The sequence below is a fragment of the Neovison vison genome, chromosome 1, assembly GCF_020171115.1.
Source record: "Neovison vison isolate M4711 chromosome 1, ASM_NN_V1, whole genome shotgun sequence".
Lineage (NCBI taxonomy): Eukaryota > Metazoa > Chordata > Mammalia > Carnivora > Mustelidae > Neogale > Neogale vison.
In genome coordinates, this window is record NC_058091.1 from 7,902,595 (window position 1) to 7,964,635 (window position 62,041).

A 62,041-nucleotide genomic window follows, 5' to 3' on the forward strand; every position below is an offset into this window, starting at 1 on the left:
CCTGAATGTTTATAGCAGCAATGTCCGCAATAGTCAAACTATGGAAAGAACCCAGATGTCCACCAACAGATGAATGGATAAAGAAGATGTGGTATATATATGCAGTGGAATGCTGTGCAGCCATCAAAAAAGAAATCTTGCCATTTGCAACAATGTGGATGGAACTAGAGGGTATTATGGCAAGTGAAATATGTCAATCAGAGAAAGACAATTATCACATGACCTCACTGATATGAGGAATTTGAGAAACAAGACAGAGGATCACAGGAAGGGAGGGAAAAATGAAGCAAGATGAAACCAGAGAGGGTTTTTTTTTTTTTAAGATTTTAGTTATTCATTTGAAAGACAGAGATAATAAGCAGGCAGAGAGGCAGGTAGAGAGAGGAGGAAGCAGGCTGCCTGCTGAGCAGAGAGCCTGATGTGGGCTCGATCCCAGGACCCTGAGATCATGACCTGAGCCGAAGGCAGAGGCTCAACCCACTGAGCCACCCAGGCGCCCCACCATGAGACACTCTTAATCTCAGGAAATAAACTGTGGGTTGCTGGAGGGAAGGGGGGGGGAGGTGGCTGGTGATGGACATTGGGGAGGGTATGTGCTATGCTGAGCGCTGTGAATTGTGTAAGACTATGAATCACAGACCTGTACTCCTGAAACAAATAGTACATTATAGATTAATAAAAAATAAAATAAAATAAAAAGAACTTGTTCTGGGCTGGCGAGGATACGCCGATACAGAGGAAGAGATATACCACCCAGTGTGGATTTTAAAAGACTGAGCGACATTTTACTCAACTCAATTCTGTCTTTGCTTTGACAGACACAGGGATGGCATCAGGAAGCTTTCTTCAAACCCTTTTCCATGAATTTGATGCTCCCAACCGTGGCCCGCGTCTGGGGCACAAAAGGAAAGGAGCGTCATCCCACTGTCTGTGACACGCCCCCCTGCCACCAGCACCTCCGGCTCCCGCTCAGAGAGAGCAAATCCGTGTGGGGACCAGGGGAAAGGAATCCTACAAGGGCATGTAATAAAGGAAGGGGCCATGTCCAGGAGGACAACCAAAGGCAAAGGAAAGCCCAACACAAACGATTGAGGAGGAAGAAAGAAAACAAGCCTGTTACCTTCTTTATGAATGTATCTGGGAAGAAACAAGGAGGGAAGAATGGAAGTGTGGGACTTGAATATTTTTGCCCATTGCATATTGTTTAAAGGAGATTCCTGTAGGACAGGCCTACATACCAAACATACGAGAGAAACTAGCTGACCAGTAGAAACCCCTTTTTGGTTTCTGATTTTTGCTGCCACTACGTGGCTTTTCTATTTTGAACAAATGGTTCTGATGACTGTAGTCAGAACTCTATTGCCTGTCATCTTTCTCTTGAACGTAACTAAAATGACCACTGCATGATTTTGACAACCTTCCTTAAAGTGCAGAACTTTTCTAAGGGCGCCTATGTGTCTTGGGGTACAGTTGATAAACGGCTCCACAAGAATTATCAGCCATACATGATACAAATTTGTCAACCCACTAGATTTTTCTAAAGGCATTTTGAAACTTGATTCTCGGGCAGAAAGCCCTAACATTAGAATGCCCAGTTCTAAGCCAGACTCCTGGCAATTCCATATGAGGCGTCACCCACATCCGGGTCTCCTTTCCTTTGTCGGGGGCGGGGGTGGTATAAAGAGGGGGCTGGGGCCTTCGTTACCAGTAGGTCCCAAGTGGATGACTAACCCCAGCGCTCCAGGGAGAGTTGCCACTGGGTCTCCAAAACCAGCTGTTGAAGAGGGAGTCACCCTGGTTCACCCGCCAGATGCATCACAGGGGACGTGGAAGGTTCGAGGAAGTTGTTACCTGTATGCAGCCCTCGGGAAATGTCCACAGGTGTGTGTGTGTGTGTGTGTGTGTGTGTGTTTCACTTGCCTGTATTCCACAAAGGATGCAAAGCAGCTAAGGCCCATAAATTAAGTAAACACGTGGACAAGGATAAAAGCCAAAGTCAGAGGTGCACACGCAGCACGGGAGAGGAGGGCCAGGGGGAAAGTGCTGCAAACACTCATACTGGAGTCATCTGGACAACAGCCGCTGGGCACTAAGCTCCTGGGTATCAGAACAAAGAGAAAAAACCAGCAGAGTCCATGACTTGTGTTCTGTGTCAGCTGACTAGTCCCAACGGGGGGGGAGGGTGCGGGGTGCAGTGCACAGAGCAGGGAGGGAGGACACACACATACCCTGGTCTGAACAGAATTTCTACCATGGCTGTTCCCGGGGGTTGCAGTGAGCAAAGACTTTGAGATCAGTCATCAGGTGGTGTTTTTTATGCCTCTGTCGTTCCACATATTTTGCTGGGATATCATACCATCACATTCACCCGCTTAACATGTACGATTCAGTGGTGCCTAGGAGGCGCGATCAGTTGGGCGCCAGTTCTTGGTTTCAGCTTAAGTCTGATCTCGGGGTTGCAGGATCAAGCCTTGTGTCGGACTCTGTGCTCAGCACGGAGTCTGCTTGGGTTTCTCAATCTCTCGCCCCCCTCACTCCTGCATATTCTCTCTCTCTCCCTCTCTAAAATAAATAAATGTTTTTTTTAAAAAATAAAGTGTACAGTTGAGTGGGTTTTAGTATGTTTACAGAATTGTGTAACCATCCCCACCTTCTATTTTTAGAACACCTTTATCACACCCAAAAGAAAGCCCGTATCCCTTAGCTCACACTCCCCATTCCCCTTCCTTTCTCCGAGGTCCCCATGGCTTTGCATACTCTGAGCACTTCCTACAAATACAACATACGGTCTTTTGTGACTGGCTTCTTTCACTTAGCATAAGTTTTCAATCCACGTTGTAGCATGGATCAGCGCTTTTACTGACAAATAACAATCTATTGTATCCATAGATCTATGCCTCTTGTAAAGTTAAGCAGAGAGCATAATGCTGGGGTGTAGATAGCAAGTCGGAGGCTTCCGGGAATCCAGCTGGGCCCAGTGGAGTTCACAGCATATCTAAGAAATGAAATGCACAGGTAGTCTAATTATGTTTGCGACTCCGTTCCAGACAGGCACTTCGTCAAAAGTGAGCGGGGACCAGCCCAAGTGCGCACTGCCTAAAAAGGCTGGGACAGGCAAAACAGACCTGAGCTGGTTAAGGACAGACACACGGACTTTGAAATGGAGTGGTCAGATGCCAGGGTTAAGGGTCTTCTGTGGTAAATGAGGACCTTAACCCAGATTCCTACTTAGAAAGAGAACTATCCTGTCTGCGTAGGAGATCTTCCCAGCACGTGAAGAAGAAATGATCAACACCACAAAGTCGCCCCAGAGAGCCCAACTCGGGGGGTTGTGAAGCCTCTCAGAGCAAAGTAAACAAGTACCCAGCACTAGGTCAGATTAGTCATAGTTCATCCATGGGAACCAGTCACTACTACCAATAGGTTGCAAAATGAACCTCTGAGTAAAGACATTGGTTCCCTTGTTGACTATATTTATGAATAGAGACCAATTAAATTTGGAGAAATTATTTGGCAAAATAAAAATCAGTTTGGCTTTAAAAAATTGTTCCGGTTTTAAGTGATTTTTTAAACGTTTTATTTGAGAGTGCGTGCATGCATTAGTTGGTGGGGAGCAGAGGGAGAAGGAGACTCCCCACCGAGCAGGGAGCCCGATGCAGGGTTTGATTTCAGGACCCCGGGATCATGACCTGAGTTGAAGGCAGACTCTTAATGGACTGAGCCACCCAGGTGTCCCTGGTTTAAGTGACTTTAAAGTCCTTCTTCCTGACAGTGCTCAGGTTAGCGGGTCAATTACCTAGTACTTGCACTCCTGGCTTGTGATAAAATAATACAAGAGGATATTTCTCATTTCAGTCTGTGACCCTTTGTCCCAGCAGCCAAAGACCCTCTGGCCCATCAGATGCTCCAGGCCTGGAGTTTGATTCTTCATTAAACAAATACTCACCAAGCCCCTGTGTGTCAGCACTGGGGACACAACGGTAAGCAAGACAGCGACCTCGCTTCCACGGAGCCCACATGCTAGTGGGGAGACAAGCAATAAACAATGAGTGTGTGCAAAGTGCTAATTAGTACAAAGCAGAGCAGAGGGACAAGAGAGGGGAGGGGTTATGCACTAGATGTGGTGGGGGTGGCGGTAGCCTCCCAGTAGACTTGACCTTGAACGGAGACCAGTGAGGCGAGGAAGAGAGCCACGTGGTCTTGGATCTGGAAGGAAGGAAGCAAGTCACTTAGGAATTGTTGCCTGCAGCTGCATTAGAGCCCCAAGGCCTGGAAGGGGCTCTGGCTGGTCTGCGATGGGGAGGTACAGGCGTGAGCTGTGAGGGCGACGGAGCGGTGGAATGGAGCGTGTCTGCTCGGGCAGGGTTCAGCCTGAAAAACTGAGCTACTAAAAGCATTATGTGAATACGAGAGGAACCAGGACTGGAGGTGGGAGGTCAAAGCATCAGGGAAAGTCCTTGGAGCACCGGTGCTGGTGGGCTGCGCAGAGCATGCAGGAAACTCCAAGAAGCCGGGGTGCCCAGCCATCCTACAGAGGGACGCCCACAGAGGGGGCCTGGCCCTGCAGAAGCTGGCTGGGGCTCCTGATGACTCCAGGGCCACAGGTCGGCGTGCTTTCGGCATCCACCTCCCAGAGCCTGTTTTAGGATTGAGGGGCAAGGAAGGGGAGACAAAAGGGAAACAGCCCCAAATGTGTCAGACTTTCTCTGCTCCTGTCGTGGGTTCCCCTTCTTCACGGGGCTAAACAGGAGCTTGGGGCAGGGACTTGAGTGGCGTTCCAGACAGAACGGAGGTGCGCGCCCCCTCTGCACGTGCCCGTGGTAACCACTCTTGAGACACCCCGGGAAGGCTTTGTGGATGCTCTCACACTGGCCGCTGGGCCACAGTTAGGTGGATTTCGGGGGAAGGTGCTCGTGGTGTATGGATCTGGTGGGCCACAGAGCAGAGGCATTTGGTCCACGATAGCAGGGAACTTGCAGCTCCGGTTTTGGGGAACTGAACTTCACAGGTTCTCAGGCCTCTCACAGCAGCCCCTCAGACAGAGGACAATATTCAGCACTTGGAATGACAGCTTGTGCTTTTCAGAATCTGCCCACCGGTGGGTTCCGGCTCTCTCCCACACGACTGCCCAGATCAGACCCGATAATTGTGCCCGCCGAGCATCGCGATGCAGACCGTCTAGAACCTGCTACAGCTGGAGAGTAGAGGACGGAGGACTCCGCCCCGAAGTGTGGCCGCATCCACCTGCCAGACGGTGACGCGGCTTGTGCTCCGCCCAGAACCCCGGGAGCATCAGTGGTCTGCATCCTCGAGCGTCCTGTCTGGAGGGCCGGCCTCCCAAGGGTGCTTTTATCCCTGTCAAAGTCAACACTGGCATCGGAAGGGAAATGGTCAGTCTCCAAATGATGTCAGTCGTCCACTCTTCTTACTAGCAAGGCTGAGCAGGAACCCAGATGTGCGTATTTATTGAGAAGTTGTGCGCTGAGCTCCATGTACTGACATGCACATGAGAAAATGAGACTTATAAGGAAAATAAACACAATTAAGAGTGCCCTATTTCTTTTCCAAACTCCAATGTAGGTCTTGGGTTTTAGCATAAGCTTGACCCCCAAGTAAGGAAACAGTCCCCAGTGTGGGCAGTTTCTAAGCCGCGTGGAAAGGACCCCATTTGGCCTGCAACTTCACGGCCAGGCATCTAGAATTCTGCTAGAAATAACTTCGGGTGTGACTGCAGGGTGATACTATGCATTTGGTGAAGGAATGCGGGGGCCATGGGACACTTCCTTGCCTGGTGACATTCCCTGGGTTTGCCAGGGGATCCCTGCAGAGCCGGCAGCGAAGGAGCTCTCAGTGAGCTGAGCTTTGGCCCCAGGCCCCAGGGCTGAGCCCCGCGGCAGGGAAGGCTTCCTCAGGGGTTCCCCGACTCCGGACTCACCCGGGTGCTCTGTGCAGATTCAGACACGGTCCCCTTCCTCCAAGGGATGCGGCGTCTCGGCCATCAGAGTGCACAACTGGGGGACAAGAGTGCATCCCCACCCTTCCCTGCTGGCGGCCAGTCCACATGGGCAGCCGTGCCGGGCCCCAGCTGTGCCTACGGGAACCAGCAGAGAAGCTAAGATGCGCCCTGAGCGGGGGGCGGGGAGGGGTTGCTGCTCATTCTGGTCCCTGAGCACGTGAGGCCCCCTCGGGGTACAGGCAGCTGAGCAGTTCCTCAGCAACCCACTCAGCAACCAGCAGCATCTCCTGGAGGAACTTTCCTTTCCCGCACGGCTGTGGCCCTTGGTTTTCTCCCCCTGGAAGCCTTTCTTAAAACCGAAGCATTCCTTGGGCAGTACACGAACCACACAGCATCCTGTAAAAATGGAAGCACGTGCCAGGAGAGCAGGCAAAGCGGCAGCCGCACGGGGCCGGCAGCGGGGGGCGGGAAGAGCTCCGGTATGCGGTCCAGCCACCCTGGCCCTCAGCCGAACCCTGGGGCAAGACTCACCTTCTGCTGCCTCACCTGAGTCGCTCACCACTGATAAATGACAAACACTATCTTGACAATGACAGTACAAGTGTCCCCTCGTGGCAGGCACTGAAAGAGCGCGATTTTAACACACTCACACGGCGCCCCACACGTCCAGCTGCTTAGGCCCAAGACCACGCACCTCCGGCTCCGCTCGCTCCTCCATCCCACGTTCATTCTGTCGGGAAGCACAGGGGCTCTAACTGGCCAAAGGCACGTGGATGCACAGTCCACGGCCTCCCACCACTGCCGCTTCCCCTGCTCCATCCCTGGGCCACGGCAACAGCCCCCTAACCCCTCGCCCGCCCTCTGCCCCACACAGCCCGAGCCATCCCTTTACAACGGAAACTGGAATCAAAATAAAAAATAAAAAAATAAAACCTAAGCCGGCCGTACCCTACCCCCGCTCAGAACTTTCCCTGGCTTCAGTCTTCTGAAAAAAAGCGTCATGGGGGCTCACCTCATTCGCCCTCAGCTCCTACTTCACCCCCCCACCCCCATCCCCCCGCCATGGGCAGGCACTCCCCCACCCCAGGGCCTTTGCAGCAACGCCCCTGCTCACACAGCACCTCCACGAGCCTCCCAAACCCTCTAAGGTTGCAACCTACCCCCGTCTTTCAGCTTCTCCCCTGCTGCCTCTGAATTCCCGAACGTCCCTTTCATCTTGGTGGTGTCCGCGTTTGCCTTCCCGGAGGGCACAGACCGGCTGTTGAGCAAGGGTTGTGATTAGAGAACCGAGTCTCTGAGATGCATATCGGCCTCAAAGAGATGGGTTTCAAAGAGCAAGTCCAAAATGGTATTAAGATAGAGAAAGAATGAGTGCCTGACTTTTCTGTTTTCTGCCACATTTTATTTGAAAAATGCATAAACTCTGGCTTCTAGAGTTCAGAGCAGCAGATGCCGCACGAATGCGGCTCTCTCCGGGATCCCATGGGCAGCGACGGCCCGTGCTGCTCCACGTGGCTGAGGGTGGGGCAGGGGGCTGGGCTGGTACACGGGAGGCTAACGGAATCATCCTTACAAGTTCATGAGCAGAAGTGCCCGTGCACTTGGCAGAAGGGTTGGAGCTCACCTTGGAACCACCTCTGCTGGGTTCCTGCTGTCCTGAGGGCACTTCGTTTCTGCTCCTCCACTCTGGGGTGGGCGCTCCCCCTGGGGGGACCTCCTGGGAGGCCGGGGGCCCAAGTCTACACCAGGCGCCAGGGCCGCCCTCCCATGGAAGCAAGGGTAGAGTGGGCTAGGGGGTCAGTGTGGCAGCCGTGTGGGGGTTACCCCGAGACCCTGCGCTCTGAGCAGGCTGGAACAGGGTCCGGTATAAACAACAAAGCAGGCTGAGCCCATGTGTGCCCCTGCAGTCCCGCTTTCCCAAATGTTAGGGTCCGGTACTTCTCTTTAGGAAAAGGGGGCAGGGCAAATGATAGTTCACCCAGGAGGGCTTGGGGTGATGGAAACCTACATGTGTGAGCTGCCGTGGGTTGAAACACCACAGGGCTCCAGAGACCATGGTGACAATGTGGGGTCCCCAACAGAGACTGTGGGTCACTGCCTGCAAGTGTGGCCTCCAGCAAAGCCTGCTTCGGCCTCTCCTTTCCTCTGTCATCGTAAGGTGGGGATACACACACTTACCCGGCAGGACTGCGATGAGCTAACTAGGCCAGTGGTGCTGGAGAATGGGGTGGGCAGAATACTGGCCCCCCAGACACACCCACATCCTAATCCCAGAACCTGGGATTATGGCATCATGTGCGGCAAAAGGGACTTAGCATTTTAATTACACTGCACAGGATTTTCAGACAAATGGATGGAAAACTGGACCAGAGATGCTTAATGGTTAGAAAGTAACAGGCTTTGTTTGCTCCTTAAGAAGGATTCCATAAGTGATCACAAATGACATGAATTTCTTTTTTTTTTTTTTAAGGTAGGCTCCATGCCCAGCATGGAGCTTGACTCACAGCCCTGAGATCGAGACCTGAGCTAGGATCAAGAGTCAGACACTTAACCGACTGAGTCACCCCAGGTGCCGGAATGACATGAACTTTTATCTGAGAAAAGGTACTTGGAAGATATAAAAAGGCTAACATTAAGATGACCATTTTAGGGCGCCTGGGTGGCTCAGTGGGTTTAAGCCGCTGCCTTCGGCTCAGGTCATGATCTCAGGGTCCTGGGATGGAGCCCCGCATCGGGCTCTCTGCTCAGCAGGGAGCCTGCTTTCCCCTCTCTCTCTGCCCACCTCTATGCCTACTTGTGATCTCTCTCTCTGTATCAAATAAAATAAATAAAATCATTTAAATAAATAAATAAATAACGCAAGGTGAGGTGTGGAGCAGCATGGCCCACCACAAGGGAACACAGTAACCAGATCACACTGGGTCTTGGCAAGGTACACAGCTGTGGCACAGGTAATCTTTGTTTCTGAGGTGCATGTTAAATATTATATACCAAAAAACATTACCAAAAATATCACAAATGCACACAGACACTTAGCTTCATTTTTTTCCACTTTACTAAACTCAGGCTAGTAGGGGTTTAGGTCTGGGAAATGGCCTAGTGGCCAAGAATTTTTCTCCCAGAAATAACGGAGCCTTTGGTTCACCTGTTGTCCAGCTCCCGTGCTAGTCTGTCTGCACGTGAGACCCTCCGGAAGTCTAGCCAAAATTCCCAGAGATGCGGACGTCTTCCCATTTATAGAAAGAAAAGTTCTGGCCACAAAAGTACCACATCTAAGGATTTCTTTATCGTTGATAATCATTACAGAATTTCACCCTCAAAATAAAGTTCCTCATAAGGACCGCAGATTGGTTTGCAAGTAAAATATGATTTACACAAACAAAACCCGCAAAAAGCCCAAACGGATGGCTGTCCCAGAGAGGTGCAGAGATGGGAAAGGGCTGCCGGCTGCCCTCAGTGGCCAGGTCTTCCAAGGAGAAGCGCCAGGAGGGCCCAGGTGGTGACCACGCCACAGACCCTGCAGGAGAGAGAGGTCACAGTCCTGGACGGCGGCGGGCTGCTGGGGAACGGGCAGGTCCAAAAGCACGGACACATGCACAGGCCCCCAAGCGGCTCACCCGAATGTCCCTGTCTTGCCATCACTCTCCCACTATGAACTCCTGCCTCGAGGGCAGAATGGCTCTCAGACACGCGCAGACAAGTCATTTTCCTAGTGGTTGACATCAGAGGTTGCCAGACAGAGAAAAGACTGCCTAGGAGCCAAACGTTTTTCTTCAAGCGTCCGGTTCTCTATAGATATGGCTCCTAACCAGGAGGCCAAAACCCTCAGAGCAATCCCATCTTTCAGGTATGCAGGCCAAAAACCCTGATCCAAACTCGACCCTGCTCCCGGCGGGCCGTGACCCCCTACAGCACCCGACTCTGACCACTCAGACCACACAGCCCAAGCCCCAACCGGACCGTCCACCCACCTGCCCCTGCGGCCCTGTGCGTCCTCTGCAGTCGGCCGCACGCAGAGCCACCTCTGCGGAAAATCTCCGGCCACCTGCAGCTTCTCCCGGGCCCTCGCCCACGGCCCTCCCCTCCATTGGGCCACGCTCCTCGCCAGCCTCTCCTCGTGGTCTTCTCACAGTCCCGTGGCACCCGGACGCCTCCCCACAAGGGCCTCTGCCCCACTGCCTGGAGAGTGCTCCCCAGTGCTCTCCCTGGCTCATTCCCTTACCTCCTTAGAGACCTCATGGGGTCCCCACTTCTCCCTTATCCTCCTTCTCCCCCCCACGCCCACCTCCTGATCTGCTCGTTTTTAATAAACACTTGTCACCTGATCTATCCTGCAATTCACTTGTTCGCGGTTACCTCCCACTGGAGCATGAGTTCTAGGAGAGCAGGGATTTTGCTTCACTCGCTGAAGCCTAGAACCTACGATAGTACCCGACACGGCGGACGTTCAGTCAATGCTTGTCTGGTGTTACTGAAGGACATTCAGGTCACCACGCTTGACGAGGACTCCTTTACAACACATGCTGGTGGGGCGCCTGGCTGCCTCAGTTGCTGAAACATCCGACTCTTGGTTTCGGCTCAGGCTGTGATCTCATGGTCGTGAGATCGAGCCCCGCGTTATGCATGCTCTGCGCTCAGCTGAGAGTCTGCTTCAGATTCTCTCCACCTCTGCCCCCCCCCACTCGTGTGCACTCTCAAGTAAACCCATCTTTAAACACACACACGCCCCCAGCGAGTGAACTCTGCCCCCGCTCCGCCCTGGCAGGACCCGCACAGTGCTCCAGGTCACTCACTGCAACAGGCAGCTGATGTTCGGGGAGTGCCTCCAGTACCGGTACAGGGACACCTGCAGGGTGGGGTGGCCCCTGTACTCCTTCAGGATGCTCCGAGCACTGCCAAGAGACGTTATTAAGTCAGGCACGCGAGTGTCAGACCTGCTGCTCCAAGCAGACTCCAAGCAGCCGCAAAGGGCAGGGGCGGCCGCAGGGCGCAGGGCCATGTGGAGAGCAGAGGCACCTACTCCTTAAACTTATTGGTCAAAAGCAGGAACTGGCTCCGCGAGAGTCGCCGCACATCGAACTTGCAGAGATTCTGAAACTCACGGTAGACCTGCTGCTCGCTGACCCCCGGCCATTTCCGGACATGGAGGAGGAGGATGGGAGGTCGGATACTGGGGCAGTCTGGACCTGAGAAATTCTAGAAGGCGGGGAGAAGAGCAGAGGAGACTTTCTGCGATCCCTACGGACAACCTTCCCGGTGTGAAAACCCTACGAGGCTAAGAGAGAGTGTGTCTGGGCCAGGAAGGAACAGAAGGAAGGCGCGCAGCCACGTCGGTGTAGGCAGGAAAGCACACGGAAAGAGCAAGCCTAGCAGGATGAGAGCACCCTCTCGCTCTGATTTTGGTTGTTTCCAGACCACCCTGGAAAGGTCCCCAAGGAAACCAGGCTGATTCCCAGCACACGCCCGAGTAGGGGAAAGGAGCAAAAGAAACGCTACTCACAATCTTAGGGACCCCGGCTCGGATTAGATTCACCTGGTTCACATAGGGAGCCAGCACGTCGAGGTACAGAGGGAAGGAGGGCTCTGGCATGGAGCCGGCACTACAGGGAAAGAGAAAACCCCAAAGCATTCAAGCACACCAGTGGTCAAGCACACGTCCTCAGCCACAGCAAAGGGTCTGGAACAGGGGCAGGTGCCACCTCAGACCACTCTCCCCCTCCCTCCCTCCCTCCCTCCAAATCTGCAGGCCTCCCCCAACCCACCGACCCTAAAGAGCTCTCTCTGGGGCCCCAGACACAGCAGAGCTTCAGGCGGTCACCACCCATCGGGGACACTTGGGTAAAGACTCCTTGATCAGGCTGCCTGGGTGGCTCAGTGGATTAAAGCCTCTGCCTTTGGCTCAGGTCATGATCGCAGGGTCCTGGGATGAAGCCCTACATCAGGCTCTGCTCAGCAGAGAGCCTGCTTCCCTTCTTCTCTCTCCCTGCCTGCCTCCTGTCTCTTGTAATCTCTGTCAAACAAATAAATAAAATCTTTAAAAAAAAAAAAAAAGAAAGAAAGAAAAAGGACTCCTTGACCAACATCAGCAGTGGCTCAGAGAATTAGTGAGAGGCCACGGTCCAAAGGTCCACTGACAGGACATCGCCCTCCGTCCTGAAGGGCTGTCCCTTATCCCTCATCCTCGCGTGCCCTGCCTCGGTGCAGACATGACCACACACCAGAGCCCACGTCTGGGGGGGAACCACAGGCCTCACATTCAGGCAGGTCCGGGCTGCTACGGAACTTCACTACACCTAGGAGGGTTTTTAGGTCAAGAGGATTAGAACACAAGGATGGAAGTGCCAGACGCAGGGCACAGGGGCTCCCTTGCAGCTAGTGGCCCTCCCCGTCAGGTACACATGTACCTCCCCACTAGCACTTGGATGCTGTCAAAGCACAGGAAAGAGTGAGGGGGCAGATTTCTTATTTAAGCTAGATTCCTTATGTAAGCTATAAGGCTCACATCAGTAGGTCATAGGGTATTTCTATGCATAATAGCCATTACTAGAATAAAAAACATAGGCAGCACCAAAGCTAATAAATAAGTCCACAATCATTATTAATTTTATTAGTCTGAAAATTTTTCAAGTCCGCCTCGAAGACCCTGTTACAATTTTGATCCGCTCTTCCATCAGGCCTAAATCCTATTTAACAAACATGTACACCAAGGATTATGCTCTAGAATTCATATTCCAAGTGTGGCCCTGGTGCCTTGGGGCCCAGTGCTGTGGGCATCAAGGGCGATGCTGCCATGAGGGAAATGCATGTGAGGTTTCAATTTGGGGTTTTAAGAATCTCTCCCTTACCCACCCTAGTCCGCCTCACTCCCCCTCTCCCCAGCCCGCCTCTGTGGACCCCACGGAGGCGCCCTCCCACCTCACAGTGATTTCCCTGGTTATGAGAAACGGGGAGGGCCAACAGACAAAGCCAGCATAGCACACTGGGAAGGCCCGAGGCAGGGGGAGGCCCTGCACCTGACCTTACTACCTTGGCCTCCCGCCCCACAACTCCTCCCGATGCAGAGACAAGGGCCCCACACCAGCACAGAGCAGGCCGGGACGGTAGGAAATGCCATCCCGAGGAGGAGGGCAGCTGCCCAGTCGGCGACGGTCTCTGCACCACAACATTCGGCGCCCTCTCATTTTGGGGAGCCACAGGAGCCCCGAGGGCTTAGCAGACAGCAAGGGCTCAGGGGTTCAGACCGCCGTTCCGTGAGCAGGATGGAAGGAAGGAACACTCACCCATGCACTCTCCATGCGAGCAAGTGGGCCACTTTCAGGAGAACTGGAGGGGAAAGCTAGAGATGTGATACACGTCCAGGCTCAACCAGATCACCTCATCACAAGATGCCAACTTCTGCTTTACTTCCGTGATGCACAACCCACCTGGAAGTAAATGGAGAGCCTCGGGCTGGTGGGGGGCTACCACAGATAAAGCAGGAGGCCCCCTTTCAGAGGACAGCAACTCTCACCTGATCCACAGAGGAAGGCATCGTACGCGGCCTCATGGGGGTACTTGGTCTCCACTGCAGCAGCGCCCCAGAAGAGGAGAGAGCGGAGCAGCCGTCAGAACACGGCCTGGACAAGGAGTCTCCTCCCCATGCAGCTGCCCACCGACCACCCTCTTTCCTCCAGAGATGCGGGTGGGGAGAAGGGCGCACACACCGTCTTCAGCCCGGTGCCCCTGCAGCAGCAGGAAGCCGAAGCGGAGAGCCTCCCGGCAGGCCAGCCACATGCCCAAGGGGATCAGGAGAGCCCAGGAGCTGTGATGCCTTCTGGGGTGGCTCCTTTGTGAGGAGGGGTACACGGAGCGCCCCCCATGACCCTCCCACACGCCTGCCCACAGGGAGGCCAGGCCTCATTCTGCCACCTTAGTACTTGGCTGCCCGTGGCGCGGCTTATGCTCACGGGAACGTACCGTATTTTTCACACTTGCGCGCATGAATGACCACTGGCCCGGAATTTCTGGTCGGATTCAAGTCGCTGGTAGAGAAGAAAAACAGGATAAAGAAGACTCATTGCAAATAAGCCCTTCTTGGTCTCTCCTCACTGTGTTCATATAAGCAAAAAGCGTCCTCAGGACTGGGGTGCCTTTTAAACAAAAGACAAACGGGACCAGGCAGGTAGGGTCTTGGTAGGCGGCCACCAGGGCAGGTGGAGGAGCCCAGCAGGGCTAGAGGCTGCGGCCGGGTCGCTCGGGGCACCTGCCCCATGTCAAGCTGAGCCAAGGCACCAGGACACACACGACACCAGCTGGGACCACAGAGCTACCCCACGGTCCAAGGGGTGTCCGCAAGCCTCAGCCCGCTGCTGCAGTGCCCGAGGCCCACACGGAGCACTGAGGATACAGAGGTCATGGGCAGGAGGGTGGGCGGGCTTCCCGACGCAGGCGGTACCCCCGGAGTCCCGAGCCAGAGGAACTCGGGCCGCTGAAGCCACGTGGAGGCGGCCGGCACTTCGAGCGTGGGGAACACGCAAAGGCTGCGAGGGAAAGGGAGCGAGGCCCGGTGGCGAGGCCCGGTGGCGAGGCCGAGGCACAAGGTGCGGTGAAGCCCCTGTGGGCAGGGCCGGGCCGGAAAAGAGGATCTTCAGGAACATCAGGAAAACAGACCAGAAACCCGGCCTGATCGGCTTCAGATTTTAAAACCTCACTCCAGCGGCAGGGGTGATGAGCCAGGACAAGCCACAGGGTACCCGTGGGGACTCTACCATCCCTGGAATGAAAGAGGCGGGGCGGAGGCCAGGATGCTGGGCCCGCAGGGGAAGGGCAGACGGGAGAGACGCCAGAGATGCGCAGAATGTCCAGACAGACAGGAGTCCGCCGACTACAAGGCATGGCTGGCCCGCTCCCGGCTCTGGCACCAGTGGGGGCGCTCAATGAGGAAAGCTTCCCTTCGTTTCCCAACAAACCCAGGGTGTGTGCAGCGGACGCCGCGTAGACACGGGCTGAGCGCAGGCCGTGGTCCGAGTCCGTTCCCGCAGCCGAGCACACTCATCTCCATGGCACCTGCGAGTTCCCCACAGCCACGTCCTCAGGTCACAGGTGGTAGAACGGAGGCTCAGAGAGATGCAGTCATTCTCTCAAGGGTGCTGGTGGGGGGCAAAGCCGGGCTTTCGACCCAGGACGTCTGCATTCAGAGCCTGTGCATTTCCAACAAAACCTTCACATTCGCACACGGCCCTCAGCACGGCCCCTGGGGCCATAAGGCCTTGGTGTGAGTTGCTCCAGGCACAGACCGAGAACAATGCCAAGTTAAAGATGCTCGTGGCTGTGTGGGCAGGAAGGCCTGGCAGCCAGGCAGCGAGCGGGGGGTGTCCTGGAGATCTGAACGGTCACAGGCAGTGGTAGCGGACACTAAGGGAGCGCCGTAGGTCCCGAAGGGACACAGTAATGAGCAAGAAGAAGGCCAAGGAGCAACCCCGAGAGGACTTAAGAAATGGCTGGAAGGACAAGCGCCCATAAAGAACAGGCTGAAAACTATAAAACCCACCAGAAGTCCAGGGAGGGGAACCAGGGAAGCACGGGTGGGGAGAGGCTGGGGTGCCGGGCACCAGAGAGCCGTCAGCAGGCCTGTTCCGCGTGCCTCGTGCCTCATGCATCGGCCCTTGACGGAGACGACGGAGCCGCCTGCACCGCGTGAGATCACGAGAGCGAGTTCCGTGAGGGAAGAAAACCCGACCTCCGAGCGCCAAGGCCACAGAGAGGCCCCTGAAGAGGCGCATCACAAAGAGAAGGAGGAAGACTGGGGGGGGGGGGGAGCCGGAGGGGGCGGAGCCGGGATGGGGGCGGAGCCAGGAGGAGGCTCTGCGGTTTCTGGGCCAGGAGAACGCGGATGATGGGGAGGGGGCCAGGAGAACGAGGATGATGGGGAGGGTGGGGAGGGGGCCAGCCTGGAGGCCCCGTCAGGGACACTGCCCCGCCAGGGGAGGGAGGACCCCGGGTTAGGATGCTGGACAGGCAGGCGGAGGGCAGCCCTCCCTGCTGGGCCCCGCACACTGGAGGCGCTTGTGTGTGCGGGCTGCTGGGAGCCACCCGCACAGAGACGGGGCGGTGAATGTCTCCAGGAGGAGAGCAGGGAGTGCAGATCACCAGCACTTGGCCTCAGATTCGCTTCCTGGAAATGGGGACCCGGGGGACCCTGGTAGGGAGAACATGGAGCACGAGGCCCCAGAGGAGACTACTGCCGGGAGGGGAGCACCACGCGGGAGGTCGGAGGACCACCCCCACCACCAGAGGACGAGATCTGTTCTTGCAGAGAGGTGCCCCCTTCAGCTGCTGCGATGTGGCGCCCGCTCTCTCTGCTGCTGGGTTTGCAGGTCCTCCCAGCCAGGGAGGAAGCTGCTGAGCTCCCCAACCCTGGTGCTTCCCAGACAGGGTGCCTCTCCCAGTCTCCTACCCCCACCACCAGGACAACCCAGGCCTCAGTCAGTCAGGGCTGTGAGGGCAGGTAGGAGCTGCTTCTCATACAAAAATGTCAAGGTCACCCCTAGTTCTGGGGTCATTCAGTCAAGTGTTCGGGGCGCACCCACCACCTGCCAGCAGGCCCATGACACACATCAGGGTGCGGAAGGAAACAGTCCAATCTGCGGGAGCCTGCCCACCAGCAAGCAGACACAGATCAAGAGAAATGAAGCCACCACGCAAGTCAACAGCTGTAGGTATCTCATGGGTTCCTGGCCCTCCAGACAGGGCTTGCCCACCCAAACACTGGCAATGCTGTGGCTGGGGGATTCTAGGCCGTGGGGGGCTGTTCTGTGCATCCTGGCTTTTCCTCCAGATACCAGTATGGCCCCACTTGTCACAGCCCAAAATGCCCCCACACTGGCAGGAGTGTCCTGGGGAGTGAATCCCCCCCCACCATGAGAACCTGCTCTACAGGCAGCTCCAAAACAAAACAAAACAAAAACAATCCTTCCTTACCTGTTTAGGACTTCATAAACTTCTGAAAGATTTGAAACCCTTGGGAAATTCAGTTCCTAAAATTATGAAAAACAAATCAGGGAGAATAAAACTTATACTTTTCTTATGTGCTTTGGGTATTACCAAATGGTCATTAAAAGAACCTGCAAAATAATTCCTACAAACCCCACTTTCTATTCAAACGTAAGTGTCCTCATTCCTTATCAGGATGTCCAGGCACCTAGCAATCTTGGGTTTCCTAGAAGGTCCCCAAAAACCGAAGCTAGAAAAACTGCAACAACCCCTACTGCCTTCCTCAAAAAAGTGTTTAAGGGGTTCCATATACGTATGCCTCTAAGGTGTCAGGCTATGGCCAAGGACACACACATAGGACACCAGGCGCTCCAAGAACCAGAGAGTCTTGGGCAATGCCAGGTCACCCTAGAGCTCATCTCCTCTTGTGTGGCAAGGAGTCTACATGGGTCCCCTCAGATCAGTCCATGTCCTTCCTGCCTCACGCTAGGACTCTGCTACACGAGCAGCGTCACAGAAGTGTGCAAGAGCTAGACACCCGGGTAGTACGGTAACGAACGAACTCTGAGCAAGGAGGCTTTAAAATGCTGATCTGATTCCCCTTTCTCTGTTCCTAACTTCGAAGAGGCATTTAAGCCAGCTGGGTGCCTCTCTTCTCCAGGTGTGGTTCACTCCCTAACTGCACAACACAAGCCACCAGGGGGCTTTTGAAATGCCACCCCTCCCCCATCCCTCTAAACCACAGGGAGCTGGTAATGGGACCCCGGTGTCAAGATTGGCTTCCCTGGGGGACTGTAATGCGCTCAGGGTGGAAAACTCATGACCTTATGCCTCGGTCAAGATTTTTCGGGGCCTCCTCCAGCCTGATGCTCTTGGAGCGGGCTGCAAACAGTCCCCATGCTTACATGGAGCCCCCACACAAGGTGTCGTGCAGAGCACTGATGTAGATCAGACACGCTCCATGTAACTCATTCAAAACATGGGAGCCTGAATGAGGGAAGGAAAACAGAAGCTAATGGGATGAGCCAATGCTAACACACAAAGGAAGCCAGTACTGGCTGTAAAATAGGAGAGAAGGGATCCAGGAACGATTTTTAAAAAGAGACAAAGTCAAGTGTGACTGGAACAGAGCACTCCTCCACCCAAAGCAGTCCCGTTTGTTACCTTCCAGATATCCTTGGTCACGTTCTTGGTGTCAATGAGAACAGGAAACAGGCTGTGGATGTTCAGCTTAAACTGATCATAGCTTTCTGATTGACAGACCAGAGAGAAAGGAGTTGGCTGGTAAACATGGGGAGGGAGAGTCTCCAACCTAGCTTGTCCCCAACACGAACAAATAAAGCAACAAATAGAACAAAATGGGAGTGAAAAACTTCCTTTCCCCTGATTATTGAGAATGGATAGATCAAACCGCCATCGCCATTCATGGTGGTCAAGGCCAACTGGCTTCCCATTCGATTCGGGATATTGTCTACAGTCAACGTTAATGTAGCTTGCAAGGTTCTAGCCAACAGAAAAAGGGAGAAAGAGTGCTGTTGAAAAGACAGACATGAAATCGTCACTTGTAAGGAACCATTAAGAGAAGATCCAAGAAAATTCAGCTAGAAACTATGAGGGAAGTGCCCCAGTAAGGAATTACGCTATTGAGTGACTGATCAAAGGTCTGCCTAGATATAGTTTAAAGAAGTTTGTTGTGAAACCAACCAACACAAGCCTTGCTCTCCTCATTCTACTCCCTAAACAAGCAACTTCCCAGTGCTTTTCTCCGGGTCTGTGTTCCAAGATTGCTCAGCGGGCAGGGCTGTGCTATGGACAACTTCCCCAGGTTTCGGCACCTCCGTGTGGCTTCCCACTGCATAAGGGGACAGCCCAACTCCTGACCCAGCCCCGGGCCCACACCTCCTCACTCTCGTAGGACCAGGCCACATTCCCCACCTTCCCTTTCTTACCCAGCTCTTGTTCTCCCTGCAATTTTGTTTTGTCATCTTAGTTTTTCGGGTCATAGCTTACGAATTTTACTCCCACTTCTCTCCTGATTTTCTCAATATGGTCCAACTAAGATGTTTTGTCAATTCATTTCTTGGGGAAATCATAGAACCATCTCACCCTCTTCGTCTAGATAGTGTACATTACTTCCTTTAATTCCCTGATGCTAGAATGTTGGTGCTGTTATTACCCATTTTATAGGCAAGGAAGCAGAGAAAGTGCCTTGCGGGAGCTCACAACATAACCAGGGATGGAACAAGGACCCACATATGGCTCCCGAGTCCATGTTTTTATGGCTAAAAACCATAAACCCCTACAGGGTCGTGTACATCCAGCCAGGGAACCATCAGTCATGGAAGAGTATGGCCCAGCCACGAGACAAGGCCACACAGTCCCTGACACGGCACTTATTAGGTCGATGACACAAATGCTTTGGGTAAGCGGAAATACATGCAAACAAAATCGACTATATAGTGTGATCTAATCTGTGAGAACTCACAGAGAAAAAAGCAAACTATTAGGATTATAGCAGAGACTGAAGGCAGCTTCTCTCTCCTGCTCACATTTCTGATTTTATAAGGTTTTTTGTTTTTTTGGTTTTGTTTTATTTTGTTTTTAAAGATTTTATTTATTTATTTGACAGGCAGAGATTACAAGTAGGCTGAGAGGCAGGCAGAGAGAGAGAAGGCTCTCTGCTCAGCGGAGAGCCCGATGCAGGGCTCGATCCCAGGACCCTGGGATCATGACCTGAGCTGAAGGCAGAGGCTTTAACCCACTGAGCCACCCAGGCGCCCCTGATTTTATAAGGTTTTAAACAAGGATCTGGGACACCATCCATAACAGGGGTCAGAGTATCCATTCAAAAGTATGTTTTTCTGCAAAAAAATCACTTGACTTCACTCCGGGAAGATGGGAACAGGCACAGAGGTGCTGGGGCTCTGCAGAAGCCGACGGCTCGTGGGGAGACAGCAGAGGACGACCCTGGCCCACACCCCCTCACAAGGTGGCAAGTGAAGACGGAGAGGGGGTGGCAGGTGCGCCCATACCTGGGAGTGGCCTGAAGAACTTCTCGTGGAGATGCAGCAGGTCCATCATCATGTTGTGGCCCACTAAGGGCTACTTGGAGGAATCGACAGGTGCAGAGACAAGGTGTAAAAACAGACATCCAAGGTGAACACACCCTTGTGGAGGGGGTAGCTTTAGAACCCACGGCGATCCTAGCACACGGCAGTCCACCCCCGCTTCATGCACCCTCATGAGAGGTGGCCGAGGGCCTCCAGTGCCAGGATATCTAGCGGGGCACAGCAAGGATGTGGGGCAGGGTGTCCCTGCCGAGGGTCTAAACTGAAGACCGTCCCCCAGCAGTCTGAGGTCGGCTAGTAGTGTAGTGGCCGTGTGCCTAACGGGGGAAGGAACGCAGCGTTCCTGTCCCAGGAACTTTCCCCGTCACTATTTGGGGAAAGCAAGACTAGATCTAGGAAGCCAGTTGCTGACAGGAAAGAACTACTTATCTCAAGGAATCTTATTTTTGTTGGAGGACCCAGCCTATTTTTATGGTCAGAAACAGTTGCTAGAGAGCAAGAAAAAGATTTCTTTCCCCTACCTTTTGGGCTTTCACCAGCATCTGGAAAAACACTGAAAAACCCCTTGCAGAGAGAAGAATCTTCTCCTTCCAACAGCTCGCTCGATCACCGGAGGTGTTCTCAAGATACCACCGATGCTGTTTGCTCACTTTTTTCACTATTATCTGAGACAAGAGTAGAGACAAGTTCTCTGAATCCTGGGTTCCTGGGAATGAAGCCAAAGAAGCGGTTCATCTCGAAAGGAGAGAGAAGACGGGAGAAAACCTTTCAGAGGCCAGATTTGGCGGAATGAGAAAGGAGCCCCCGGACCACCCGCTCACAGGTTGGAACTCACCCCCTGGTCTCTCGGGACCGTCCAGATGTCGGGGAGGGCCTGCCGCAGCACCAGCTGGACCTCAAAAGCCTGGAAGCCTGCGGCAAGGAAACACGAGTCTGGTACAGAACCACCCAGACAGTGGCTCACCTTCCTCTCAGGAGAAGCAGAAGCTGAGAGTCGCATGGAGACAAAGGAGAGACAGCTCTTAGGTGTACCCAAGCCCAGGAGCCCCCACAACAGGGATGGCAGCATTCTTGCCCATTCTGGAAGTCTATCCCAGGGTCACTTGGGAGATGGACGACCCTGGTGATCCTTCGTGTGGGGGTTAGAGCTTTTGACATTCATCGCCTTAGAACAATGTACATTGAACAGTCTAAAGTTCTCTTCTAAAATAATAAACCCATTATGCTGCTGCCCATGATTTTGTAGCACTGTGCATTGGTTACATGAAAAATATTGATTTGCAGAGTTACTAGAATCTTCTGATGTTCGCACGTTACACACGATCAACCAAAGACACTTGTACCTACAGCCACAGACCATCAGAACGGTCTCAGTATTGGGAAGCTTGTCAAGCTCACGGTGGCAGACCGGAGTTTTCAAAAATTTGGGGTTTTGATGGAAAGCTCAAATTTTATCACTAGCAAATTCTGTGAGTTGTTTTCCTGCTAGTGACACAGGCTTACTCTTCTCACTTGAGAAAAGGACTGGAATACCCAAATCAGAATAACCACAGTCCCTACTTTCCTATAAAAAAGACATTCCATTCAAAGAAAAAGCGCAGACTGAGCTCCCAGCTCGGACGTGCATGAGCGTTTTCCTTCAGAGCAGCGCTGCCCTGCGGTTGCAACAGCAAGGTTTTATGCACGTGTATTTGGACCCAGTGAAATCAAAGGATGAGCAAAGGCGGAGATGTAATAAAGACTTCTTCTTTATAATAAAGGCAACTTCTGCACCACAAAGGTAGTTCATAAAAACTAGATTTCACATTTCTAAACTCGAAGTGGTGATGAAGAAAAGGACTTTTCTTCCCTTTTGGGAAGGCCTGCTCCAATGTGCGCTTTTACCCACTGCCACCCCCCCAGCACTATCCAAGCAAATGCCTGGGGACAATGGCAAGTGACCACAGAGTGAGATTCTGATAATACTTTTGAGCTGGTGGACCCCTCGGAAAGGGTCTGAGACCCCAGGGGTCCAGAGACCAGGCCCAAGGACCACTAACCGAGGGCGGGTTCATTGTGATTCCACACTGTGCCATGGAGGGTAAAAACGTCCAAAGATGAACACAAGTAAGTACGAGTAACTCAGGCTCTCAGGAATGGGATAAAAGGAGGACACTGAACATCTGGACATCTTCAATCTTAAAAGTCAAAATAGGTCAAAAGCCTCCCACTTCTGAGTTGGGGTCAGGGCTTTATCTAACCCCAGTGACAACACGTGTGCTGAGCCAATGCCAGGATCCCCAGGAAGGAGAGCGTACGCACCCAACAACCCCTGCATGCGACAGTGACCAGCCCCAACACCCGCAGGCTGGGCACGCAGCCTCCTCCGTACCAGTTATACCAGGGAGAGTCATCCAGTCGCCCTCCTCTGCCAAATCCAGCCACCTCGTCACCTCATCGATCACCACCTTGATCTGGTCTTTATCCAGAGAACTGGAAACAGCACATGAAAGTGGGGTGCTAGAGAGAACCACCAGAGCCTTCTGGCCACGGTGACACGACAAGAGTTTTGGAGGACTCTGGGTTTAACACTGGGATCTCAGCAACAAAACGGACCCAGAACAAACTATTTTCTGAGTCTTGTTCTGCAAGAGTGAACCAAACACTCGGCCAATTCTCTCCCATCCAAACGCAGGAGCAAGTTTCATCCCTTTCTGCTTCACTGGGTTGCATGGGAGCTATAGCCGACACTAAACACTACTGGCAGGCCTGTCTGCTTAATTCAGCTTTGGGGGCAAAAAATCACCATCTGGTGAAATAAGGAAAAGACAGAACTTTGGTAAGTGCGTCTTCTACATTAGAAATAGAAGAAAACAGTGTTATTTTGAGATGAGGAAAGACTTTTCTCCAACATTTGAAAATAACAGAAGATGAAAAATTCAAATAGACCTTTTCTTACAAAAAGCTATATTTTTATGTGAAAACCCAAGAATAAGGATTTCAGGGGAAGAAAAAATGTTAAAAGTGACCTCTAGGAGCACCTAACTGGCTCAGTCAGTAGGACACATGACTCTTGATCTTGGGATTGAGTTCAAGCCCTACCTTGGTCGTACAGCCTACTTAAAAAAAGAAACCATCCAATACTACATAGCTATCTGGACCCAATATTCGATCATAACATTCCAGAGTTTAAAATTGGTCTAACTTAACCTCCCCTCCTGATAAAGGCAAAAAATCGGAAGTGCAAAGAGCTGAAATGACTAGTTCATCTCCAGACTCTGTGAGCACGACCTGCCTGGGGCCCAGGGGACCACAATGCTGTCACTCCATCACTCCTGGTCCTAGCTCTGTAGTAGTAGTGGTTTTAAGTATGATAACCAGCACTGGGAGCTCAAGAGAGCACCCAGCACTGGGGTGCCTGGGTGGCTCAATTGGTTAAGCATCTGCTTTTGGCTTGGATCGTGGTCCCAGAATCCTGGGATCGAGCCCTGCATCAGGCTCCCTGCTCAGGAAGGTGTCTACTTCTCCCTCTCCCTCTGCTGCTCCCCCTGCTTGTGGTCCCTCATTGTCAAATAAATAAAAGTCCTTAAAAATAAATGAAGGATTTTTTAAAAAGGCAGAGACCTGCCCTCAGGAGCATACAGATTCAAGAACACAGGGCAATATGTCCAGGCCAAGGCACATGACTGGTGTCATCAAGGTTACCTCTAATTTACCACGAGACATCCCTGAGATGGCACTGAAGGCCAGCCCAACCTCTCACAGGGAGTCCACCAGGGCCTGCTTTTTCCCCTGCAGCATTGGAATGAAGCTCCTGCTTTTTCATTTGAGTACTGAGTGAAGAGCCGGTGCCTTTCCTTTTCTCCCCTTCACTTTTTTTTTTTTTAAATATTTTATTTATTTGACAGAGAGAGATCACAAGTAGGCAGAGAGGCAGGCAGAGAGAGATGTGGAAGCAGGCTCCCTGCTGAGCAGAGAGCCCATTTCGGGGCTCGATCCCAGGACCCTGAGATCATGACCTGAGCCGAAAGCAGAGGCTTAAGCCACTGCGCCACCCAGGCGCCCCTCCCCTTCACTTTTCAACATGAAAGTCACACTCAGTGCAGAAGGACGGCTCTCATCTCATCAGCACTTCGAGCTGTCGTTTTTGGCGGATCACACGCTGCCAAAGCCACCCCTGCTAAAGAGGATGGACTGAAGTCACCGTACCCGTACCCAGGCCAGCACGCCAAACCCACAGAAAACTCAGAACAGCGGCACAGAGACTATCGAAGCCCCAGAGAAACAGGTTTTACCTGCGAACTCTCCAGTTTCCAGTCAGGATATTGTGTTTAATTTTCTTCTCCTGCTCTTCATTCATATACGGGATCCCATTTTTGAGAAACTAGACAAGGAACAAGGAAACTAGTAGAGGCATCCTCTGGGCAGGGGAGCAGGGGGAAAAGAAGCCTTCCTTGTATAGTTCATGTGGACAGGAAATGGACTCAGCCCAGCTGGACCAGAGAACCTTTAAAACCTTCCCACTTCCCTCCTCTGTGTCATACCTTGTTGTAATCGAAGCCATACTGATTCAAAAACTGAACACTAGAAGCCTGGAAAGAGAATTCTGAATCCAAGATCCCAAATGTCGTCGGGAAAAGAAAGAAGTTACACGAATGGGCTACATACCTATAAAAAAATAAAATAAATAAATAAATGAATAAATGTAAGAGGGGCACCTGGGTGGCTCAGTCATTAAACAACTGCCTTTGGTTTAGGTCATGATCCCAGGGTCCTGGGATAGAAAGAGCCCCGTGTCTGGCTCCCTGCTCAGTGGAAAGCCTGCTTCTCCCTTTCCCACTCCCCTTGCTTCTGTTCCCTCTCTTACTGTGTCTCTCTCCGTCATATAAATAAAATCTTAAAAAAAAATTTTTTTTAAATGTAAGAATGAAAAGCTGAAACAATTTTTATAAAATTCTAGCTCACAAAGCTGACTTCGGAGCAGGCTGCTCCTTTCATTCTAAGAGTATTTGAATGTTGGCTGTTTCTAGCACTAACTAGCCCTGGGGCCAAAGGAAAAAGGCAGAGATCCTGCCCACAGGGAAGAGCCTGGCCCCCATCCTGACTGCCGGTCCTGGAGCCACAACGCCCTCATTCCAACACCGTGTTAACTGCTACTCTGAGGGCACAGACACAGAAATGGGGAGAGGGGCACTTAAGTGCTGGGAAAGGCCCCCAAGAAAGAGGTTGTGCCGGGAGAGACTCGGAAGAGACAGAAGCTGCAGCAGACAGCGGGGTGGAAGGGCACAGAAGCAGAGGAGACTATGCAGTGTCCAGGGCCAGCTGGTTCAGACCCTGAGGCAGAAGGTGCAGGGGAGCAGGTGGAGAAGATCAGTGGGTAGGAGCCAGGTGTTTTGCACGTACTTGTTTGACTCTCCTTCAATACTGGAAAACACAGACAATCCTAAAAGAAAGAAGATAAAATGAATACCAAAGAAAACGTCCCAGAAGTAAGCTTCAGAAGTGAGCTTCAGAAAGGAAACACTTTATGCAATACTTTGCACTTAAGATACTGTGTACCCATTAGAATAAGATTATCTCCTAAAGAAAGAATATATAGAGCCTGAGTGGCTCAGTTGCTTAGGCAACTGCCTTCCACTTAGGGTGGATCCCAGGGTCCAGGGAGTGAGCCCTTCATGGGGCTCCCTGCTCATGGGGCGTCTGCTTCTCCTTCGTCCTCTGCCCTTCCCCCGACTCATGCTCTAATACAATTTTAAAAAAAGAAAACAGAGACTTGGAACAGGAGAACCGTCAAATTATAATTCACACTGAAATTATTAAAACAGAACGGTGAATGGTTCTTCAAACACAGAATACGGACCTTTTTTCTAGTTTTAAAACTAACCAGAGTAAAATAAATAAATAAATAAAATTTTAAAAAACTAACCAGAGTAAATGCTAAAAAAAACAAAAAAAAAAAACATGAAAATCTATACAATTAGCAGCTTTAAAATGTCCATATTGCTAAAGAGACCTTACACAAAGTGAAGAAGGCTTCAAAGTAGGGGAGGACAACAGAAACATATCCACATGCTGTTTCATATACTTTCCATAGAGATTTTACTATTAAGTAAAAAACCACAACAGAATAGCAAAGAACAAGGAGAGAGAGCAACATACACACAGATGTTCACCATTCATAGAAAAAAAAGCAAGAGTCGGTAAAATCTGCTGGAAGTACACCAAATACATACATCCACACACAACAGGACAATCAAAACAACTTGTTTTATTACACACAAAAGGTCACCCAAATGTACATCATCAGGAAACTGAGTCAATCAATCTATTCAGTTTGGAATACTAAGTGACTGTTAAAAATGGAGAGCTGTCTATGCCCATAGAGAAAGATCTCTAAGCCCCATTAGCAAAATAGGCTGCAGGGCAAAATGCTTATAACATTATCTTGTTTGTGTAAGTTTTCTGTAAACAAAAATCATACACATTTTTCCTTGAAAGACGGTACAGTCTCCTTCATGTTGACAAACTGAGGCAGGAGAACAGAGCTGCTACACTAGGTTTCTGCTTTGTTGCACAGTGGGAGGCGCACAGGCAAAACACAGGTAAAATCCAAACAAGCATCCCAAACCACAGCCAGTCGCTCCAAAAGGGGTCCAGGCTGTTTCACCGCAGGAAACACAAAGACAACACAGGTACCTCCTTCAGGGACTCCTAGCAAACGGCTGAAAAGGACACTCACCAATCTGACAGATTGTGAACTGCTGAACACTGTGGCGGGTTTTTAGATACCACTCCGAGGGCAAGTCAAAGAGACTGTGGGGAAATAACAGGCATTTCATTCCACACGCAAGGAGAGGGCATGAAGGGGCCACAGCCTCACCGTGGGATGGGCACCTCTCAGCCAGAGGGAGCATTTTACCTTGTGACCACTAGCGAAGACTAACCGGCATTTTGAGGACAAAGGTCAGGTCCCCAGACACCCCTTCCCGCCCTAAAGTGCCATCTTGCCCCCTCAAAGCCAACAAGAGGCCTGCTGAGAAAGAAGGGGACATGGCCGGAATGCTAGTCTCAAGGGCACAGGTGAACGCACCCCCGGCAGCCCAGCTGTAAGGCAGCTTTGGCTTTACCTGATCTGCTGGGGGCGGGACAGGTTAGAGCGAAGGCCCGTGAATTCTATGTCCAGACCTGTGCGCAAAAAAAAAAAAGACAAGAGTCCCCAGACACAGACCAGTGCCCCACTATTCTTGCTGTCAATGCTGCAGGTGGCAAACGTGTTCGGCTCACCGTCGGTGCTCAAGAGGCCAGGTGGGGTCAAGGGGACGAAAAGGAGAAAGCCAAAGCAAGGACACGCCAGGCCGGTCATCCCATGGGCCGGGCTCCACCTGGGCCAGAGCGGGGCCAAGGCCGTAGGTGCTGCGGGACTCTCCCGCCCTTCTGAGGGGCCCTACTGGAGCCTCCCGAGGCCTGGCGCTCGTCCCTACTGGGCCTCACCTCCCTGCCCCGTCCCGCCCCGCCCCTGCCCTTCCCCGCAGGCTCACGGGCCCCCAGAGCTGAGCGGCGACACTGCCGGGACTCCCCGCGGCTCACCCACGAAGTCAGCGCCCAAGACGAGCTCCTGCAGCAGAGGGAGGCTCTGCTCGAACTCGTCGGCGCCCACGTCCATGGCCACGCAGCTCCGCCCAGGGCGCCGGGTGCGAGCGGCCACGTGCTGCCACGCGCTTCCGCCGCGCCGCCGGCCTTAAGGAGCTCGCGCGGCGATTGGCTGCGCGCCGCCCCCTGCCCGCCCACAGGTGTCTGCTTGCGCACCTCCGCGCCAGCTGGGGCTGCAGGGGATCCCGCCTTCCCAGCCAGAGCCCAGTTACTGTGGCCGCAGCGATTTCTCTGAGGTTGCTGGAAGGGGCCACTTACATAGACCTAGCGTATTAAGAGGAGTGGTAGAAAACAGTGCCGGAGAAGGGTGCGCGCAGACCGGCCAGCAGCACCCGAAGGAACAGCAGTAGCGAGGTAAGCACAGCAGCTGTGGCGAGGGAAGGGGCCGCATCTCATCCACGTTGGAATCAGCTCAGCTGGGCACTTCGGCCCTAGTGAGCTGGCCCAGTCCGCTCCCCCACACCCCACCTATTTCTTCACTTTGGTCTGCAACATCGTCTGTAATACCCTCTCCCAAACTTGCCCCAAAGACCCTCAGGAACTGCCTATCAGACTGAGGGAATCTGGTGAAGAGATGATCTAGGGCCATCCTATTCCTTGCAGAGAAAACCCCTATGTCCAGGTGAATCCTATTTTTGTCATTGCCAATTTCCAAAGCCACTAGTCCAGTCTTTGGTCTTTACATCTTCCCTTGGACACCAGACTTGTTTGAAAAGCCTTCTACAACTACAGTCTTCAAAGTGAGATGCTCCAATCTTTAAGATGAGGCAAGGAAATATCAGGCCTATAAGAAACACTTTTAAATGTCTCCACTGGGGTATTTATTGGTCACAAGGGGACCACTAAGTCACTGCATTCTGAAGGCCTCTCAGAACCAATGATACTTAAAAAAAAAAAATGTTGGTGCATACCCATCTTTTTAAAATATCAAACATTCATAAATGTAATATTTTAAAAAATAAAATATCAGACACTCAGATTAGAAATAGTAATGTTATTTCATTTCTGTATAAATATGAGATTAGGCCACCACCCATTTAAAAATTGGGAAATGCTCTAGAAGCCACCTTAACTGCTTACAGGTTCTTTCTCATCGCACCAGGCTTAGAGAGCCAAAAAGTTATCTTGATTTAGCTGACTCCTGTCAAAGAGCTGTGGTGATGCCCACCTAGCCCAGCTTCATGTTAGATTCCGCTGATTGCACTTCAAGCTGCTTCTCCTACCCAGCAGATTCTCACGTCAAGCCGAACTGCGCATAAGCCAACCCTGCTCTCGTCCACCTCCACTTTCGGTTCCTCTCCGCGTTCCTTCTTCTTTCACATCTGGTTCTGCATGTCAGCGATCAAGAGCCCAGATAAGGTCATGATTTGTCCCTTTTATCTTCACAGCACTGTTTATAATAATTAACTGAAAAGGACATTTCCTATTTTAAAAAAAGGTCCACAGTCTGTAGCAACAGCTCTCATTTATTGAAATCAACCACTATGAGCTGGACATGGTAACAAGCAGTCTGTACAAACCTCGTATGTGTACTCTCGCCACAGAGGGCTCAAAGGCAAAGATTTCACGCAACCAAAAACAGCTCATAATCTGCGTTTATTCTTTAACTTATAAACATTTGTCCTTGCAAAGTTAATCATAACTGACAACAGCTTTTCTCAGATACTTCTGTCCAAGAGAGGGGAAGAATTTAGCCCTTGATTAAACCACCGCCCCCTCAACGCGCACGCAAGGGGAGGTGGGGATGACCTTAACTAGGGACAACACTTCACAGTTACATGATTAGACAAAAATTCCAAGCTGGATGTTCTTCCAGATGCTCTCTTCTGGAGGACGGAACAGCTCACAGCTTTTGTATTCACAGGTTCCGAACAATGCTCCTCTCTCATTCATAGATTCTCCGAGGCTCCCGCAGCACCACACCACCTTCCGTCACGGCACTCTGCAGTCGTTTCATCTGGTTTTGAAGACCCGAGAAAAGGAAAAAGTTAAGTCAGCACAACAAGGAAGCTGACAATAAACAGTTCACTTCCCATGAGAACTAAAACAGCTGATTTGCTCCTTGCTACTCTTCAGCCTGCACAGATTTTTCCAGAAAGTGGTAACGATGACACAGATAAGAGACTCTAGAGATGTCGAAGATTAGCAGCATTTCGTCATACAGACAAGATGTTAACACATGGACAGGGAAGCAGAGTGGGGGACATCGTGGCTCTACAGTCAGTCACCCTGGACGCGCTCGCGACAAGCCAGCCTCAGGTGACCTGGGGCATAGGACTCCTGACCTCTGGGCTGCAATGAGGATGGAATGAGGTCACACATGTCAGGATACCCACCTCAGCATCTGCCACATGGAAAGACTTAATAAATGCAACTATTGTTACTGTGTAACGACCCGCTGTCAGGAATTCCTACTTTTTTAAAAGTAAGTACATGAAAACCAAAATACCGAGTCTGAGGCTGCCTCCCAAGGAGTGGGCTGGTAGACCATGAAGTTGATTCCTGCCTCTAAGCACCGCTCTGCCAGCACTCGTCCTACACTCTCACAGGCCACCACATTTCTGGTGCTGTAAAGGTGCTTTTTAATAGCCCATTCCCGAGTGGATGCTGAAACCACAACCTGGCCGCTGCGATGCTCAACCCGCGCTTCTACGTGATGCTGAGTCCTGATAACTCGCAACCTAAGTGAGATGAGGAGAAAAGAAAATCACAAAAGAGTCCTAAAGGTAAAAGGCCTCAGGTGAATAAATGCCTACATATTTCTCAAGAATACAATGTCTGTTTCACTTACTTCAACACAGTTAACCTGGATTTGACTTGGAAGAGCTGTTTTTCCTGTCTTTATGAGGATATCCTCAATAACAATAAACCAAACATTTCCACTTAACTTCAAATATCCAGGAGAAACCTGGTATTTGAGATGTGAGAATTACACAGCATTACTTCAAAAAAGGATTTCAGGAGGCAGAGCTAAGCTCTGTGACCCTCCAGTGAGTAAGGATATTTACTTACGTTATGTTTCTACTTTCCAGCTAACACTAAAATAAATGTAAGATCGATCAAAGATTTAAATTAAAAACTGAAATTGTAATACTAGCAAGCAGATTTTTTTACAACGTCAAACTAAGTCTTATTTATTTATTTAGTTAGTTTAAATTCAATTAACATGTAACATTAGTTTCAAAGTGATTCATCAGTCTTATATAACATCCAGTGCTTATTACATCACGTGCCCACCTTAATGTCCACTACCCAGTTATCCCATCCCCCAACCTTTCCCCTCCAGCAGTGCTCAGTTTGTTTTCTATGATTAAGTCTAAAGTAAGCCTATTTATACAGGACATCAAACCATGTCATCCAACCTTTATAAAGAAAAAATTGACCAAGTTTTCTACAGTTAAAAAAATAGTAAACTAAAGTAAAAAGGCAGCAAGAAACAAAAAATACTTTAAACACATATTATTCATGGGGCTAATTTCCATACATGAGAGCCTCCTATAATTAGTTTAAAAAAAAACTTTGAACAGACCGTTCATAGCAACAAAATATTAAAGACTCTTGGGCCCATTAAAATACGCCCATCTCAGTGATGAGATGCATGGACTAGGCAATTCATTGCTACCCTGTTTGGGATCATTACGGTAATCATCAGTAAGAAGCTAGCTCACGAAGACAGCCATACGGTGGTATTCTATACAGCCACCAGAAAGAATGACGTAGCACTTCTGGCAGTTGAGCACCTACTGTGCCAGGCACTGTCCTCCTGCTTACAGGCAGAGCTCCTGTTTCAAAATGATCTCACGTTTTTCCTTTCTTTCCTTTTTCTTTCTCTTTTTTTTAAGGTCAAAGAAACTGACACAGAAAGGTTTAGTAACTGCAGCAAGATTACAACTAATGGTGATAGAACTAGGACTTCAGTCAAGGGGTCTGGCTCCAGAGCCACTGTTCCTCAACGACACAAGGAAGTATTCTGAAGAGGACAGAGAGGATTCAGATGAAAAAGATCAGATGACAAAGAGTGTACGTGGTAAGCTAGTATTTGTAATTTTTTAAAAAAGATTTTATTTATTTATTTGACAGAGAGAGAAAGAGAGAGACACAGGGAGAGAAAGCACAAGCAGGGGAAGCGGTTGGCAGAGGGAGAAGCAGGCTCCCAATTGAACAGGGAGCTGATGTGGGGCTTGATTCTAGGACCCTGGGATCAAGACCTGGGCCAAAGGCAGACGTTTAAGGACTGAGCCACTCAGGCGCCCCCAAAATCACAGTTTCTTAATCAAAGGTCAACAGTCCTTTTCCATTAGGACTCAGATAGTAAATGTTTTAGGTATGTGAGCCCTGGAGTCTCCTGCAACTGCTCAACTCAGCCATAATAATACTAGAACAGCCAGGTGAAAATGAGTGGTGGTATATTACAATAAAACATTCTTTGTAGATAATAAAATTTGAATTTTATATCATTCTCACATCACAAAATATTATTCTTTGGGATTCTTTTTCACATTTTAAAGGAAGGAAATTTTTAGCTTGCAAGCCAACTTTGGCCCATGGGCCATAGTTTGCTGATCCTTGTCTTAAACCGTTTGTTCAACAAAGGCATAGGACTCATCCTCTCTAACATCACTTCCTATTATAATATGCCAAAATGCTATATTGATAATACTGTGAATACACCATATAGGAAAAAAGAAGTGGGAAAATAGATCTCTAATTACTTAAATGATCCAATATTAAGTAAATAGGTTGAATGTGTCAAAAGAATTTTAGATTAATTCAAGTTATCTGCCTACTACTCCCTTTGACTCCTTTCTATGTACACTAAGTAAAAATGTATCATAGCAACTGTAAAATTTTATTAACCTTATTCCCTCTTCTACAACAAATCATAAAATTTTTGCTAACAAGGATGACATGCAATGCCTTTTAAGTGCCATAGGCCTAAGGTTTGTTGAATGAATATGTCACACAGTTATGACTCCTATGTAACTTGCAATTACAATTTTATATAGTCTGTAAGAAATACTCCATTCATGGGGCGCCTGGGTGGCTCAGTGGTTAAAGCCTCCGTCTTCTGCTCGGGTCATGATCCCAGGGTCCTGGGATCGAGCCTCACATAGGGCTCTCTGCTCAGCAGGGAGCCTGCCTCCTCCTCCTCTCTCTCTGCCTGCCTCTCTGCCTACTTGTGATCTGTCAAATAAATAAAAATCTTTTAAAAAAAAGAAAGAAAGAAATACTCCATTCTTAACAAATGCTTACTAAGTAAATAACCAAGTAAATAACATAAAGCAGCACAGTGGTAACAATTTATAGTATCTTGGCTCTCAGGCAGGTCAGACAAAAACATGTTTATAACTTAGCTCTATAGCTTATTAACCTGGTCTCCCCTAAGCCTCGATTCTCTTGCTCCCATAAAATAGAGGAAATTACTGTACCTGCTTCATAAGGTAATTCTAAGGGTGAAATGAGAAAGTGAACAAAAAGCAACTAAGGGTTCCTGGTAGATACAAAGTGTTCAATAAATATCCATTTTTATAACAAAGAACAGACTCCTCACTTGTCTCCCTGCTTCTATTCTTCCCCCCCTTACAAACTCCTCCCCAAGCAACCAGAATGGTCTTCAAGGTCAAAATTTATTAAATTCTCTCAGCTTCCCACTATTGTGAAAAACTGTGAAGTGCTTACTTCAATGATCTGTCTCCCACCTACCTCACCGTTTCCATCTCACACTGTTCACTCCTGTGCACACCGAGCTCCAGGTACACTGGCCTTGTGGTTCACACACACGAGCCCATCCCCACCGCGGCCATCTCCTCTGCCGGGAATGCTCTTCTTGGCAAACTGTCTTTCAGGCGCCCAGTCTCCGCCTCCGAACATCACCCTCTTTAAATTTTCTCCCTGACCCTGACACCTATTTATTGTCTGTCTCTCCGGGCCCATCCCCGCCTCCCCGCAAGGTCCCCGGACCCCCATCCCCGCCCACTAACCCCTCCGCCACCCAACGGCTGCTTCCTGAGAAGACAATCTCCAGAAATACCTGGCCGGTTGACTGAATTGAAACAACTTGTAGGGTACCGCGCACTGCTATGTAAGACCGATTATAGCCGCCTTCATTACCTGTGCCAGAACTCTCGGGAGGGCCACGCTGTCCCCCAACCCCGCTCTTTCCTGGCCACTCCTAAGAGTTCCAGATTGCGGGGGTTCCGATTGGTGAACTCTGGGGCAACAGCTCCATTATCCAGAGGGTCCACGTCAGGCTTCGGCGCTGGCTTGGAACTCGTTGAGAACGCTGCGACCCCACACCCTAAGAATGGGAACCACCACATGTATCTTGAGAAATGACAAACACGGACAAAACGGGACTATGACCCCACCTCTGTCCCCATCCACTCCCCGGAAGGGAGACAAGAGGGAAGTCTGGTCACAGAGTACAGTCATCACAGACCCTGGTTCTTAATTTCCTATTGTCTCCGCAATGCTGTTAGCCAGTATCCTGCTCGGGGGTGACGGGGAGGGGCGGTTAACAGAAAACGCGGCTTGCAAACACACACTTAACGTGCAGGCCCTGGGGGGTCATCTGAGAGAAGCCAGAATTACCAGGGTTCCTGCAAACCGACAGCCACTCCCAGAGCCGCGACCGGAGCGCCATCGCTGAGGGATCGCTGGCAAAGCCTCAGAAACGCCTCGCGCGCTTCCCTCATCGGCGTCCCAGGCGCTCGCCGGCAGCAGCCATGTTAACTCCGGGAAAAGCTTTTGGATGCCGGAGGTCACCTGCACCTGGACCCGGAACTAACAAGTCCCGCCGCCCAGCGGCTGACCGGCCGATCTGTTACCTAGGCTCCTCCAATCACTGCCTGCGCTGGCGTGCACGTGACGCTGCAGCCCGCCAACCACATCGCAGCCACGCGCTCGCGGGCGGGGCGTAACCCGCTAGTTTGGGCTCCGCGTTCCGCCGGGGTTGAGTTGCTTTGTTTGGTCTCAAAGCGACCACCGGTCGCTATGGGAGCCACATGCAGCCCCGCTGGACAATGAGGAAACCCGGGGCAGCGCAAGATGCGGTTTCTTTTCAGAAACCGTAATTGTCATTTTTCCCATATGGCCCATGTAAAGCTCTTCCGGGCCACAAGCCTAGGCCCGTGAGCGCAGGAACCGAGCTCGTGACTCGCCACGTGCTCGCCGAAGACCGTTAAAAGCAAACCCGCGCGGAACTCGCTCAGAAGCCCAGTTTTCCCGTGAAGGGCCCACCCTCTCTCGTCACATCCCTACTCCAAGCTCCGCCCTACCGTCCCCCTTTTCTAGAAGGCACTAGAATGTGCAAAGGCGCACGCGCAGCGCGCGCCTGGAAGAGGGGAGGAGAAGCTTCAGCCGAGCACCTCCTTCCTTCTCCAGGGCAAGACCCTGACTTCCGTTCTCCTGCCTTCGCGCCCTTCTTACTCGTTCTCTAATTGGGCGAAAATGCTGAGTCCGCCCTCTCTCGGCACCTCACTTCCTGCTCTTCCGCACGGCTCGCTTCCCCCACCACCTCTTCTTTCCTTCCCGCCCTGCCCCGCGGCCGGGCCGGGGGAGCGGTGTTCCCGGCAGTCCCCGCGGCCTCGCTCGGGCCCGTTCCACGCCGTAGCCGCCGCCGCCTCCGTTGTGGCCGCCACCAGGCCTTGGGACCAAGACACTGGTTGTCCGCGGTGAGAGTGAAACTCGACGTGTACCCCGCCGCGAAGATGGAGGGGCCTTTGTCGGTGTTCGGAGACCGCAGCACTGGGGAGGCGATCCGCTCCCAGAACGGTTAGGACGAACGAGGCGTGGGTCGAGCCCAGGGCGGTGCGGGGCCGAGCCCAGGGCGGTGCGGGGCCGAGCCCAGGGCGGTGCGGGTCCCCACCCCGCTCGGGCCGCGGCCGCGGCTGCGGCGCAGCGCCTTCCCTTTCTCTCCCGGGAGAGGGCCCGGGGTCCAACCGCGCGGGTCTCGCCGCTTCGGGGCGGGGCGGCAGCGCCCTCTCCCCACCGGCGAGGAATTCCGGAGAGTCCTGCAGGTTTGGGGGTCTGTCCCGCTGCGCGTGGTTGGCCGCGGATGCCCAGGCCCTGGAGCTGGAAGAGCGCTCCCGGGCCTGGAGAGCCAGCTCCCCGCAGTGACACGTGCCAGTCACGCCTCGCGTCCCCTTTGGTCCGGGTGCCCTGCGCCTCTTGGGTTCCGATTCTAACTAGCAGGAGCGTGTATCTCCACCTTTGCGCCTCTTTTTAGGACCGTTACCCAGAAAAGACAGGTCCTAAGTGCTCATGTTACCGATGAGCGAACGTCCGCGATCCAGTTGACTTGCCCATTGCACCCCACTGGTTAGAACCTGCAGAAGATGCCGGGTGCTCCGTGTCCAGTTCCCGTTCTGATTCCATCCATCGCCGATAGGTTTTTACAGTGAAGTTGGATGAGGAAATTTCGGTTGCACATTAGCCCGAGTGGTACTTAAGTTGAGTTTATCCTAACAAACGTTACGAATTAAGGCATTTGTTGTTGTTGAACCTCTTGAGAGCGCGTGCACCTGGAAGTTACGGATGTCTGTCCATCTTATTTTAAGGAATTAGGATAGATTTGTAGATTTGGAAAATCCGGAGGCTGTTGGAAGTCATTTGCTTACTTAAAGCCGGCGTGGCTGTCATTTGGAGCAGTGGATTAAAAAAATTTTTTTTCTCGTTTCTACAGTTATGGCTGCAGCTTCCATTGCCAATATTGTAAAAAGCTCTCTTGGTCCAGTTGGCTTGGATAAAATGTTGGTGGATGATATTGGTGTGAGTACGCCTGTTTGTTACTTTAAAGGAAAATAACAGTGCTTAAACATTCAGCTATGTGAATTCTGTTTTTATCGCAGTGCTGGTACTGGAAGGTGTAGTAAAAGTGATCATGGGTCTGATGGGTATCTGTTAACTTAAGAGATGCCGTGTTTGCTGGTGATTGTGTTGTCTTTTTTCTTCCCTGCAAATTTCTTAGGATGTAACTATTACTAATGACGGTGCAACCATCTTGAAGTTACTGGAGGTAGAACACCCTGCAGCTAAAGTTCTTTGTGAACTAGCTGATTTGCAAGACAAAGAAGTGGGAGATGGGACCACCTCAGTGGTAGGTAGTTTGTCATCTGGTAGATGGCTGTAGATGGTTTTCCTAAAATTAAACTTCGATAAAGTGAAGCCATAAGTAAGTCATTTGTTTCTCAGTCAGAAATAAGCTCCATACTTAGGAGGGAGAAGAGTTTCATGAGTTTTTCAGCCACAAAAATATTCATATATCACATACAGACAGGTTGTGTTTTGTTTTTGTTTTTTTTAAATTTATTTATTTATTTGACACAGAGAGAGAGAGAGAGATCACAAGCAGGCAGAGAGGCAGGCAGAGAGAGAGAGAGAGAGAAGGAAGCAGGCTCCCAGCTGAGCAGAGAGCCTGATGCGGGGCTTGATCCCAGGACCCTGCGATCATGACCTGAGCCGAAGGCAGCGGCTTAACCCACTGAGCCACCCAGGCGCCCCAGGTTGTGTGTTTTTGTTTTTGTTTTTCAGAGGGTTTTTTGTTTTTGTTTTTTTTTAAAGTTCTTTTTCTGTGTCACCTAGGTGGCTCAGTAAGTTAAGTATCTGTCTCTTGATCTCAGGGTCCTGTGTTCAGGCCCCTCGTTTAAAAAAAAAAAAAAAGTTTTGTTTTTTCCTGCCACTACCTGAAACCCAGAAATCCTAAAAATCTTATCTTTATAACTAGCTAGGGGAAGAATATTACTGGCTTTTTTTTTTTTTTTTTTTTTTTTTTTTTAATTTCCAAAGATGTTTTTATGTCAAATGCTGATAGGCAATCTCGTGAGTTCAAAACAGGAGTGCAAGAAAGTAAATGTGAACAATAACAAACTTCTCAGAGATCATCTAGCAAACTGATGTAGTGTGTTTTGTAGTATAGAAACACTATTATTTGGTAAGGAACAAATAATAGTTTGGTCTAAAGACACAGGCAGTAGTTTGTGGAGGAAATGTTTATATTTCTAGATTAAACTCCATGAAAAAAATGGAATCTACTTCTTCTGAAATGATAAATATAATTTCTAAGTAACTTGTTCACAATATTAAAAATAAAGTGATTTTAATTTCCCCAGAAGCAGAGTTTTTGATTTGTTAATGTCTTTAGAAGAATGATTATTTGAATTCCGTAAATTAACACATAGTATATTACCTGTCTCAGAAGTAGAGTTCAGGGATTCATCAGCTGGATAGAACCCCCAGTGCTCATTACATCACGTGCCCTCCTCAGTGCCCATCACCCAGTTACCCCTTCCACCCACCACCTCCTCTCCAGCAACCCTCAGTTTCCGAAGATTGAGTCTTATAGTTTGTCGCTCTCTTTGTCATCTTATTTTGTTTTAACCTCCCTTCCCCTATGATCCTGTTTTGTTTCTTAAATTCCACATGAGTGAAATCATATGATAATTGCTTTTTGACTGAGCTGTTTGGCTTAGCATAATACCCTTTGATTCCATCCATGTCCTTGTCCATGGTAAGATCTCCTTTTTTTTTTTAAGATTTTATTTATTTATTTGACAGATCACAAGTAGGCAGAGAGGGAGAAGCAGGCTCCCCGCTGAGCAGAGCCCTATGTGGGGCTCAATCCCAGGACCCCGGGATCATGACCTGAGCCAAAGGCAGGGGCTTTAACCCACTGAGCTGCCTAGGTGCCCCAAGAGTTCCCTTTTTGATGGCAGAGTAATATTCGTGTGTGTGTGTGTGTATACACTACATAGAAGGATGGTTTTTAAAATAAACCAAATAATAATCTAAAATAGTATAGGTTATAGGAGGCGTAGAGTCTTCAGTTGGTTTCTTTTGAGCACTTAATATATATTTTTTTTAATAATTTTTTTTTAAGATTTTATTTATTTATCAGAGAGAGGGAGAGAGCGAGCACAGGCAGACAGAGAGGCAGGCAGAGGCCGAGGGAGAAGCAGGCTCCCTGCTGAGCAAGGAGCCCGATGCGGGACTCGATCCCAGGACGCTGAGATCATGACCTGAGCCGAAGGCAGCGGCTTAACCCACTGAGCCCCCCAGGCGCCCCATTGAGCACTTCATATTTAAAGGTAGTGGATGTGTAGTTCTCTACTGTTGTTCCACAGAACTGGTTTGTAAGCCAGAGCACTTTTCTGGCTATCAGCCTTTGGCCATTTGCACGTAAAGTACTGTGTACATGTACAGGGCATCTGGGTGGCACAGTCGGTTCGTTGACCCAGGTCATGATCTCAGGGTTATGAGATCAAGGCCCATGTCAGCTCCATGCTGGGCGTGGAGCCTACTTAAGATTCTCTCTCCCTCTCAAAAACAAAAACAAATGTACAATTTTTTTTTTTCCAGATTCCCAATAACCAGTTATTCACCATCAGCAGCATTCTGGTTGATAATAGCTGGTCGTTTTTGTGTTGTTTTTACATATGTATACATGCTGTCAGACCAAGGGCAATGAATATTTTCTCTACAGGTTATTATTGCAGCTGAACTTCTTAAAAATGCAGATGAACTGGTCAAACAGAAAATTCATCCCACATCAGTTATTAGTGGCTATCGACTTGCTTGCAAGTAAGATTGTTTGCATTCAGAGAAAATTTTACATTATGTGATGTTACAGTTGTAAACAGTGTTCTTTAAATCTTGGTAATGACTAAATTAAGTGCTGTTTTAATAGTAATATTTGAAGTAAGAAGTAGGGCTGGTGGTTTGTTTTTTATTCTTTGTTTTTTCCCATTTGACTGCCACATTTTCTCCCAATAATAGATTTTGTTGGCTATGCTTGTGGGATAGATAAAATTGCCATGATCTGAAGAGGGAGGATTTATTGTGTCCTCCTCCTATATGAAATGGCCAAACAGAAAATTGGTGCCTAAGACATTTTGACACGGTGATAAAAGAAAAAAGTTGGAGTAGTGAACTTATAAGTGTTTTCTCCCACACACTTCAAACAGGGAGGCAGTGCGATACATCAGTGAAAATCTAATTATTAACACAGATGAACTTGGAAGAGATTGCCTGATCAATGCTGCTAAGACATCGATGTCTTCCAAAATCATTGGAATGTATCCTTGTGATCGTTCAGTCAAGTTTAGGCTTTTTTAAAAGTAAGATCTTGGTTAGTTTTTGTGCTGAGTGATACTGTATTGAAATTGTTTGCTTCCTTCCTTTTCTAGGGGGAGAGATAATAATAAAGTGTCACAGTAATACGAATTGCAAGCAGTGATAAATAGTATTCTAGCATTTTGAAGGCATGGTTAATGCTTGTTTCTTTGATGAGATGCTGAAAGGAAGTGCCTTTGAAGTCCCTTGATTTTTGTGTGCACCCGTTATCCATTCCATGTTCTTGTTCTCCTTAACCCTTGGCTTAGAAATGGTGATTTCTTCGCCAATATGGTAGTAGATGCTGTCCTTGCAGTGAAATACACAGATGTAAGAGGCCAGCCTCGTTACCCAGTCAATTCCGTTAATATTCTGAAAGCCCATGGGAGAAGTCAGACGGAGAGTCTGCTCATCAGTGGCTATGCACTCAACTGTGTGGTGGGATCCCAGGGTAAGGCCTAGGATTTGATACTATCGGCTAAAATTTGTTTTTTATAGACTGTGTACTAGATACATCCTTTAGGTGATCTATCCAAGACCAGCACTTACTGTTCTTTAGGAAAGCCCAGGGGAAAAGGAACGTATACATCCAGGTTTTCAGTTTCGCTTGTGTAATGTAAGCACATAAAACTTGGGGAAAATGCAAGTTAAGGAAAGGTAGAGGCCATAAAAATTTGTAAGGTTAAATGTAATAAAAATGTAAATTTATCTATCTTTAGAGTTGGTATAATTTAATATTTATTACTTTCATTATGCTTTAAGAATAGTTGTATTTTATAAAATGTAACATTGTTACAGTTCTTATAATAAAGGAGTTTAATGTGTTCAATTATAGGCATGACCAAGAGAATAGTCAATGCAAAAATTGCTTGCCTTGACTTCAGCCTGCAGAAAACAAAAATGAAGCTTGGTGTACAGGTGGTTATTACGGACCCTGAGAAACTGGACCAGATTAGACAGAGGTATGTTGACCTTTGAAAGAGGTGTTTGTAGATTAGACTTCTGTTAGAGCAGGTGACAATTTAAAAAAAAAAAAAAAGTATACAGACAAGGAGTGGGGCACCTGGGTGAGTTAAACATCTGACCTGGACTTGGGTGGAGATCTCAGTCCTGAGATAGAGCCCCACGATGGGCTCTGCGCTCAGCAGGGAGTCTGCAAGTCCCTCTGCCCCTCCCCCTGCTTGTGCAATCTTTAAAGAAAATAAAAACAAGGAATGTTACACTTCTAGATAACAGCTGATAATCAACCAGCTTCCAGGTAGCAGAGGACGGTGATGATGCAATGGGATTATTTAAGTGTGGGTGTCTTGGAGGACTTGAAAAAATAATTTTTACTTATTTATTTGGGGGGGTGCAGAATGAGTATAGGGGAGAGGCAGAGGGAAAAGCAGACTCACTGCTGAGCAAGCAGCCGGACGTGGAACTCAATCCCAGGACCCCAGTATCATGACCTGAGGCGAAGAAGGCACACGTTTAACTAACTGAGCCACCTAAGTGTCCTGAAAACTTCATCTTGACCAAGGTCAGACTTTCTCTGGAGAGTTAGAAAGCGGTGGCGACTTGGTGTTTTAAGATAGATTTGGTGATATAACTTCGATGAAAATTCTGATTTCATGCGTGAAGATAATCACTGAAGATCTATCCACAAACATAATTTCTCAAATAAACAAGATAGTGTTGATTGAATGTTTGCTGTATGCCAGGAGCTCGGGGTTGCTACATAGTTACTGATCAGTTAGCATGCTAGAGAGCTAGAGTTCAGTTTGACTGCTTGCTTCCCCTGGACCCCTGTCGTTCACCTATTTTAATGATTAGTTGGTTTTGTTAAAAAACAAAACACAGTAACTGACCCAAACCTACAAGAAATCTTTGCCAAGATGTGGCTCTCTCCTTTAGATCTGCGTATGTACTTTTTTCTTCCCAGTAAACAAAGTATCCTTTCTTTCACCAAAGGCCAGTCCCTCTAGCGTAAGTGTACTTAAGCTGCATCTCCAGTTACGAATTCCATTTCTCGTTCTTTTTCTAAATCCTGCTTGCAGCCACTTTGTAGCTCTCTTAACCGGAGATAAAAGCCTCCTCCTCACATCCTGCTCCACTTACTCTCCAGCCTTCCCCATCTCTTCACCGCTGGATGTCCCAAGTTTTTTACACAGAAACGGTTTGCTGGTATTTAATTTCTCATTTCCTTCCCAGTTCAAGTCTGTTCTCCAGTGGAGGACCATTTGCTAAGGTCACTATTGGTCCCTAGGGTAAAATTCTAGAAAACTAGACACTTCGATTCTTCACTTGAGCATCGTCAAGCTAGTGACTACTTCCTTCTTGAAACACCTGTAGAGACGGCCATGGCATTGTGGTACTGCCCGCTCGGTATTTGTATGCCTGGGCAGCCCTGGGCTCTGCTCTGCTGTCCCTGGGATACTCCTTGTCACTTCTAGGACTGCAGATACTATTTCTGTGCTGGAAACTTCAAATCTGTTTCTCAGAGCCCCAAACACCTATGAAGACTTTATGTATCGCAGAGTCCGTGTTTAAAACTGAACATAAATTTGCTTGTGCCGCTTTAGTGATGAGGACCCTTGGAGAAAACTAGGAAATGTTCTTAACAACTCTTTTTACCTCATGCCTTTTCCTCTTCTAATCTCTCACTTAAAACCAATTGATTTTTATCATCAAATTAAATCTCAAATTCATCTACTTTCCATTCTCCTGCCCACTGTTGTTGGGGCAGCTAAGCTGGCCACCTGGTTTCCACTCTTGCCCCCTCTCCCAGACTATTTTCCACACAGCAGCTACAATGACCTCATCACTTCCAAGGGCAGAGCTTTTTGTAGGTTTCCCATTACTCTGGAACAGATTTTTTAATTTCTTGATTTTTTTTTTTTTTTTTTTTTTTTTTCCCCTCTGTGGTCTGGCCACACCTGGAACTAGGTGTGGTCTAGTTCTTCTAGGACTAGACTCTTCCCCCACTGGTCCTTAATAATGTTTTTCCCTGTGCTGTGATGTACTCTCTCCCTACTGGTTTTGACTGGTTAATTTTTTACTTTTTAGCTGGTCAGTCTCTCAAAAAAGCTTTTCTTTCTCTGTCAGTCTAAATTCCGTTCTGCTGTGAGTTCCTCACTTGATCTTCCTGGGCCGTGCACAGTTTTTGTGTGTGTTTGTAGGACTCAGACTTTAAGCTTCAAAGGTGGAGCCCCAAGGATGTGCTTGGCTTCACAGCTCCTGTCTGTAGTGTGGCATCTAGCTCAGTATGCACGGGGAGGTTAATTTGAGGGTCATCTTGAATTCATTCTACTTTAAAAATTCTTTGAATGGTAAGTGAGATGGTTTCAGTGATGGGTATTTTGCTTCTTTCGGATCTGTTTCCCTTCCCATAACTTGCTTACGATTTCCGTCCTGTGTCTGCCTGCCTCCTGGCAGCTTGCGTGAAGGATGCTCCTTTCAAAAACTGAATTCTCTGTCATCCTGAACCATTTTACTCCAGGAGTCATTGGCTGACTCTGTCCATCACCTCGGCCATAAACCGAGACTTCTGTTCAGACCGTATGTTCTCATCAGACATGCTCTTCGATCTCCAGGTTACTTCCTCTTTGCCTCATTCCTCCATCTTTCCAGTGCAGTCTCCACCCTGATGTCAGGGGACCCTTTTGAAGACACCGATTTGATAATACTCTTACTTAAGAATACTAAACTTGGAGCACCTGGGTGGCTCAATGGGTTAAAGCCTCTGCCTTTGGCTCAGGTCATGATCCCAGGGTCCTGGGATCGAGCCCTGCATCGGGCTCTCTGCTCAGCAGGGAGCCTGCTTCCTCCTCTCTCTCTGCCCGCCTCTCTGCCTACTTGTGATCTCTCTCTCTCTCTCTCTCTCTCTGTCAAATAAATAAAATCTTTTTTTTTTTTTTTTTTTTTTAATAATAAATAAATAAATAAAAGTACTAAACTTGTTAGCAGTCCACATACTAGCATCCCTACAAAAGGTTTTCCATTTTCTGGTCCTACTGGCCCTTTCAGTGCTGTACCCTTCTTAACTATGGGCCTTCAGCCTTTCCTCGTGTCACCTTGCAGGCTAGAGTCTGGCCTCTCACCATCTGTGCATTCCATTGTAGTACCTCTTGTCCAGAGCATGGTTGAGTGTTTACCTGCCAGATCCCTAAAGACAGGGTCACTGTTTCCTTTCTAACCATAGTTTTTGGTTAGAAACTCCCATTGGGGTGGAAGGCACAAGTGGTAATTTTAAATTTCTTGAACTTTTCTGTAAATTGATTTACATTTTGGCCACAGAAGGGAAAGAATGATGTAATGTGCATTTATTTTGTGGGAAGTACGTAATGGAAGTTAGAACTAGATAAACACAGAAGATGACTTTGGGTTCTCATTTCTCTGTAGAGAATCCGATATCACCAAGGAGCGGATCCAGAAGATCCTGGCTACTGGTGCCAACGTTATTCTAACCACCGGTGGAATTGATGACATGTGCCTGAAGTATTTTGTGGAGACAGGCGCTATGGCAGTTAGAAGAGTTTTAAAAAGGGACCTTAAACGCATCGCCAAAGCTTCTGGAGGTAGGGCCTCTGCTGGCTCCAGCTGTGGTGTGTCACATTACCATAAGCACCAATGTATGTCTTTACGTTGGAAAGTCCTCACTAAGCAGCTTCAGAAACATCAAGTTTTTATTTTCTACACCCTTAACGCTTCGCGCGACAGAGAGATTTTTTGAAGTCACTTTACGTGTTCCTGGAAAAGTTCTGCTGAATTTCTTTACCTCAAAATGACATAGTTCCATGTCGGGATAAAAGGACGGTGGTTTGTCTGATGCCTAACTGTAAACCTTAAACTTGCATCTGTGTATTACTTCTATCATAAATGTTTCTGAATTTAAGACCAGGTATGAAAACGTTCATGGGGAAACAGTACTTACAGATCTTTGTCATTATTTTAATAGCAACTGTTCTGTCAACCCTGGCCAATTTGGAGGGAGAAGAAACTTTTGAGGCTTCAATGTTGGGGCAAGCAGAAGAGGTGGTACAGGAGAGAATTTGTGATGATGAGCTGATCTTGATCAAAAAGTAAGCTGCTTTCTAAATTATGAAGCTGTACAGATTTTATTGATGAGTAGAAGTGGAGGGCCTTCCCATTGATTTGCTGCTCTAGTCTTGCAGTGATAGGAGCGGTTATACGCATGGGAGAGAACAACGTTAGGCCGTGGTAAATGGAGGTGGAGTGACCATTTCATCTCTTCTGCCCGGCCCAGACACTGCTGCTGTGTCTGAATGAACTGTGAGCAGGATCCAGTTAAGGTGCTTACAGTGAATTTGTATGTAGATTTATTTTATAAAAATACTGATACAAAACTTATTTTTTTAAACAGCACCAAGGCTCGCACATCTGCATCAATTATCTTACGTGGGGCAAATGATTTCATGTGTGACGAGATGGAGCGCTCTTTACATGATGCTCTTTGTGTGGTGAAAAGAGTTCTGGAGTCAAAATCCGTGGTTCCAGGTGGGGGCGCTGTAGAAGCAGCTCTTTCCATATACCTTGAGAACTACGCAACCAGCATGGTAAGAACATCTAATGACCTGTTTTATTAAGAAGGGCCTGGGACCCCCATCTTTGGCATTTGGTTACTATGCCCTTGAGACCTGCGCTGCTGCTGTGGGCTTTGTGAAGACAGTGCATGGTCTTTCTTCCCAGGGGTCTCGGGAACAGCTTGCTATTGCGGAGTTTGCCAGATCGCTTCTTGTTATTCCGAACACATTGGCAGTTAACGCTGCCCAGGACTCCACAGATCTGGTTGCAAAGTTAAGAGCTTTCCACAATGAGGCTCAGGTTAATCCAGAACGCAAAAATCTAAAATGGTAAGCATACAATTTCCTTGTCTCTTTCATGGTCATCTGTGTATCCTGTGGTAGTTAACTTTGTTTTAAACTCCAGAAAGATGATTCTAGTGATTATATTCGCATGAGTGTATTTTAATTAGCATCCCTGACCCCCAGATATCTTCCCATTTCTCTGGGTAATCCCTGTACCTATACAAGGGTCCCACAGATGCAGGGGGATTGTTTTGGGGTGATCTGAATCTTAAGCAGTCCCTGTTTAAGATGTTAAATGAATTTTAGAAACAGTGTCCTCACTATCCTCTAACCTTCCTACAACTCTTTCAGTACTTCTCATTATTGGTAATTAGCTACTGTAGTCTTAAGGGGACTGCCGTAAGGTCCCAACATTTCCCAAAATGAACATTTGAGTGGAGTGGCCAGATTTAAAGAGCTGGAATGGGATGGGCGTACGTTATGTAAGATGCCGTTGAATAGTTTTTTCTGAATTGCAGGATTGGTCTTGATTTGGTTAATGGTAAACCGCGAGACAACAAGCAAGCAGGGGTGTTCGAACCAACCATAGTGAAAGTGAAGAGTTTGAAGTTTGCAACAGAAGCTGCAATTACCATTCTTCGAATTGATGATCTCATCAAATTACACCCTGAGAGCAAAGATGACAAGCATGGAGGTTACGAAGATGCCGTTCACTCGGGAGCCCTTGATGACTGATTTATCCTTTATTTATAACAATGTTGGATGCAATTCTCTTGTTGAGTATTACACATTAAAAAAAGTAAACTGTCAAGCCTTGGGTTCTTGTGAAAGATGGTTTCCATCCTCACTTTGGTTGGTCCTATGATCTCACATACTGTAATTTAGTACTATACTAGTTTAAAAGGAGGTTAAGTTCCAGTTGTGTTTAGGCATGATTAATTGTTAAGTAATTTCATCCCCTCTGAACACACATTGCTATGCCCATCCCACCCCCGATGCACAAGGCAGCAACACCACGGTGTCCACCCTTCCGTTCCATGGTATGTAACAGGGTAACAAGAATCCGACAGCCGGATGCTCCAAGAGGATGGCCCAAGGCTATAGCCCCTCCTTGAATGTTGACCTAAGGGAAAAAAGATATATACCGTTTATTCTGCGGACATAGAGTAAAAATCCCAAATTATCTTTTTCCTTTTAATGTTAGACCAGTAAACTCCTTTCAAGTTCCGCGTTCATTTTAACTGCTTAGGAACTTGATACCCTGCGATGTCCACCCTGACTACCTTACTAGCTTAGAAAAATCAAGGCTGCTCTGGGACAGAAGTAAATGAAGAGAGTCCAGGGGTTTCACCCTGGGAAGCAATAAAATAACTCCCGAGACCCAGTGGAGCTTCCCAGTGTCCGCCCACTAACCGTATGGCCACTGCTTGCCGCACTACAGAGCTGTGTGTGCCTGGGGTTTGCTGTTTACGATCAGATTTGCACTGCAACGCACATCGCTAACCGTCCTCCGGGCTGCTCGCTCAGGTTTACCTTCTCTGGGTTTAATCCAAGTTCTTTAGTTATTGCCACGGAGAGGGCAGCAAAAGCTTCGTTGATCTCAAATACATCCACATCCTCCAGGGACCAGCCTGCTTTTGCAACCTAAGGGGAAGAGTAATGGAATAGAGGTCTAAACACCCACGTGGCCGCCTCCTTGTAGAGACTAGAACATACACTGTGACATCGGAGGATCTCTTAAGGGTTCCTCCATGAACCTAAGTGATACCATTCTAAGACACAGAGAAAACATCCCTCTGGAATCAAAGTTTTGAAGTAGTAACACGTGTAGGTGAGATGATCTACGTTATTTATCGGTTCTGCCAAAAAACATGAGATTCAAATGTTCTTGGCTGTTCTTTGGGGCAGGGAAGCAGGCTAGAGATACAACTAACATGAAAAAGCTCATTGAAGACTAACAGGGAAACTTTCAAAAAGGGGAAAAAAAGAAAATGAAACCTGAGGAATAAACAAAAGCTCAACCTTGGCATTTGGGGTGGAGGATCTGAGCCAAGGTTTGAGAAGGCGGAACTGAAAAGTGAATTACAGCGTGGTGGTCTGGTCCCAAAGACGTTCGTCGTCCCAACAGACAGGTGCCAACATTCAGAATTAAACTTACAGCTTGCTTTATCGCTGGAATCGGTCCTGTCCCCATAATGGAAGGCTCCACGCCTACTTGTGACCAGGAAACGATCTGTGCTAACGGTGTGAGCCCTCGACGAGCGGCCTCCGACTTCTTCATTAGCAACACAGCGGCAGCACCATCATTTATTCCTGGAAAAGACGAACGTCCTCGCTTTTTGAAATGCTCACTGAGTTCTATACCTGTGCCTACTTTCTCAAACACCTGAAGACGCGTGTTCGATTATTCTTTATACATAATCTTGACAAAGTCAGTTGCCATAATGCCTTTTTTTTTTTTTAAAGATTTTATTTGACAGCGAACACGCACAAGCAGGGGGAGCGGCAGCAGGAGAAGCCGGCTCCCCGTGGAGCAAGGAGCCTGACACTAGTCTCGATGCTGGGACTCGGACCATGACCTGAGCTGAAGGCAGGTGCATAACTGACTGAGCCACCCAGGGGGCCCCCCATAATTCCTATTTTCCAATGTAATTAGAAATGCTAAGTTTGGCAATATGACATAATTGACCACAGAATTTTTTAACCGAGGAAAGTGGAAAGATTGAAAGGGGAGGGAAGAGTAATGTAAAGAAAAAGATGAAATAGCCTCGCTCAGGGCACCTGCGGGGCTCAGTCAGGTAAGCATCTGCCTTCAGCTAAGGTCATCATCCTGGGGTCCTGGGATTGAGCCCCGCATCAGGCTCCCTGCTCCTCCCCTCCTCCACTCCCCCTGCCTATGTTCCCTCTCCTGCTGTCTGTCTGTCTGTCTCTCTCTCTCTCTCTCTCTGTCAAATAAATAAAATCTTCAAAAAAAACAAAAAAGAAATAGCCTCGCTCTCATATAAGGCATCAGGAGTTTCTGGTTTTGGAAAAGCATCAAGAGACAAGATTAAACTCTGTGGTTCCCTAATCTGCTTTTTCATCTATTATGTCTAGTTCGGATGTTGAGAAGTCAAATCCATTCTTTATAAGTTAAGTCAAAAATACGGCGGTGCTAGGGGCGCCTGGTTGGTTCAGTGGGTTAAGCCTCTGCCTTCAGCTCAGGTCCTGACCTCGGGGTCCTGGGATCAAGCCCCGCATCAGGCTCTCTGCTCAGCCTCCCCCCCTCTCTCTGCCTGTCTCTCTGCCTACTTGTGATCTCCGTCTCTTTCTGTGTCAAATAAATTAAATCTTAAAAAAAAAAACCCACAGGGCAATGCTAGTAATGATCAAATATAGAGAAACTATATCCTCCCTTCAAACAACTAAAGGTCTTAGCATAATTTGCATATAAATAAATGAAATGAAAAAGTCATCAATTTGGTAGGCCTAGCAGAAGATGGGTCCCCTCAACTGCCCTTTGGGAACTCAAACCTGAAGCATTAGCTGGGGTGACTGTTCCTGTTCCATCTGTAAGAAAGTATGGCTTTAACTTAGATATGCCTTCTATGTTGCTCCCATGGCGAGGAAACTCATCTGTTTTCACTTCAGTGAGACCTGAGCAAAGGAAAATGAATTAACCAAGATTAGTACCAAGATGGCAGTGAGTGTGCCAGGAATGGTGCAGTCCTCAGACACGAGGCTTCCAATTTGGAAAGAAGGTTTACTAAAAAATACTTTCATTCCAACAGGAAAGTACACATAATAAGAGTTGCATGTTCCCAGATTTTATAAGCACTGTCCTCATGAAATACTTCGAGTGTTTTCCACAACCACAGCCCTTTCTGAGGAAGGCAGTTCTTTGTGCGAAAGGTGGTAAAGGTGCGGCATGTAGGACTTAGCTGGTTACAACTGACAGGATCAGGGAACGTCAAAGCCAATCTCATAAGGGTGGACGTAAGCAACGGCAGTTACTGGTAACAGAACAGTTGATCAGTAAGAGCTCTTTGACCAGAACATTCCATATGAGGTAACAGCAAAGGACCCAAAAACATGCACCCTCAGGAAACACGAATTGTATGCAGACATATACAGGAAGTAGTGGGTGTTCGACTCTGAGGAGATTTAGCCTGTAGGGGCAAAAGGTCAGCTGTTGCCTCCTAACAATGATAAGCCAATGCTCCAGTTTCTCACACAAAACCTGCTCTATCTACAGACCAGTGTGGACACTCTGGGACCAGGAGTGCTCAGAGCCAACACAGTGCGCCATGTTCTCACCCTCCAGCACCCGATAAACAATGGCGCCCAGCCCGCCATTTTCAGATGTACCCAAGATCAACCTTTTCTTTGCAACCTGAAAGACCTAAGACACGATGTATAAACATTCCTGTATATTATTTTTTGGATCACTCTTATCTATAAATAGGTACATCAAGGTTCAAATCATTGTAGTCTATATACTCACCTTTTCTAGAAGATACAAAAACTGGTATAATCTCTTTGTCAAAATAGCCAGCTTTCTGTGCACTCTCTGTCCTGTTCTGGGACAGAACTGCATACTTGTCCTGATCTTCTCTGCTCACTTGCCATTTTTTGGCTACATTTTCAGCTGTGAAAGAAAAATAATAATAATAAAGCAAAAGATAAGCATTTTCAGGAACTGGCTTTTAGAAGCTCAAGTTTTTCACCTGTAACCCAGCACTGCCCCCCCACACACCCCCCTGCCCCAAGCAGGCCCAATGACAGTCTGAGATGGTTCTGGCCTCCCACTGGCGATGAATTTGGGAAGGCTGCAGGGACTCTTAAGAAGTCATTTGCTTTCTTTGCTTCCTTCCTGCCTTCTCTTTTCCTACGAACTGTAAGCTTTTGGAAATTTCCTTTATGCAGAGTCATCAACTGTTTGTATTTTTGCCCCATTCACTTCATCATTCTCTCTCTGAACCATCTGAGAAAAAGTTATAACCATGCCTCTTTATCCGTCAATTTTTTTTTTTTATCCGTCAATTTTTAATTTCACTGTATCTTCCCCCGAACGGCCATTTTCTTACATGAGCACAGCTCTCAAAATCAGGAAATTTAACACTTACACAATCCTATTATTTAATCCTTGGTCCATCGTCAAGCTTCACCTGGTGTCCCAGTGATGTCCTTTGTGGCTCATTTGTATGTTCATTCCAGGATCTTCACTGCCGATCTCATCAGTGTCCTTTTACTGAGAACAGCTCTTCACACTACCTTTGTGTTTCTTTACCTTGATACTCTTTTTTTTTTTTTTTTTTTAAAGATTTTATTTATTTATTTGACAGAGAGAAATCACAAGTAGATGGAGAGGCAGGCAGAGAGAGAGAGGGAAGCAGGCTCCCTGCTGAGCAGAGAGCCCAATGTGGAACTCGATCCAAGGACCCTGAGATCATGACCTGAGCCGAAGGCAGTGGCCTAACCCACTGAGCCACCCAGGCGCCCTACCTTGATACTCTTGAAGAGACCAGTTCTTTTATCAAACGTCTCCAATATACGTTTGAGGTCTCCGCAAGATTAGATTAAGATTTTGCAGAAAAGCAGGTATCCCACTGACCTGACCATCTCGATGAACCTCATTGGTTTATCTCAGGTGGTGCAAGCTTTGATCACTTGGTTAAAGTCTCTACACTGTAAAGTTACTACTTTTCCATTTATAATTTTTTTTAAAGATTTTATTTATTTATTTGAAATAGAGAGAGAGAGATCACAAGTAGGCAGAGAGGCAGGCAGAGAGAGGGAGAAGCAGACTCCCCGTTGAGCAGAGAGCCCGATGCGGGCCTCGATCCCAGGACCCTGAGATCATAACCTGAGCCGAAGGCAGAGGCTTAACCCACTGAGCCACCCAGGCGCCCCCATTTATAATTTTTAAAAAGATTTTATTTGAAAGAAAGCAAGCAAGAGAGAGAGCACAAACGAGGGAAAGGCAGAAGCAGAGTCCCTGCTGAGCCGAGCAGGGAGCCAGATGCGGGGCTGGATCCCAGAATCCTGAGATCATGACCTGAGCCGAAGGCAGATGCATAACCAACTGAGCCACCCAGGTGACCCTCCATTTATAATTAATCAGGAAGTCAGGGGAAGTTATTTTGACACTACAATGAAATGTTTTCCTCAACCAATTTTAACCGCTTCTCTTCGCATTCACAATTTTCCAACTCCAGCCTTCCTCTGTTCTGGCATCTACTATAAAGAGCTTTTCCCTCTCTCCGTTTATCATCTTGACATCAGTATGGATTCAAATATTTTCACTTCATTTAACAAATCATATAACCCATTACTGTCATTATTGGACGAGGAACTTCCGGGAGCCACTGGACAGCATGGACTTTGTCTTCTGGCTGCTTCCGGAACCAGAGCTGGGCATCATGATCTGGTCCCTGAACATTCTGTGTGCCCTACTGTCAGTGCCTCTGGGTTTCTACTTGCTGCACTTAACTTTGACATATTGGTCTGACTGGTGCCCAGTGAACTTCTTGGTCACTTTTTTTTTTTTTTTTTTAATTTAAAAGATTTTATTTATTTACTTGAGAAAGAGAGAGCCAGAACATGAGCAGGGTGAGGGACAGAGGGAGAAGCAGACTCCCCTCTGAGAAGGAAGCCAGACATGGGGCTCGATCCCAGGACTCGGGAATCATGACCTGAGCCGAGGGCAGATGCTTCACAGACTGAGCCACCCAAGCTCCCCTCTTGGGCCTCTTTTTAATGATGTGAGGTCTGAGGGCAGCCTTGATGCTAAGCAGGAGATAGCTGCCCCTGCCAAGGCCATGCTAGGGATGAGACTTATTTTGTCCCAGCCTGGAATGAACCACTTCTCAAAGGAACCTTAGTTCCCTTTAGTGGAGAAAGTATTTAGAGACAAAGATCTGGGTGTTAGGACTGCTTACTATGCCTGGCATGTCACCGTTTCCATGCCTGTTTAGCAGGGAGTTCTATAAATGTAATTCAGGACTGTTCACACACACTCACACTGATGTCCCGGCATACATTCTCACGCCACAAGGGCACGCTTCCCCCTTGCCGTACTTGAACTCTTTCTACAGTAGTGAGAAACCTGGCTCCCATTAGTCTCAATATATTCACTCATCTGCTTGAATCTATAATACACACAAGGTAGTTTCAGAATGAGCTGTCCCACAACACTGGGAAAAGCAAACGTAACTAGAGCTCAGTACTTGTTTACAGTTTTTTTCTTTTTTTAGGTAAAACCTATACAGAGTGAAAAACAAAAACCTGAAGTGTATAATTCAATGAGTTCTAACAAACGCACGTAACCACATATCCCACATATGTAATATCTCACCCTCCTTAAAACAAATGTTTTGATTTCTTTCAGCATAAATTATAAATGCAACTTAGTGTCTTTTGCTCAGCATTCTGTTTATCATATTTACTCATACCATTAAGTTGATCGCTTAAAGTCTGTTCCTTTCTCTTGCAGAGTGGTATTCTGTGGTAAGAATACAGAACTATTTGTTACACATTCTCCTGCTGATGGATTCCTGAGCCATCTCTAGGTCTTGGCTCTAATGAATAAAGCTGCTTTGCTCATGCAAATCTTTCAGTGATGTTTTCATGGGCCTTTGGTAAAGAAACTGTCCAATCTTTTCCAAAGTAGTTGGACCACTTTATGCCTCGATGTATGAGACTGCCCCGGGGCTGCTGATTTTCTTCCAGGACTTGGTGCTTGAACTGTGTTTTTCATAAAATTTGGACATTTTCAGCTGCTATTTCTTCCGTATTTTCTCTGTTTCCTATCTCTTTCTTCCGAGACTCCTATTCCGTGTGTGTATTTTGCTTCAGAGGTCACTGAGGCTCTATTTTTTTTCCATCTTTGATCCCTGCATTCTTCAGGTTGTAAGACCTACTCTCTTTATATCGACTGAGCCAGTCTTCTGCCTCCAGTCTCCCCTGAGGGCCATCCAATGGGATTCTCATCTCAGATTATGGGCTTTGCAGTTCTAATTTTCAGATGGTTCCCCTTTTATTGCTGAGATTTCCCCTATATCTTCCCTTATATGCTTAAGCCCAGGTAAACAGCACCTTGTCTGCTGGTTCCGGTATCTATTATTGCAGGGATCAGTTTCCATTGACCATTTTTTTCTCCTGGTTAGGCTACATTTTCCTACTTCTGTAAATGTCTAGAAATTTCTTATTGCATGCTGGACATTACAGTTGCTATACTGTAGTGTATTAGGTATGCAGAAACTGTTGAACATCTGGATCTTGTTATCCTTAGCAAGTATACTGAATTTCGTTCCCAGTAACATACTAGCAGATTGTCTGGATCCCTTTGAAGCTTATTTTTTAAGCTTATTAGTTTGGGTCTAGCATCATCCTTACTCTGGTGCTAGAGTGCCCCTGCCACTAAACTGTGGGTTTTTTGAGATGTCAGTAGAGTGTCCAGTGGGTTCAGTAAAGTTTCTACTCTGCATGGTCAGAACTCCTAGGTCTCCAAGTAATCAATTCACAACCCTCTAGCAGCTGTTTCTACTAGACCTTGTAGGGTGCTGTCCTATACAGCTGAGTATTTGACACAAGAGTTGAGGGGACCCTTATGGAGATTTCCGGAGCTTCTTTCCTAGCTCCCTTCTGTCTAGTACTCTGCCCCACAAACTCCAGGCATCTCAGCAGCTCCAAACTCTGACCTCTGCCTCCCCAGTTCAGTGGCCACCATCCCCCCAGGTAGAAACTCAATGACAGGGGTTTTCCCTTCTTTCAAGAATCTCGCGGCAACTGGTCGGTTAAGTATCCGACTCTTGTTCTCAGCTCAGGTCTTGATCTCAGGGTCAAAAGTTTAAGCCCGACCTTGGGCTCCATGCTGGGTGTGGATCCTATTAAAAAAAGAGAAGAAGAAGAAAAAGAAAGAAGAGGAAGAAGAAGAAGAGGAAGAAGAGGAAGAGAGAAGAGAAGGAAGAAGAAGAAGAATCTGTCTTATGATTGACTGCATTTGAGGCAGAGGCGGGACTGGCGTGGGTAAAACCCCCATTCTCACTCAGGGGAGCTCTAGAGTGGTCTCCTGGGGAGAGGACCCCAGAAGGACAGCAAGAAATTGCCCTGGGTAGGGGACAGACAGGTGCTCTATTAACCCACCCCTTCCTCATCACAGGATCCTGTGGGACAGAAAGAGGGAACCTGAGGTCACAATGCCCCATTAGGAATCTTCCAACATCCCTCTCAACTATTTCAGATCCTGCCCAAACCTGGGGTCTATTACATCCCCTGGGCCAAGATCCAGACATGGGCACACTGAGAACATTCAGCAGACTGTGGCTCTGACATGACTCAATCCCAAGTGATTCTGAGGGCTCAGCACAGACCCGAAGCACAAGATCTTGGTCTGCACCAAGTTGGTGGAGCCGTTCCAGATGGACTCCCTGTACCTTGTTCTTGGGGAGCTTGAACACCAGAAGTGGAGGAACAACATAACGTGCTCCTCCATATAAATCTAAAAGGGAGGGTTTCCCAAGGCTGACGGGAGGAATGAGTGGACAGGCATCAGATGGGGGCTCCATGGGGAAGGCCTGGGTACCGGTTTGTGTGGAAGGAATGCATCTACCCCTGTTAGAACAAGCGCCCCAGGAGCAGAGGAGGTACCAGCAAGAGAGGGGGAGGAGCCAATGAAATGGTCCCCTGCAACCTGCCCCTGAGGCCAAGCCACTAGCAATGCTTACACCACTGTGGAGAACATGCTGGATCTTCCCAGGAGAGACAGCCTTTGTCTACAGCCAGAGAGAATGGGGGTGGGGGGTGGTTGTTAATTTGGATTGTTCCAGACACTCCCCACCAGGCGCCTGCAGAGTCCGAGCTGTGGGGTGCTGCGGGCTGAGCCTTGAGTGGGAATAAGGAGGGTTCTTGAAGGTCCTCATGAATGAGGGCCCCAGCAGGGTTTTTAAAAAAAGGAATCTCAATCTTATGTGATTGTTGGTGGTCAACATTTGAAAGCAGTAGCTTGAAAGATTTTGGCCACTTGTATATTCATCTGTATTAGGGAGTCTAGTCTTTACTAATTACTACATCATGGCAGCCTGAGGCTTTTTTTTTTTTTTTTTTCTTTTTAAGCAACAGAAACTTATTTTCTCATGTTGTGGAGAACAGAAGTCCCCGGTGAGCAGGTCTGTTTCCTCCTGAGGCCTCACTCCCCGCCGCTGCCTCATCGCTGTGTCCGCACATGGCCTTTCTCCCGAGCTCACATCTCTCGTCTTCTGTCCTCTTCTTACAAGGCTGCCAGTTAGACGGCATTAGAGGCCACGGTAAAGGCCTCACTTTAACTAAATTACTCCTTAAAAGGCCCTAACTCCAAATTCAGTCATGTGCTGACATCCTGGGGTTTGGGCTTCAACACGGGACTTTCCAAAGGTCGTAACTCAGCCTGTAGCACCTCAGAAAGGGCTCGGGAGCTGGATTTTCAGTGACAGCCTCAGGTGACATCAAGACAGTCGGCTGTCATATCCCACTTTGAGAACCTCTGGCCTGGACTCGACAACCAGGAAGACCCCGGCACGGCGCCCACAGAGGCTGCTGGGGGGTGGCAACACTCTCCCGCCACCCCTGCTGCCACTCTCGCTCGCGGTGACCAAGACGCCCATGCTTCTCGCTGCTCCCCACGGCTCCGTGCCACCCTGCCTCAGCCTGACACACACTGCTCCCTCTCCTTTGATTCTTGCCCCTTCCCCCACTTTCTCACGAGACTGCCACCTGATTTCTACTGCTCCTGGACCCAGAGCCATTGCCACATACATTTAAGCAAGGGCGTGTAACGGCTCAGGGCTTGTTTCTTCAAGTATAAAATGAAGTGTCTCTTCTGTGCTTGAGTTCTACATTCCATATGAGAGAGAGACAGAATGATCAGGACACGGTCCCTGTCCTTCAAGAAGAGAGCACCTGCAAAGCCAGTGGTTATAGGACCTTCTGGATACCTGTCCGCACTCAATGTGTTTTCGGCCGTGGGTGCCTTACCTGTCATGCCCATGTGATAGTTGTGGAATGCATCGGTAAGCCCGTCACAGAGGATGCTGTCCGTCAGTGGCATTTCCCCCATCTTGACTCCTGCCCTCAAATGAATCAAGTGAGGAGCCTGGAAACAAGAAATACAAATGGATTTGGGGTTGTTTGTCACTAGCTCTGTCCTTGTGATCCCACTCAAAACTACCCAGTGGATCCTCAGTCTTTACCTAGACCCTCCAGTGACCCTTCTCCCCAGTTCTGGCCCATCCTCTTCCCCATCCAGGGCCTGGGGCCTGGAGACCCCTGGAATCAGCCGACTACTCTATCATTTCTACTCCTGAAAAGCTGTTACTCTCCTACCCTATTTCCATTTATCACCAAATCTTTCCATTCTGATTTCCTTAAGAACCTCATTTATTCTTTCCAAAGAGGCAACTAGTTATCTGTTAAATGAGGAGCTCATCTAAAGGCATAAATGAGGGGTGCCTGGGTGGCTCAGTGGGTTAAGGCCTCTGCCTTCGGCTCAGGTCATGATCCCAGGGTCCTAATATTGAGCCCCGCATTGGGATCTCTGCTCAGCAGGGAGCCTGCTTCCTCCTCTCTCTCTCTGCCTACTTGTAATCTCTGTCAAATAAAATCTTAAAAAAAACAAAAATAAATAAAGGCATAAATGACGCTAACAGTGTGTAACTTCCTCTGATAAAAGACATAATGACTATAGTAAGAATCATCAGGTGGCCTAATTAACTAATGGAAAGGGATTTCTAGGTGGGGATCTTTTTAACTCCTACCAATTCAATAGCAGCTATAATAGAATGGAAACACTTGGAGTCAGAAGATCTGTATTCGAATTCTGGCTCTCGGCCTCAGTTTCTTGATCTATCTGGGAATACTGGGAATAATACCTCCTACCCTCTAAGAGCTGTTGTGACTATGTGACTATATAACCATGGATGTGTCAGGCCCCCTGCTCAGTGGGGAGCCTGCTCCTCCCTCTCCTTTTGCTCCCCCTGCCTCCAATCCAGCTTATGCTCTTGCTCGCTCTCTCAAATAAGTAAATAAAATCTTTAAAAATATAAAAATAAAACCATCAAGATAGAGATCAAGGTTGAATCCGTTTTTTTGTGTGTTTACTGTTTGGTTTCAGCTCTGCTATGCGTCAGTTTACTCTGCTATGGCACAGACGTGAGTCTATTGGCAAGAGGTCAGTGACTGCCATCTCTCCAGAGGCCTTACCTTGCTCATACTTTCCATGCCTCCTGCAACCACAATGCTGGAGTCTCCTATCCCTATGGACTGTGCTGCAAGGCACACGGCTTTGAGGCCTGACCCACAGACCATTTGGCAGCTCCATGCTGGAACAGAGTAAGGGATTCCTGCACCCATACTGGCTTGTCGAACAGGATTCTGCCCACAACCTGGCAGAGGGAACACAGAGACAGCTCAGCAAACAAAGAGAAGGGAAAAATGTTTAGATTAGCAACTGGGCTCCTGTCACTTCCCAGCCACGCTGAACCAAGCCACACTCCCAACCAGACAGAAAAAGGCCCGTGTCTGCTCTATACCTGCCAGTCTAACCCATGAATACGGATTAGTCTGTGCTTATGGATATAAGCTTTCTTTTCCACAAGGAAGTTATTAATAAGAAGGAGGAAATGTTCCTCCAGTGATCTTTCAACAAGATTGAGGAGGGCACCTAGGCTTAGGGAGTAGGACAGATGAGGATTCAAATACTAGCTGCACTTCAAACTGTGCCCCCTCAAAGGCTCATTTACTCATTTGCAAAACGGAGATAAGACGATTCAATGCACTTACTGACAGGACTCAGTAAAGCAGTGAAAGCACAAAGCCCAGTGCTGTCAAGGCCCCGTATTCAGCAGGCCCTCAATGAACATAGCCATTATTTGTTTTATAATTATGTGGAGACCCTAGAGAGCACAGATGTGGAAGAGATAATGGTCCACCCGGCATGATGGACCTGATGGCATCTGAGTAAGTCTAAATCATGGGTCTGAGAAGGAAGGAGGATGTGGGCTGAAGACAGCCAGTCTGAGAATATTACATATTTTAAAGCCCTTGAGAGTCATGAGAAAGTGGTAGGCTCCAACTTTATGGCCCCTCAAGACAATATGAGAAAGGAGAATCAGGAATTAGAACTACAAAACTATAAAATGAATATATGCAAAAATGGGCCAGGTCTCAAACAGGGTAAGGACAAAAGTTGGTCGTAAGTGAACATTTCCAGTTACCATGAGGATCAGAATTTATGCTGCTGCCTGAGCATGAACCTAGTTATTAAACTGTCTAAGAACTGCCAGTGGTCAAGGATCTAGAAACTCAGGGGGAGTGAGACTGGCCCACTCTGGTGACTCCCCTGCCCCCACCCAGGGACTGACAGCCCCGTGAGGAGCTGGAAGTGAGCCTTAAAAGGCTTGAGGGCCCGAACCTTACCTGTGTTGTTGGACCCCTATTCCCAGCACCTGGCACAGTGCAGGGCACAAAGGAGGAATTCATCCACTTTTGTTCAATATGTGACACTTCAGGCACACATAGAGGGCTGTGTATACTCTCCGCTGGGCCTGGTTCTAAAGAATGAAAAGGCAGGGGCTCCTGGGTGGCGCAGTGGGTTAAAGCCTCTGCCTTCAGCTCAGGTCATGATCCTCGGGCTCTCTGCTCCGCGGGGAGCCTGCTTCCCTCTCTCTCTCCCTACCTGCCTCTCTGCCTACCTGTGATCTGTCTGTCAAAAAAAATAAACTCTTAAAAAAAAAGGAGAAGAATGAAAAGACAGTGGAGGGCGGTGGTCTAGCCTGGGCTCATCAGGAAACGCCTAGGAAAGTCGCGGGGTATCAAGCTGGACAGGGGCATGGCAGGGGAGCGACAGGAAGAATTCCAGCAGAGGTAACTCCAGGAGCGGATCTCCGGAGTTAAACACTTGAGTTTCGGGAGCGGGAGGTGTGAGCGGGGAGTTGGCGGGCTGCTTCCAATGAACCTGACCTCCGAGGAGTTACCTGCCGCCAAAACGTGTCCGAATATGACCTCCGACACCTCTTCGGGAGCCACAGCGGCCCTCTTCAGGACTTCTTTGATGACAGCTGAGCCCAGGTCACGGACAGGGACAGCGGCTAAAGCACCATTGAAGGAACCTAGGGCAGAAGGGAAGGCGGGCGCGACGAGGGCGCCCAGACCGCTCGTCTGGGTACGGAGCGGACCCGCGGGAAACCCTCGCATCCATCTCCTAAGCGCCAGCAGACGGGGTCGGCCCACGCTTCCCTAACAAAAGGGCTCGACAGTCCCGCGCGCCCAAGGCTTTGAAATCTCTGCCGCACTAAGCACCGGGAAGCAATTCTCAGGAATCCTCCATTCAGCAGCGCGGCCCTGCTCGGACCACCAGCGACCCCGCCCTTGCGGCCACAGGGCTGACATGGTTCCTCGGGAGCTGGCCAACCGGAGGACTCGGAAGAGAGCGCCTCCCTTCGCCAGCCAATGGGAGAGCAGGGCGGCACGGTGGTTCTACCCGCGGACCCAATCAGAGCACGCGAGGCGGAGTGGGCACCGCGGGCGAGGACGGAATGGGACCGTCGGCCGGCCTGCCCGAGAAGGCGCGGGGTGCCGGTTCCGGGAGGTCCCAGAGGTTCCGGGGTCCTCGCGGCTGAGCCAACGCCGGCCACTTACCTATGGCGGTCCGCGCCGCCGAGACGATAACCACGGGATCAGAGCTTGCACTCATCCTGCCGCACGACCTCTTCTCGAGCTGCTGCCCGCCTGCAGCTGTGGGCAAGTGAGGCAAAGCCTTGCTCGGCGGCTCACAGGCCGCGCCGAGGGCGGAGCCGCAGGCTGCCCCGCCTCCGCCTCCGCGGGCGCCAGTGCGCAGGCGCGACGACGGGGCGCACGGGGATGAGATGGACAGTGTAGGGGCCGAAGCAGTGGGCGGACCCGCGGGCCCCGCCCCCCCACCTCCTCAGGCCCTTATCCAAACGGTCGTGTTGTCGTTTGTCTTGGCTTTTTGTTTTGGGGGCCGGGCGTGGGGTTTTTTGAACCTAGTGTTTTTCGAGTCATTGAAAAATGGGGGTGACAGTAATACCCCACGTTGAACCCAGGACTCGAATCCCACTGGCGAGAATGTGGGTACGAATCCTGACAGCTGCAGGCCTGCAGGCCGTTCTCTGTCTGCTTCTGCTCTGGTGGCTTCGAAGGCGCCTCTCCATTTTGACCGGGCGCCAGCGATCATCCATTCCTTACGGGTTAACTTGGTTCTCCTCTGGGCAAACCCTTCTCCGTGCCTTCCTGTGGGGTTGGCATCACTTGCCTTATAATCATGCTGGCAGATCAGCTCCAGCGCTGATGAGTGAGGAGGTCGGAGTGTCTTAATCCCACAGACCAAAAGGATTTCCTCCAGGTAACAGTTTGGAGAAATGTGCAGGAAGCGCGTGCATGTAACAAGCTGGACCACTCGTTTCAAACCCTTTATGACTTCCTCTTACCCAACTGAGCAAAGCTCAGACTTTCTCAGAGCTATCTAGGACCTTAATACCCACCCCTCACCCCACCCATTCACTTTTCAGCCTCCGGTTTGGGTGTTTTCTTCTAGACACACCCCACAGTATAGCCCACCCTTCCAGAGACAGACCTTGCCATGTCTTCTCTCTAGCCCTCAGGGCAATGTTGGACCCACAAGGGGCTTAATGCGTTAATAAATATTAATGAATTTTCATGATACTATCCAAAAGCTTTAACAATCCCCTAGGGCTGCCCAAGACCCCATATAGAGATTAGAGTCAGCCGCAGATATGGAACCTTAAATATTTGAATAATAATTGGGGCCGCTCCCTTGGCAGAGCATGCAACTCAGCCTCTGGGTTATCATTTCGAGCCCCACATTGTGGGTAGAGATTACTTGAAAATAAAATCTTAGGGCCGCCTGGATGGCCCAGTTGGTTAAGCATCTGACTCTTGGTTTCTGCTCAGGTCATTATCTCAGGGTTGTGAGATTGAGCCTCGAGTTGGGCTCCGTGAGAGCGCAGCATCTGCTTGAAATTCTCTTTCCCTTCCCGTCCTCACGTGTGCCCATGGGCTCTCAAATTGTTAGGTCCATTATTAAACGAAACAAGACTGAGACAAAGTGAAAGTTATTTAAAGTTTTATTTTATAATAAGTATTAGAGGCTAGACTGATCGGTCAGGGGAACGAGACTGAGACAAGGTGAAAGTTATGCAGAGCTCTATTCTACGCCAAGCATTAGAAGTCAGACCGGCCAGGGCAGTGATTGATTCCCAACATCCATTTTACTCTAATTAATCAATCTTAGCCCTGGGCAATGGTTTCAGAATAGACACATGACCCAGTCTTGGCCACAGAAGGTTGAAGGGAAGCTGGCTGGCTGGGCTCTGGGAACAATATTCTCACTTCTAAAAAACAGGAGGATGGATCCTTCTTTCCTTTGGACAGCGTCTGGATGCGAGGCCTTGAGCAAGAGGGGAGCCAGCATTGCTGCTTTGCTAACGGCGCACGGGGGAAGAACG

The 62,041-nt window shown here is 48.9% G+C and overlaps 4 protein-coding genes and 2 non-coding genes across 8 annotated transcripts; 3 read left to right on the forward strand and 3 right to left on the reverse strand.

Annotated features, from left to right (window-relative positions):
• Nucleotides 1-9,409: 9,409 nt before the first annotated feature.
• On the reverse strand, nucleotides 9,410-27,637 carry PNLDC1 (PARN like ribonuclease domain containing exonuclease 1). Its single transcript, XM_044235433.1, has 19 exons — nucleotides 27,562-27,637; nucleotides 27,102-27,159; nucleotides 26,714-26,787; nucleotides 25,378-25,417; nucleotides 24,519-24,642; nucleotides 24,270-24,358; nucleotides 22,367-22,467; nucleotides 20,831-20,907; nucleotides 20,517-20,660; nucleotides 19,960-20,029; nucleotides 18,092-18,177; nucleotides 16,916-16,971; nucleotides 13,913-13,977; nucleotides 13,467-13,520; nucleotides 13,237-13,279; nucleotides 11,457-11,556; nucleotides 10,977-11,152; nucleotides 10,750-10,848; nucleotides 9,410-9,473 (listed from the first exon to the last, which is right to left on the reverse strand). The coding sequence occupies exons 1-19, from the start codon at nucleotides 27,635-27,637 to the stop codon at nucleotides 9,410-9,412; spliced, it is 1,596 nt and encodes a 531-aa protein (XP_044091368.1).
• A 1,435-nt stretch (nucleotides 27,638-29,072) lies between these two features.
• Nucleotides 29,073-34,970, reverse strand: MRPL18 (mitochondrial ribosomal protein L18). 2 transcript variants are annotated; one of them, XM_044242856.1, is made up of 4 exons: nucleotides 34,216-34,420; nucleotides 33,736-33,922; nucleotides 30,074-30,305; nucleotides 29,073-29,581 (listed from the first exon to the last, which is right to left on the reverse strand). In XM_044242856.1, the coding sequence occupies exons 1-4, from the start codon at nucleotides 34,265-34,267 to the stop codon at nucleotides 29,510-29,512; spliced, it is 543 nt and encodes a 180-aa protein (XP_044098791.1). In that variant the 5' UTR covers nucleotides 34,268-34,420; the 3' UTR covers nucleotides 29,073-29,509. The 2 variants fall into 2 exon arrangements, with proteins under 2 accessions (XP_044098791.1, XP_044098799.1); XM_044242864.1 differs by having other exon boundaries at nucleotides 29,514-29,581; nucleotides 30,223-30,305; nucleotides 34,216-34,970.
• Nucleotides 34,971-35,162: 192 nt separating this feature from the next.
• TCP1 (t-complex 1) lies at nucleotides 35,163-46,353 on the forward strand. The gene is made up of 12 exons (XM_044242824.1): nucleotides 35,163-35,397; nucleotides 36,308-36,393; nucleotides 36,593-36,721; nucleotides 39,104-39,201; nucleotides 39,585-39,695; nucleotides 40,002-40,183; nucleotides 40,568-40,694; nucleotides 44,116-44,291; nucleotides 44,672-44,795; nucleotides 45,098-45,290; nucleotides 45,424-45,587; nucleotides 46,061-46,353. Exons 1-12 carry the CDS (start codon nucleotides 35,334-35,336, stop codon nucleotides 46,275-46,277), a joined length of 1,671 nt encoding a protein of 556 aa, XP_044098759.1. The 5' UTR covers nucleotides 35,163-35,333; the 3' UTR covers nucleotides 46,278-46,353.
• On the forward strand, nucleotides 39,360-39,497 carry LOC122898313. Its single transcript, XR_006382980.1, has one exon. It is a non-coding gene; the product is annotated as a small nucleolar RNA SNORA29 (small nucleolar RNA).
• On the forward strand, nucleotides 44,857-44,986 carry LOC122898304. Its single transcript, XR_006382973.1, has one exon. It is a non-coding gene; the product is annotated as a small nucleolar RNA SNORA20 (small nucleolar RNA).
• On the reverse strand, nucleotides 46,267-60,335 carry ACAT2 (acetyl-CoA acetyltransferase 2). 2 transcript variants are annotated; one of them, XM_044242845.1, is made up of 9 exons: nucleotides 60,195-60,335; nucleotides 59,531-59,665; nucleotides 57,759-57,940; nucleotides 56,535-56,652; nucleotides 50,026-50,169; nucleotides 49,056-49,178; nucleotides 47,701-47,855; nucleotides 47,076-47,186; nucleotides 46,267-46,665 (listed from the first exon to the last, which is right to left on the reverse strand). In XM_044242845.1, exons 1-9 carry the CDS (start codon nucleotides 60,247-60,249, stop codon nucleotides 46,495-46,497), a joined length of 1,194 nt encoding a protein of 397 aa, XP_044098780.1. In that variant the 5' UTR covers nucleotides 60,250-60,335; the 3' UTR covers nucleotides 46,267-46,494. The 2 variants fall into 2 exon arrangements, with proteins under 2 accessions (XP_044098780.1, XP_044098771.1); XM_044242836.1 differs by lacking the exon at nucleotides 60,195-60,335 and having other exon boundaries at nucleotides 59,531-59,857.
• Between the last annotated feature and the right edge of the window lie 1,706 nt (nucleotides 60,336-62,041).

Coding starts and splice junctions, on each gene's coding strand:
- PNLDC1 (XM_044235433.1), bottom strand. CDS start 27,637: ATGGACGTGGGCGCCGACGAGTTCGAGCAGAGCCTCCCTCTGCTGCAG. Junction 11,557..13,236: donor CTCGCATGGAGAGTGCATGG/GTGAGTGTTCCT, acceptor CTTTCCCTGTAG/TGCCGGCTCCATGCCAGAGC. Junction 9,474..10,749: donor AACATCAGCTGCCTGTTGCA/GTGAGTGACCTG, acceptor TCTCTCCTGCAG/GGTCTGTGGCGTGGTCACCA.
- MRPL18 (XM_044242856.1), bottom strand. CDS start 34,267: ATGGCGCTCCGGTCGCGGCTCTGGGAGTGGCTGTCGGTTTGCAGGAAC. Junction 33,923..34,215: donor GTCGGTTTGCAGGAACCCTG/GTAATTCTGGCT, acceptor TCCCATTCTTAG/GGTGTGGGGTCGCAGCGTTC. Junction 29,582..30,073: donor GGGAGGCAGCCTCAGACTCG/GTATTTTGGTTT, acceptor CTTCAAAACCAG/ATGAAACGACTGCAGAGTGC.
- ACAT2 (XM_044242836.1), bottom strand. CDS start 59,750: ATGCGAGGGTTTCCCGCGGGTCCGCTCCGTACCCAGACGAGCGGTCTG. Junction 56,653..57,758: donor GCATGGAAAGTATGAGCAAG/GTAAGGCCTCTG, acceptor TCTTGTTTCCAG/GCTCCTCACTTGATTCATTT. Junction 47,187..47,700: donor TTCCAGCGATAAAGCAAGCT/GTAAGTTTAATT, acceptor TCTTCCCCTTAG/GTTGCAAAAGCAGGCTGGTC.
- TCP1 (XM_044242824.1), top strand. CDS start 35,334: ATGGAGGGGCCTTTGTCGGTGTTCGGAGACCGCAGCACTGGGGAGGCG. Junction 36,722..39,103: donor GAGATGGGACCACCTCAGTG/GTAGGTAGTTTG, acceptor TTTTCTCTACAG/GTTATTATTGCAGCTGAACT. Junction 44,796..45,097: donor GAGCTGATCTTGATCAAAAA/GTAAGCTGCTTT, acceptor TTTTTTAAACAG/CACCAAGGCTCGCACATCTG.